At 42.9% G+C, this 72,089-nt stretch overlaps 2 long non-coding RNA genes across 2 annotated transcripts; one reads left to right on the top strand and one right to left on the bottom strand.

Annotated features, from left to right (window-relative positions):
- The first annotated feature begins 27,044 nt into the window (after positions 1-27,044).
- LOC148685324 (uncharacterized) lies at positions 27,045-52,543 on the top strand. Its single transcript, XR_015950541.1, has 2 exons — positions 27,045-27,158; positions 48,720-52,543. It is a non-coding gene; the product is annotated as an uncharacterized LOC148685324 (long non-coding RNA).
- On the bottom strand, positions 43,659-46,322 carry LOC148685325 (uncharacterized). Its single transcript, XR_015950539.1, has 3 exons — positions 46,189-46,322; positions 46,035-46,087; positions 43,659-43,995 (listed from the first exon to the last, which is right to left on the bottom strand). It is a non-coding gene; the product is annotated as an uncharacterized LOC148685325 (long non-coding RNA).
- Positions 52,544-72,089: the final 19,546 nt, after the last annotated feature.

Below are 72,089 nucleotides of genomic sequence, written 5' to 3'. Positions count from 1 at the left end.
AAAAACAAATTTTTATTAGTTTTTCACAGTTACATTTTCACAAATAAATACAGTAATTAACTCACATTTCTACCAGATCTAAATTTATACAAATACCTTTTCAGAAACCTTCTCTTTGAGATTCTTTAAAGCTCTGGACTTCCCTCCATACCCTCTTCTGGTTCCTTATATTAACCAAGTTCTTCTGCATATTCTTAAACCTTTTCAATTAATATTTCCCTTAATTTTATCTAATTTTCTGCTACTTGCAAGCATTTACTTAAAACCCTGCCAATGTATCAGCCTGTTTACAGTATTTTTGCACATAAACAATAAACGAATCCCACTCTTTTTTAAACTTCTCATTGTCATAGTCTCTGAGCTTTGCCATTAATTTTGCCATTTCTGCATAGTCCATTAGGTTGATTTGCCATTCTACTTTTGTCAGTATCTTTTCTTCCTTCCATCTTTGGGCTAACAATATTCAGGGGGCTCTTGTAGCATACATAAATATTTTCCTCTGTTCTTTGGGGAGTTCAGTTCCTGTAAGTCCTAGTAAAAAAAAACTTCTGGTTTTTAAACAAAAGTTATTTTAAACATTTTCTTCAAGTCATTATAGATCATTTCCCAGAATCTTTTCATAACCTTACATTCCCACCACATATGATATGGAAATGCAGAGGAAAAGAGGGTACATTCTATCATATGTGGTGGGACTCCCTGTTTTTCAAAAGCCAAGCCAACTTTTGAAAATGTTGATATGTCTATGGTAGTTTCTGTTATGTGAATGGTGCCACAGACCTAATCTAAGTATGTGGTTTCATTGTTGAATTGTTTGGGCTGTTAAAGAGATTTCTGCTAATGTTCAAACAAAAACTAACCTCCTATAACTTAAGCCCATCAGAACTAGTGCTGCCCTCTAAACCTCAACCCCCCTCCAATGCTCACACCTCTAATTTCAATGAGCCTACTCTGAGTATGACAAATAGGTACCAATAGAGCAGGGGTGTCAAACTCAAATTCATCGGGGGCCGCATCAGCAGTTTGGTCACCCTCAAAGGGCCGGTTGTATCTGTAGGACTATGTGTCCACTCTTTATTATCATAAATTATTGTCACTGCATTCAATTATTACTGTTTTTTGTAATAATGTAAGTAATAACTAGCTCTGAAAGCAGAAACATAGTTAGAATAATGTCAAGTAGATATTCAAATGTACAATTATTGTACAATTTATTGAAAAATGATTTTTGGTAACTGCACTGGGTGGTGGAGGCTCACTAGGGTTTCATGCAGGAACTTTGCAGAGCTACTGGTACCTGGAGATGCTGGGGTCCTTCTGCATGCAGGACAGATGTTCTGCCAGTGAGCCACCACCCTTCACCAAAGGGACTGGCTGAGTTGACTCACTGGAGCTGCTCTCCTGGTTCCAGGGTTTAAGGGTCAGAAGTATAAAGCAGCATCCTATGTTTCTGAGGAGAGGGAGAGGGAGGGGAGGGGAGGGGAGGGAGGGAGGGAGGAAGGAAGAAAAGAGGGAGTGGGAGGGAGAGAGGAAGGAAGGAAGGAAAGAAGAGTAGGAAAGAAGAGTAGGAAAGAAGGAAGGGAATAAAGAAGGAAGGAAAAAGAAAGAGGGAGAGAAGACGGAAAGGGAGAAAGAAGGAAGGAAGTAGAGAGGGAAAGAAAGAATAAGAATGAGGGAGAGGAAGAAAGATGGGAAGGACGGAAGGACGGAAGGAAGGAAGGAAGGAAGGAAGCAAGCAGCTGTTTCCAGGCGCCGAGCCGTGGCAGGAGGAGGAGGATTCAAAGTGCTACAGAGCACTGCTGCGTTGAAGAGGCTCGGGACTCTCCGTGCGGCGCTGCTGGGCGCTGACCTGGCAAGCTGCCTCCTCCTTCTCCTGCTGTGGCTCGGGGCGCTCCACGCAGCGCTGCTCCAGCCGCCTTTCTACCCCCCCTCAGGCCCCAGCTGTTTGTCGGCGCTTTGTCGGCTGGGTCCCGCTGGCTGGGGCGCTCGGCGGGCCACATGACGAGGTCTGGCGGGCCGGATTTGGCCCCCGGGCCTTGTGTTTAACACCCGTGCAATAGAGGGAACCTTCCGATCTGGATTGGGACTACTTTGGGGACTGCTTTGGGGAGAATCGCTTCTCAGTGTTTCCACTTTAAGTGCTATGTTCCTGAAAACAACAACACAAATGTTTTTATCTCTGCCTGAAAAGATCTACTCTTGGAACACTTCCCTACTGACAAGGGAACAATATTACCTCTCACTCCTCAAAACAACAACTGCCCTGGATATAATGATTAAATTGCTCCCCTCTCCTCGCTCCAAGTTCCCCAGAGTCTCAGGATTGAGCTACAACATGTCGATATAATTCTGAAGCTGTTCTTAGTACCAAAGAGAGATGGCAGTGTGGAAGTTGCCATGGTAACTAACAGGGGCTGCTGTAGAACCAGGAATGTGCAAACTGTGGATGCAAGGTAGACGGTCCCTTAGAAAACAAGGGTATCTTAAGGCATCAACCCCCCTATCCCCAAAAAACTTGGTTTATTTTAGCAGTCTTTGCTCACTACTCTACACATGTTTATGACCAAGGCTGGCCCAAGACTTTCTGCTACCTGAGGCAGGGAATCAAATTGCATCCCCCAAGTCAAGATGCATTATGGTCAGCTCCCACAAGCACCTCTGCCCATCCATGGCAGTTGTGGAGACTCATCCACTAGGGTGAATGGGGCACTGCCCCACCAACCTCACTCTGCCCTCATTCTGTGTTTCTGCTTATAAACTTTTCAAGGGAGGCACTCTAAGCTGCATTCTTCTCCCTGATTTGTCTCAGTGTTGCCACCATAGAACTCAGCAGGGCAGAGGATGTAGAAATAATTAGAAATATTTGTCTCTGCTGCCGCCTCTCCACCAACGCTGGATGATAATAAGGGTAGAGATGGATAAATATATCAAGTTTGGTTCTTCTCAATTTCTAATTTTCCCAGTCTTAGTTAATCACATTTGCATCTCAGGTGGTATATATATATATATATATATATATATATATATATATATATATATATATATATATATATATAAAATCTGCTTGGAAATTCATAGGCATTTCCACGCACATGTATCAATATATAAAAATATTGTGTGCAATTTTGCCTAATATGCACATTATTGCAAACAGGTTCTCCTGAACCTGGTTTTGGGTTACGTTTACAGACATGTGCATTTTGGTGCACACTATATTATAATACTTTTTTTGTACACTTCCTCCCCCCTCCCCCGATCTGTAGGGAAGTGTGAATTTTCAATGATAATTGTGTTTCAATTCACATATTGATTTGGGAAGTGCAAGTAAGGGTTATTGTCTCATTAAAATGCTAGCTAAACTGAACTAATGGTTTCCCTTCCCCAAACAAGGGTGACCATGTTTTGCACACCCCCCACCAGATATCAGAAGGAATGCCCTATCTATGTTTGTCTTCCTTTCTTGGCTTGGGAGAATAGAGACAAAACCATCCCAATGCATGGTTTGTTGTTGTTTGTTTGTTGTTGCATGCATGCATGCATGCAAGCAACAACAACAACAACAACACTGCAATAGGGTGGAGTCCTACAAATGATAAAATGACATGATCAGGATGTGATCCATAATCCCTTTATATTCAGTAATGTGTTGTTTCGTAGAAACTGAGTTGTAAAAAAACAGCTGCCTCATAATAAGGAATATCACATTATTCAAGGAAGATTTACATGTCATTTGATGGATTGCATCAATGCAGTTAACACAGCCTGTGACAAATTCAAATTTGTAACTGCTGTAACAGTCTGAAAAGGAAAGGTAATGGCAGGTTCATTACAGCAAAAGCAGCTTGTATTTATTACCCCCCCCCACACACTTTGGTTATGTAAGATTTAAAGAATGTTCTGTTCCTGTATTGATGCACCAGATTGAATAAAGAAAATCTCCACTCTGAAATCCATAATTTAATATTGTCTTCAAACTATAGCATACTGATCACAGAATCACAGGACATTTAAAAGTTTTATTTTAAAAATGCATTTAACATACACTATGGAATGCATCCTAGAATTCATAGCTGATTTTGTTAGTATATATATGTATAGAGAGAGAGGGAGGAGAATTCTTGGATGTCAAGATTGAAGTTTGGGGCAAGTGTTATTTAATGAAATATAGGCAGGTAAAGAAACTTGTTTAGTGGAGCCTGAATTGTGAAGTCAAAGTACAACAAACACACACAGTTTAAATGCCTGGAATTTAATACACATTTGAATATTATCATTATATCAAAGGAGAGAAATTATGGTTCAGAGGGCAGTGAGGAGATTGAAAAGGTCTGCCTTGAGTTAGACTAATGAGAGGGAGAGCATTATTGCAAACATCCCTTTATATATCTAAGCTGGCATTTAGCAACAATATTAGTATGTTTGAGCAATTCCAGAGATTGGTTTCTTCCATCAAAGATTAACTGCAGCTGCTTCTTTCCGTGTCCTTCATAGTGAGATGCTGCCTACCCAACTGTATTCACATTCTGCTTCTCATTCTGAATTGCCCCTCCACTGTACTGATCACATTTCTTGATAAACCTGACAGTCTTCTTGAGTTGGTAAGGAACTGAAGTGGAACTGGATTCTTTGGAGTTCAGGAGATTATCTCAAAAAGCAAAAATGTACAGGTTTAAAATATATCACAATTATATGTAAATAAAAGTTCTTCACATTGGCATTGGGGCATTCTGTAATTGCCTTGAAAAAGTTTGCCTTCTTTGATATGCATTATTTTCTTACCTTATGCTCTGAATATGAATTTATATCCCTTCTTTTTTCCTATGTGGGAAGAAAGCACACATAGGATTCTCAGTAAATCCTTGTCATTTGTTACTCACACTTTCTGAAACAATAGGAAAACCAAAACATAGTCTTTCTTCGAATTTTTGTAATGCAGTTATCCAGCTAATAATGTGTACATAAATGCATATACTAAGTGCACAAAAATGTATGTGTTAATGAAAATAATGTACAAAAATGCATTATATTGAGAAATATTGCTTGCAGGACTGGAGCATGGATAGAGCTTACAGTATGACTTCTTTGATTCTTGCTTACAGCTTCTGTTTTGTTTAGTTTCATTTACCCCTTCAAGGCCTCTCCGCTCTTGTCTCATGCTTTTTCACATTGTGAGTCTGCAGCTACTTTCTTCTGCATTTAACTTTTGAACAGCACCTGGCATGTTTTAGGAATCTTTTAAAGAAATCGAAATTCGACAATGATAAGAAAATCAGTTTTCTTGCAATACTTTCCTCACATCCAGCTCCTGAGGAAGACATTGCCTGTTTCCTGATGGCAGAATGCAGAACAAAAAAAGAGAAAAAGATTAAATTAAGCTCTTGGAAACTACCTAGTGTCATTCTGTTCTGATGTTAAGTCTAATAAATCAATATACATTGCTGGTTGTAGCAATAATGGATAGCCTCTAAAAGGCTCACAGTCAGCAAAAGGACATAGCAACCAGGCCAAATCCACATATATGATTATCTACTGGTACAGCCAAGTTTTTCTTTCCTTTTTTGGCTCAATATCCACTCTTGTTGAGATGCTAACTGTATAACTCTCTTTTGTTGTTTATGTTTTTAAAGGAAGTTAGAGACAGTGGCCATGATCTACAGGGGACGGGGTGCTCTGCCACTGCAGGCATCCAGTTGATGGGAAATGCCCCCTTTGATATGCAGCCTGCACCAACAGCTAGCTGTTTTTGCCATGTGTTAGAAAGACTTTTATTCAGGTGGGACCATGGACGTACCCAGAGAGGGGTAGGGGGGGCAGCTGCCCCCCCCTAGAAGCAAAAAAATGAATTAAAAATTAAATGGTTATAAAGTGATGAAACAAAACAAAATTAGGTAGGGGGATGGCGAATAATCAGTTGTTTACCACACTGAAATGGTGTAAAAACTGAGAAGTATCTAGAGCCACCTAGCGACTGGTAGAGGAATCTATGTCAGCCAGCCATTGGGATTCAAGGGAGGGAGAGGTCTCTAGCGGGCTCTAGCAGAGAGAAGAGGGAATCTTTTAGAGGGGTCTAGTGAGTTCCGCGTCACTAAACTAAGCCTCCCGCTATTAGTTTACCTTCTTATTTACATTTAGAAGACATCGAGGCTGCCTAGATGGATATAAGAAACTGGTTCCGAAAAGGTAAGTTAAGTAATTTCTGTAGAAAATTAACTTTTAAAGGGTAAAGACCTGGCTCAGAAGTACTATGGGAGAGGACAGACTGACTGGGTTGTGTTTGATGAGCGTCCATTGGAAATTCTTCAAGGAAAATCAGGACTGGATTGAAACAAAAGTTTTAAACAAGTTTTCTTCAAACCCAAGAAAAATGATATTAGTATAAGACATGTAACTAGAATAAAAATTAAAAAAATTCAAGCAAATAATTGTAATAACTACCGTCATAAAGCACTTCTATAATTATATATAATTTTCTTAAAATTTTGGTTTCATTCGCCTTTTCCGTGCTGAAATGTCACAACCTGAATGACCATGGCTCTCCCTCCCCTAGTTTTGCTCCTGGGTACGCCCCTGGGTGGGACTTTAGGGAATAATAGATGTGACCCTTCATAGGGCCTTCAGATTTATGAATTTTACCTTTATTGTTTCATTTTTAAAAAAAGATAAACCACTTTTAGACTAGTGATCTATAAATGATTATAAATGAATAAATATTTAGTTTAGTCCTCAGCTTGCTATCTAAAGTGCTGGTTTGGTGTGCCAAAATTATTGGGGGTAACCTGTAGGATTTTATTTTATTACTATGTCATATCAAAATGCTTCTGAAATACAGGTAGTGTTTCAGAGTTGGTTACTTGGGGTGGGTGGCGGTGGTGAGGGGGCTTCTTTTCAAGAAACATTCAGAGACCCCTGGGCCTCATGCAATAAGTTGATTCTAGTCATATGTTCCCCATAAAAACCCACAACATTGTGGTGCTAGAAGCTGCTTGTTCCAGGGACTGCTGAACCTTAGCTTAAGAACCATTGGATGTAGCGCCCAGGCTGTGCTTTCTGGCTTCCTATGGACCTCTGTGAGAACAAGATGCTGGACTAGATGGGCCAGCAGGCTCTTCTTGTGATCATCCCAGACTTTCTCCATGGAATTCATATAGGATTCATGGCTCCTCCCCCCCTCCACATTTTATCTTCACACCAACCTTGTGAGTTTGGTCCCAAGGTGAACCTCATAGGGGGTTGGACTTGAAACTGGTTTTCTCCCTGATCCTAGACCACACTTTCAAAATAAACATTTTCTCACACTACACCATTTTTTTAAATAATAAATACATTGGAAAACACTTGCCATCATCAGTGTGGTGTGCCACACCCTTTGAGAACCACTGTCCTAGACCAGGCATAGGCAAACTCGTCCCTCCAGATGTTTTGGGACGACAACTCAGTCCCATCATCCCTGACCACTGGTCCTGTTAGGGGTGATGGGAGTGGTAGTCCCAAAAAATCTGGAGGGCCGAGTTTGCCTGTGCCTGTCCTAGACCAACACTCAGACATATAAGCAAGACAAAGAACCAAGCAGAAATCGAGTTTTTCTAGCTCTATTAATTGGTTCAGGAGGACTGGAATTTGAAATACAGACATTTAGACCACTGTGAATTAGATTCAGTGATGTAAGAAGTGAGTGTAAGTTCTTATGTTACTATCACACACATGGCTGCAGATTAAATGCCAATCACTTATTTGCAGCTGTGCTCACAGTTCATTCAAGATGATAGACCTTGGTAGATACAACTGTCTAAATATAGTCTAGGACTGGTGGTTCTCTTACTTAGTTGAGTCTGAAATGGACTTCATGCATCATACAGAGAAGTTCCTACTTAGGTAGCAGATGTGCTCCTGGTGTCCTGAGCTGGGTATCCTCCTAATGTCCTTACCTCGAGATGTTCCTAAGAGCCTTTTGTTGGCTGGCTTATAGTGAATCAAACTTGAGAGAGGCAATTGATCAGCCTTCTGGGCTGACATACAAAAGCTGTGCTAAAACTGGAATGAAACAACACGCAATAGGCTCAGGGCACAATATGCCTATATGAAATTATTGCTGTCCTGCACATTGATGTTCCTGCACATTGTTTATTTATGCCAGCAGTTCTTAGCTGTGTTCTTTAATGCTGTGAAGAATCTGCAAACCTGCAACAATGAAAGTACAATAATAAAATCAACAATGCACTCGCCATCCATAAAACATCTATGAATATCAAAAGCAGGAGGCGCCTTTCCTCTCTAAATTTGAGCTTATGAAGCTCAAGGTTTTAGGTTTTAGGTTAAGGTTGAATTCCAAATCCCCTTTGCACCAGGCTGGCAGTGGTGATGTTGCATTTGGCAGAGGTGTTCCTGTGCCCAGCCCTTCTGGCCTCCACCTGCAAACTGATACCAGCACCACTTCATTGGTGTGGAGCTCCTTCTCTTCCTGGCTGAATAGGCAGGTGGGTGGATTTTCTATTACTGGCAGACAGTGAAATATCCAGGGGTGGGGAGGGGTTGAGACAGCTTGGGACCTATTGGGTCCCAAGTCAGCTCCACTGCCATCACGTGACGCCACCAAGAGAAATTCAAACTAAAATGCTGATGAATTTTTGTGAGGATTAAAAAAATAAATATATTTTTGCGTATATGTGGAGAACTGGAAAAACCAGAACCTTGGAGCAGCAAAATTGTCAGATTTCTCCATCCTCAGCAGCAGTGAGTTTGTGGGGATATGCAATGTTTCAGTCCTTGTGGGCTCTGGCAAATACCTCACATGTCAGATGCTGAAGCCAGGCCTACTCCAGGGTCTCAGGGAGACCCTGTCTTTCACCTAGGATTTGTGCCAACAGAAGCGCTTTTCTGCAAAGGCAAAGGCACAGGCACCATTGAATACAAATGCCTGTATCCCAGTCTTTTTGTATTCAGCATTAATAAAATCACTAAGCCTGAATGTGAAGCTAGTTTCATCCAAACTCTAACCAGAGAATTATTACTGACAGCCCATGTAGAAGCGGTCTGCCAAAAAAGAATGATTTATTTCCAGTTCGTAAGAGAGGCTTCCTCTCTCAAAGCTGCACACTATGGAAATTTGTGGAGCAACCCATCTTTGTCCAATTTACATATGGAGCTGCATTTCAGGTTGCATCTGATTTAATATCCTATGTTCTCCTCTAGGAACGTCTGAGCAGCCAGCCAAATGCTTTGGTCAGCAATTCCATTGCTTTTGAAGAATAATAATTAGCTACTCTTATATGATAATGATGGATGAACACAAGTTGGTAGGAAAATGTTTGCCAGTGTGTTTCAGGAGGTTGGTGTGTGTGTGTGTGTGTGTGTGTGTGTGTGTGTGTGTGTGTGTGTGTGGAATGGGACATTTTGACTTTGATTATGCCACTCCTTATTCCCATAAACTAACACCCGTAGAGCTCAAATAGCACTGATGACAGCTTACAATAATTAAAATCGATGATACAAATCTTATAAATAAAACATGTTGAATGTTGACCAGATGTTGCCTAAGTATTCAAATTTAATTATTTTAAAGATGGTATGTTGCATTTTTATTACTGTGCATCACCCTGGGATCCGTTTGATAAAGTCAGTGGTCTATACATTTCAAAACAGAAACAAATAAAATATTCATTGTCAATTTGACGCCTGCATTTGGCATCCTATTGCATTTTACTTCAGCATTTCACATTACAGTGGAACCTCGGTTTATGAACACCTCGGTTTACAAATTTTCGGTTTATGAACGCCACGGACCCATCTGGAACGGATTAATTCACTTTCCATTACTTTCAATGGGAAAGTTCGCTTCAGTTTATGAACGCTTCAGTTTATGAACAGACCTCCAGAACCAATTACACCCATGCTTCGGGTTAAGTACGCTTCAGGTTGAGTACTCCGCGGACCCGTCTGGAACAGATTAATCGACTTTCCATTACTTTCAATGGGAAAGTTCGCTTCAGTTTATGAACGCTTCAGTTTATGAACAGACCTCCGGAACCAATTGTGTTCATAAACCGAGGTACCACTGTAGTTCATATTTGATCCTTTTCGAAAGCAGACATGCAATTATGTTTAGCCTTTGTTTTTAGGTTTTGTATTGTTATTGTTTCTTTTACGGTATAGTTTATTGATTTGAATTGTCAGCTGCTTTGGATGAGCCTTCTGAGACTACCTTGAATATTCCTAGAAGCTGTGCTTTTTTTTCCTAAAAAAATGTTTAGGGTTTACTCTTATTTTCCTACTCTTATTGAAATACTGCCCCTCAATGAGGCGAAACTTAGATTCACAAAATGTTTAGGGGTACGTGTACCCCCAGAAAAAAAGCACTGCCTAGAAGTAAACCCCAATCCCACATAAAACAGGATGGTCGGTCACTCGAGGTGGGGAATGGAGTAATGAAAGTGTGTGTGTGTGTCCTGGAGGACTCTGTGTCCTGCTGAAGCTGTTGGCCATTAGCCTAAACCTTGCACACCCAAACTGTAGTGCTGTCCACAAGTGGCATGTAGTCTCAAGATTTCCCCGGGAGGGAATGTGGCCCCCTGGCCAGAGAAGGTCTAAAAGGCACTAATTGTTTCAAACTGCTTTGAGATTTTTTGGGGGTATGTGTGTATAAATACAATATAAAGCAATATAGAAATGGTGACAATGATGGTGATGATGATACTACTACTACTACTACTAAGCCAGTGTCAGCTGGAGTGGGTTCTCAGAGGCCTTGCATTCACCCAGGCATTTACACCAGGCCTGCTAAAGGGGGGAGAAAATACAGAGTACATTCAATGTTTCTCTCATTGTCAGGGATGCCACTGCTCTGTACCTAATTTTTATTTTCTTTCTCGGGGATTGGAAAGTTGTTTTCCCTCAACGGCACTGAGAATTCACTCTCCCATACAGAATGAGAAAGAATTCTCATGAGAATTCACTCCCTTATGTAGCCTGTCCATTTGTTTTGCACAAACAGTTTTCTTTTGACTTGAGAACACTACCTGATAAGGCAGCAGGAGTCCTACAGTTGTTTTATGGGCTAGATGTAGGTTTTTTGTTTTTTTTATAAAGGGATTGCAGACCTGGTGCTGAGGGAAGGGGCTGGAGTAAGCCCTTTCTGTTGTTGTTTAGTCGTTTAGTCGTGTCCGACTCTTCGTGACCCCATGGACCATAGCACGCCAGGCACTCCTGTCTTCCACTGCCTCCCGCAGTTTGGTCAAACTCATGTTCGTAGCTTCGAGAACACTGTCCAACCATCTTGTCCTCTGTCGTCCCCTTCTCCTAGTGCCCTCCATCTTTCCCAACATCAGGGTCTTTTCCAAGGATTCTTCTCTTCTCATGAGGTGGCCAAAGTATTGGAGCCTCAGCTTCACGATCTGTCCTTCCAGGGAGCACTCAGGGCTGATTTCCTTAAGAATGGATAGGTTTGATCTTCTAGCAGTCCATGGGACTCTCAAGAGTCTCCTCCAGCACCATAATTCGAAAGCATCAATTCTTCGGCGATCAGCCTTCTTTATGGTCCAACTCTCACTTCCATACATCACTACTGGGAAAACCATAGCTTTAACTATACGGGCCTTTGTCGGCAAGGTGATGTCTCTGCTTTTTAAGATGCTGTCTAGGTTTGTCATTGCTTTTCTCCCAAGAAGCAGGCGTCTTTTAATTTCGTGACTGCTGTCACCATCTGCAGTGATCAAGGAGCCCAAGAAAGTAAAATCTCTCACTGCCTCCATTTCTTCCCCTTCTATTTGCCAGGAGGTGATGGGACCAGTGGCCATGATCTTGGTTTTTTTGATGTTGAGCTTCAGACCATATTTTGCGCTCTCCTCTTTCACCCTCATTAAAAGGTTCTTTAATTCCTCCTCGCTTTCTGCCATCAAGGTTGTGTCATCTGCATATCTGAGGTTGTTGATATTTCTTCCAGCAATCTTAATTCCGGCTTGGGATTCATCTAGTCCAGCCTTTCGCATGATGAATTCTGCATATAAGTTAAATAAGCAGGGAGACAATATACAACCTTGTCGTACTCCTTTCCCAATTTTGAACCAATCAGTTGTTCCATGTCCAGTTCTAACTGTAGCTTCTTGTCCCACATAGAGATTTCTCAGGAGACAGATGAGGTGATCAGGCACTCCCATTTCTTTAAGAACTTGCCATAGTTTGCTGTGGTCGACACAGTCAAAGGCTTTTGCATAGTCAATGAAGCAGAAGTAGACGTTTTTCTGGAACTCTCTAGCTTTCTCCATAATCCAGCGCATGTTTGCTATTTGGTCTCTGGTTCCTCTGCCCTTTCGAAATCCAGCTTGCACTTCTGGGAGTTCTCGGTCCACATACTGCCTAAGCCTGCCTTGTAGAATTTTAAGCATAACCTTGCTAGCGTGTGAAATGAGCGCAATTGTGCGGTAGTTGCAGCATTCTTTGGCACTGCCCTTCTTTGGAATTGGGATGTAGACTGATCTTCTCCAATCCTCTGGCCATTGCTGAGTTTTCCAAACTTGCTGGCATATTGGGTGTAGCACCTTAACAGCATCATCTTTTAAAATTTTAAACAGTTCAGCTGGAATATCATCACTTCCACTGGCCTTGTTATTAGCAATGCTTTCTAAGGCCCATTTGACTTCACTCTCCAAGATGTCTGGCTCAAGGTCAGCAACCACACTACCTGAGGTGTACGAGACCTCCATATCTTTCTGGTATAATTCCTCTGTGTATTCTTGCCACCTCTTCTTGATGTCTTCTGCTTCTGTTAGGTCCTTACCAGTTTTGTCCTTGATTATGGTAATCTTTGTACGAAATGTTCCTTTCATATCTCCAATTTTCTTGAACAGATCTCTGGTTTTCCCCATTCTAAGCCCTTTCTACCTATACCATTTATGTGAGTCAAATTGCCCTTCTGCTCAGGGCTAACATTTTGCTGCCTGAGACAAATCGGGTCCTCCCTAACAAGAGGGAACATGTTGCGGTGGGACATGGCAACCAGACCCTGTGTTGTGGGTGGGAATGTTTGGGTGGCCACAACACCCTATTGGAGGTCCCTCGATCTTGGGTGCAATCTGACCAATTGGATCACAGCTAAACCTGATCGAGGGACCTCTATTTAAGCCCATGCACGTGTCCCTGAGCTTCCTCTTTTGGGCCAGTGCATCGGAACACCCGCCCACCTCTCCCTATATTTAGGGCTTGCACTTGACCTTGCCATGCCGTTGTGTTGTCTGTCGTTGGGACAGGGGCACCGCAGGAATTTCCCCCACTTGGCTGATTGGCTGGTGCCATTTGGGTTTCACCTGCCACGTAGCAAATCGTCACAACTTGTAAGGTTGCGGATAGGCTCTGGTTTAGTTGATAGGGGTGGCAGAAGGGTCTTGCCATCCCTATGCGATGGGTATTCCGCTAAAGGAATCCACAGACTCACTGGTTGGTCTTCCCTGTGAGGTGTTGTGCCCTGAGCCAGTGTCCAGGGGAAATCTGGGTGGAGGACTAGCAGGACTCCTGCTTGCTACTGTCCCAGGTGTTTACCCAAGGCTGACTTATGGTTGGTGCTCAGGGTCAGTGCTACCTGCAAGGGTGCAGGGAGCTAGTCAAACCAGAGCCTATGGTTACTCACTTGATTGTAATCAATAAAGTTGTGGCCTAAATTCTGCCAAAAACCAAACCAAAAAATTGAGTCTTGTCTGAATTTATTTCGGGGGGTGGTTAAAAGGTCTCCACGTGTAACTAACAAGATGGCATCCCCACCCATCCAGTCAGGGATGGGACGCCGTGGTGTGACGGATCCCTTCGGCGCCCCCCCCGCCCCGTTTCCCAGCACGACGGGCGGGTGGGCAGGCGCAGCGCGGCTGCCGAGGGCGCTGCTGCGTGACGGGCGGGTGGGCTCAGCACGCAGCCCTACTGCCAAGGGCGCTGCTGCGCAGAAGAGCGGTGGGCGGGCGGGCGGAGCTGCGATGCACCCCCCTGGCAGGCCGCGCCGTGGTGCCCTGCGCCACCCAGCCTGGCCATAGGGCCGGCCCTGCATCCAGTGTTCAGAAGCTGACAGGACTGAGAGTTCATTCTTATTTCAATGTTGTAAGTGTGGCAGCATCCTCCCCCATGCGACAGAGCAGCAGCAGAGCTTAGTGGGTGGAGGACAAGCAGTGTGACATAGTCCACTAGCACCGTGTCACTGTCCCATCTGCTGCCTGAGGCAATGGCTTCACTCAGCTTAACAGTAAAGCTGGCCCTGCTTTTGGAGCTAATCTTTCTCTTGTTGGGCCAATGTACACGCAGGTCTTGTAAAATGTGTAGAACAAGTGTGGGGAACTTTTTTTGCACTTGAGGGCCACATTCTCTCATGGGAAACTTCTGCGAGTGGCAGGGTCACAGGCAAAAGTGGGAAGAGGCCTGAGGCAGCAATGCTTCTGAATATGAGTTGCTGAAAACTACAGGAGGGGAGTGCGCTCTTGTGCTCTAATCCTGCTTGCTGGTTTCCCACAGGCAACTGTTTGGCCACTGTTCGAAAAGGATGCTGGACTAGATGGGTCACTGGTTTTGAAATAAATATTTAGTTCATATATATTGACTGGTTTGTCCTCACGATAGCTCATTGACTAATGAAAGCTATAAAATAAAATAATCAGAAAATCTTATTGCCACATATAAAAACCAAATCACAGCAATAAAACAGGTCGTCCATGAAAATGTCCACATTAAATACTGCCAGAAGCTTGGGTAAACAAAAAGCTTTTGGATGGCAGTTGGAAACCTAATGGAGTAGATATTTGCTGAATAGAAACAGGCGAGTTCTCTCTATTTGCCTCAGATTAACATGGAAACAATTGAGGTCTCAGGGGACGGGAGGGAAATCAAGGGAAAACCGTGAATCATTTCTGTCTGAATTACCCTCTGCCCACAGCAGTTTCCCCCTTTCCCCTGGAGACATATCACCCACTGTCAGAAATCTTCTCCCAAATGACAGCAGAAGAGTTAACAGGTACAGAATCGCAGCACGCCAGAACACTAGGCTCTAGAGCCCCTGAGCAAAGGCAGTTCTCTCAAGGGTACTGCATCTGCCGGCAGAACTGAATTAGCCATGGGCTTCCTCCTTCCTTATTACTTTATGAAATAAAACACGCAGGTAAAATAAAGAAATGTGTATTGTATTAATGTCCTTGGATATGCAGAATTATTTCAGCCATGGTTTCAGTCCTACTCTGCAGTGCAGCAAGGCACGTCCCAAACTTGGGCCAGGACTCTGAAGTTCCTCTGGGAAGGATTGAGCTGAAACCGAACCCTCATACAGCAGCAGCAGCAGCAGCAGCCACAGCCCAATTGCTAGCAGTATCTGTGTTGCAAGAAGTTGCTTAAAGGGACGGAGCCTTCTCCAGTAATCTTCTACTGTCATGGCTTGGGGTGGGGGGACTGCAGAGCTTCCTAAGTCCTCTGGAGTGAAGTGGAGTTTTTTGAGTCAGAAGATGGCAACGCCACATCCTTGGCATAGCTGCCAAGTTTTCCCTTTTCTCGTGAGGAAGCCTATTCAGCATAAGGGAAAATCCCTTAAAAAAAGGGATAACTTGGCAGCTATGATCCTTGGTTCATGTTTCTGCTACTGGCATGCCCTTCCCTTTAAGGTTCAGAGTCCTTGTCTCCCTCACCTGATGAAGAGGCATCTGAGTCCTGGTCCCTGATGATTTATGAATGATACTGCGTCCACTTTTTAATTTTTCTCTTCTGGAGGAAAATGTTATTTGTGCATCAAGCGGGTTTCCTAACTTTGCCTGTGTGGCTTGAGATTCCAGATCCAGTTCTTCAAATATAAGACTGCTTGTCTTCATCTTATGCAAATATTGCTCTTATATAGGTGCATTAGGTCTGGTTGGCATATATATATAAGAAACTTGACATTGAAATATGCCTGTGTTATGAGGCAAGCTCAAGGACTGAAAGAGAGAGGTAAATTATTCCAGTAGGATGACAATATAATCAAGATGTGAGATGCATTGAAGTCTTTCTGTGGGCAATTCTGAGAAAATTTTGGTTGGGATGCCATTTCTATCCATCTTCTTCTCCAAACACACAACACTTCAGAATTGTTCAGAGGGCAGAAACACGACAAGCAAATGTATACAAAGGAGGAACCAGAAACTTGGCAGTAGAACCACCTTGAGTCCCATAGCTGCCAAGTTATCCCCCTTTTAAAGGGATTTTCCCTTATGCTGAATAGGCTTCCTCGCGAGAAAAGGGAAAACTTGGCAGCTATGACCTTGACCTCAGTTCTTCAGTTGATCATTTGCTATGATTGAGGGTATACAATTGTATGTTCATAGATCTTTCTCTGTAGGTGTGCTTGGACAAGACATGATCAATAAGCTTGTGAGGGTAGACAGGAGGTTCTGTGTTAGATGGCCCTACCCAAGACCACCAACAGGGTGGGGCTGCAGGTACACACTTCAAGCCAGCAGGGCTCCCAGACTCTCAGCTTTTATTAAGGTGGTGGTGGGAGGAGTAAATTGGACATTGCTAAATAAAGTTAGAAAGGAAACTGTGGAGGCAGTTCAAAGCCTTCTGCACTCAGTAGGCAGCACTCCTTGGTTGCTAAGTGGTAAGAAAGAAAGAAAATGCTGACCACACCCTCCTGTGACTCGGGCTCCCAAAGCGGCAGAGACTGGTTGCAGCTAGCCTGATGTTGGATAGGGGAAGATGCTAGGGTATGTTTGGTTAAGCATTTTTCCCTATGTGCACATTATTTCATTCCCTCCCAAAGTGTAGTCTCTTTACAAAAAAACACACAATTGGTTGTCCTTGTTATGTTTTGCTCAGAGGTGATTTCCCTTGAAGTAAATGAGACTTTATTTCTATTATTTATTAATATACAGTAATCATTAAACTAAAATAAAATATAAATTGAATCAGCCAATACAACCATAAAATATTCAAATACAGCTGTTGGAAGTTAAAATTCCCAAAGAAGTTGTGCTTTAACGCAATGACACTTTTTCCTCTATCAAGGTTGGCAAAATGTTTTGTGTGTATATATATGTTTTGTTGAAACTGCACATGCTTAAGAATATCTCTCTCTTTTTGCCTGTTATTTATTAAGGTTGGCTAACCTTTTTGTTGTTGTTTTGTTCCTTTGCTGTGAATATCAGATTTTTAGACAGAGGCTGAATGACCATTTGTCAGGGATGCTTTAGCTATAATTCCTGTATTGCAGGGGGTTGGACTAGATGACCCTTGGGGTACCTTCCAGCTCTACTGTTACAGTGGTACCTCGGGTTACAGATGCTTCAGGTTACAGACTCCGCTAACCCAGAAATAGTACCTCGGGTTAAAAACTTTGCTTCAGTATGAGAACAGAAATTGCGCGGCGGCGGCAGGAGGCCCCATTGGCTAAAGTGTTACCTCAGGTTAAGAACATGTTCAGGTTAAGAACAGACCTCTGGAACAAATTAAGTTCTTAACCAGAGGTTCCACTGTATATGTTTCTATTACACACCCACCACATTATACTTAGGAACACTACTTTAAAATGTATTCTATTAGGTGAAATCACTTTAAAATTTGTATATTAGGCAAATCTGAATAAAATTATTATACTGCATACAAAAATATCAGGACAAATGTACACTAAAATGCTGTGAAATGTTCATGAGAAACTTTTTTTAAAAAAATGCAAATGGTGTGGAAAGTGGTGAATTGAATTTAAGATTGGAATAAGAGAAACTGCCACTGGCAGATTCATGCCCCTTAGTAAAGTCGTGGATGCAACATTAATGAACAAACAACAAAACAAATGTGATTTAAACAAATGAATGGCAATGTGAATGAGGAGCTGAATGATGAGAAGAAGTGAAATAATGAAATGCAAATGAACTCTTTGCACCCTTCTGGCCATTTTGCCAGGTGAACAGCTCTGCACATCACTGTTGCCTGTTGTGGGAGACTCCTGCACCTCACAGTGACCGTAGCTTCTCTCCAGGTCTCTGTTATTCAGGTGACTAGTCTCTGCCATATCCTTCTCCTTCGCCTTTATCCAAGGCTATGTTTATTTAATTGAAGTGTTCTTACTCCACTCTTCCGCTGAAAAGAGCTGATGACATAGTATCACTGGGTTGAATCCACACTTAGTCACGCTAAGAACAGACACAATGAAATGAGTGGGATGGCGACTGATTTCAGTGGGTGAGATCCAATGCTACTCATACCGAGGGTATAACCATTGAAATTAATAGAATAGACAATGGGTGTAACTCTGAGTATGACTTACATTGGATATCCCCCAGTGGGTTTACCTTGAGCGTAACTAAAACTGCAATCCTACATCCACTGATCTGGGAATAAGCCCCATTGCATTAATTAGGATAGGTTTTGAGTAGACATGGGTTTGTATTCAGAGTAGCTCCACTGAAATTAATGTATCTCATTTATGTCCATCGTCTCCATTGTATCTACTCTGAGTAGGACTAAAATGGTATACAATCCATAGTTAGGATTGTATTGCAAGCCAATACACATACTGTACTCACAATCCTTGTCTGCAGGCATGCAACTGAGAAGACATAATGCAATCTGTAGAAAGGGTAATGAGTACAAATTCTGTTTCCCTCCCTACCCCATCTGATTCAAATTAAAAGAGATTCCAACTAAGCATTAGAACAAACTTTTGGAGTGTAAGAGCTGTTTGACAGTAGAATGTACTACCTTGAAAGCTGGTGAATATCGGACCAAAGATTGTTTATGTATATGCCACTGTGGTGGCAAGAACACTAATAGCCCCAAAGTGGAAATCGCAGGAGGTACCTTTGATAGCGGAGTGGCGGTCGAAAATGATAGACTACATGGAGATGGCCAAACTGACCCACAGAATTCACGACCAGGACAATGTGAGATTTTGGAAGGAATGGAGTAAATTTGTAGAATATGTAAAAGATAAAGGGATGAAGACACTAGCGGGACTGATGTAAAACCTACATCTTTGATATTAAGTAAATTAAGTAAATGCACGATTGGATTGATATATTTTATCTGCAGACGGGGGGAGGGAAGTCAGAGCTTTATAAAGCTATACCGGTATGTTCTATAAATGTTATGTATGTATTATATTTAAGAGTTGGAAAATGTTAAATGAAATCAATAAAAATTTAATGGTTAAAAAAATGAAAGCTGGTGAATATTCATTCATTGGAGGTTTTTAAGTAGTGGTTGGATGGCCATCTGTCAGGAGTCTCAGGACTTCTCTAGTAATCATTTCTGCATTGCAGGGGCTTGGATTAGATGACCATTTAGGTTCCTTCCAATCCTATGATTTTAAAAAAACTTCTGTTTTTATTGCTCTGTAAACTGCCCTGAAAGAGAAACATAGCTGATACACATTCCAAAATAAAATAGTATAAGATTTCAGCTAATTCCTTGGCAAATGTTTTTTAACTTGTTCCATTTTGGAATGTGTGCTTTTAATTTTTTTTGTTTTGTTATTATTATTATTGTTACTGTAAGTCAGAGGAAAGGGGATTTCTCGGGAAAAGAGGCACAGCTTCTCAAGAATTGCTTGCAGCTCAATCTGATGCTATAATGACGAAATTTGTAGAAACTGCAAGACAGAGCTGGAAATTGCAATGCCAGGCTAAGGGCAAATGCTGTGACTATTGTGGTAGTTCCAAAATAAAAATAATAATCCCAGGGTACTGCTGCAGTCTCCTATTTCAGTGTTTGGACTGGAAATAGCAGTGGTGGTATTATGGACAGATTTTCCCCAAAGTCAATGGACACGAGTCCATTAGGGAGATTGGGCCACTGCCCCACCACCTCTCAGTCTGACTTCAACCAGCTGCCACCTACCTGCCTTCTTCCTTTCCCTCCTTAGTCAGAGTGCTGCCCTTGTTGAACAGAGCTACGGTCCCTCCCAATTATTATATCTCCAATTATATTTTAAGGGGAAAGACACTTGACTAAGGACAAGAGCAGAAGTCTGAAGTGAGTCAACCCGAATATCAGTCAAAGTCAGAAGGCAAGACAATAGCTTAGTGGTAGAGCATCTGCTTTCCACGCAACAAGTCTCTGGCTCAGCCTCAGCATCTCCAGGTGGGGCTGAGAGAGATCATGGTCTGAAATCTCGCAGATGCTGCTGATCAATGTACACAAAGTGAGCTAGATGGACCAACGTTCTGACCCAGTATAACCCAGCTTCCTGAGTTAGGATCAGGAGGCAGAACCAAAGAGCAAGATCACACCCACCCAGGGCCGCCTGCCCATGAAACAGGATGAAGCACCCGCCTCAGGCGGTGAATCTGGATGCCCTGGGAAAGGCGGCAGGTCTACCTGTTGTTGCCTCTGCCCACTCCCACTCCTCTTCCTCTCATTCCGATGCTGATATTCATTTTACCCTTTTGCTCTGAGGCTGATATCCTCTCCCCCTTCTCATCCTGATGGTGATTTTCACTCCCTGTGTTCACCTCAACTGTCCGGGGGAGCACCATTTTGTGGTTTGCCTCAGGCGCCCAGATGCTGGCCTTGAATCCACCAGAGTTCAGGTAGATCTTGTCACTCAAGCATCGCACCCAGATGGCAGGAAGATACTTTCTGCACAGAAAAAGCCAAAAGCTAGCCTGGCAGCTGGAGCTGGTCCAGAGACTGCAGTGATGTATTGCACATGGGGCAGCAATCTAGCCAGATTACTGCTGGCTTCTACATATGGGAGGGGGGGAGGGGAACCAGCCCTTTTCATGGAGGGAATGTTTACCTCAGAATAACAGCAGTTTTATTCTTAAGGTACTTCACCACCTGGAACTTTAGGATAACAAACCACTTATTTAACTTTGGCAAGGACCTCCCCTCACCCCAAAAATGACATAAGAGTCTAGCTAAATCGAAAGGCCAGACAGCTTGGCAACATCTGCAGTCTCTGTCTTAACTATCCCTCCCTTCATCTCTTGTTGCTACTTGTATCTTTTTCCTTCCCCACCCCCTCAAGCGTAGAAGACGGATGATATCACCCATCTGGTCATTTTCCAATGTAATCTACACACACGGCATTATAGAGAAGGAAGTTATAGTATGAAATAAGAGGAATCCAGATGGGGATCTGCTCTATACATTTAAAGCAGGGTCCTACCCTGATTCCCGTCACAGAGCTAAAATTCCCAGAATTCCCTGGGAAGAGGGATTGACAGTTAAACTACTCTGAGAATTGTAGCTGTGAGGGGAGTAAAGGTAAAGGGACCCCTGACCATTAGGTCCAGTCGTGACCGACTCTGGGGTTGTGGTGCTCATCTCGCTTTATTGGCTGAGGGAGCTGGCGTACAACTTCCAGGTCATGTGGCCAGCATGACTAAGTCGCTTCTGGCGAACCAGAGCAGCACATGGAAACGCCGTTTACCTTCCTGCTACTTGCACTTTGACATGCTTTTGAACTGCTAGGTTTACAGGAGCTGGGACCAAGCAACAGGAGCTCACACCGTCGTGGGGATTCGAACCACTGACCTTCTGGTCGGCAAGCTCAGTGGTTTAACCCACAGCGCAACCTGCCTGAGGCGAATAGGGGTCTGCTAATAACCTACCAGCACCCTTAACAAACTCCAGTTCCCGGGATTCTTTCAGTGGGACTACTCTATGCATGACTAAGGCCCCATCTGCACTCTACATTTAAAGTACTCTCATACCACTTTTAACAGTTCTGTTTAAAACAATTCTCATAATTCCCTGATAAGAGGAACTGATTGTTAAACCACTCTGAGAACCAATAATCTCACCTTCTTGGGAACATGTTCCTAATACTCCTGGCTGATGCTTGCTAGGAAATTCACTTGTGAGAAAAGAACATTCAGAGTGTCACAACTTATTACAAAAGCCATGGCCTTGACAAGAGTACACAGTTTCCAGCTTGCAAGGCTTAAAGCTAAAAAAGAAAAATAAAGAATGCCAATAACCATCACAGTAAGATTTTTTGTTACATTGGCTATCCCTCATAAGTACAATTTTAGACCTCTCCTCCAGTTCAATTCAGACTTTTTCATTTATTTTCTTTCCCAGTTTTAAAGTATTTTAATCTCCACCATGGGATTTGAGGGATTTATATTTATATTAATGCTTTGGTTTTTGTGTTCTTTATATTTATAAACTGGGCGTTTTGATAGTCATCTCTTAGAACATTGTTGAAAGATGGAATATAAATATCCAGTGTTCATATATAAAACTGTACAAATAAAGAGGTTCCTATGGGATTGTTTTTCCCTAAGGAATGCTGGCTGAGAGTCAGGCTGTGTGTGTGTGTGTGACCTATCTCCTGTAGCCTTCCTAATTTTGCTGGACTCCAGCACCCATCACCCCAGTACAAAAAAGCAGCACAGTATATCTGAAAGAGACAAAATTAGGTTGGTAAAGTACTTGAGTTGGTAGTTTTGATCTATTGTCCAGTAACAATTCTTTTATGAATCTGCCTAAGTTCAGTAACTAACAGGCACAAAAAGGAGAGTTCTACAAGGACGTCACGAAAGCATTACCTGTCCAAAGATGAAGGTGAAGATGTGGTTTTGGCCAAAAAGAAGGAAGTGTTTTCATGTGGTTTAATATGGTCTGAGCAATTTGTTTTAAGCATGTCATTTTATATACAGTAATTGGTGAACATTGCTGCCCCTGTCGTAGCCCTCCTTTGTTAATAGTGCTTCATAAATAAGTGTTTAATTAAATGGCTAGGTCTGGGGTGTCTAATTTCCCCATTGCCATTTTTCAAACTGCACATTATCGGCTTCTCAACAGCACAATCCCAGCCCCAACTGTGCCCCATCACCCCCGGTAACTTACCTGGAGTAATAGGACTTCTTTCTGAGAAGACATGGTTAGGATTGTCCTGCTAAGCCGCTGCAACAAACAGATCACCCCCCAGTAGCAGAGGAAGGGGGAGCGGTGGGGGCGCTGTGCCCTGGGTGTTATCTCTGAGGGGGGTGACATCGCCGCCCCACCCCATGGGACGCTTGCTGTGAGCGGCGCCCCCTGGGATGCTCATTCCACCCCTGTGGGTGGCTAGCCCCGCCCCTGGGCACACAGCATTTAGCTCTGCCTCTGATCCACCCCTCCCAACTTTGGTATTGCTGCAGCCAACCTGGGTGAGGCAGAGTGGTGGCTGTCCCAGGGCTGTGCAGGGGTGTCAGCGAGAGCACCTGATTGGCTTATCCATGTCCCGGCCCAGGCCCAGACTTGCTGCCCCCCTGCTCTGTTCTGGTGTCAGCTAGGTAAGCTGCAGTGATGCGGGTGTTGGGAGGGTGGATTTGCCCCAACACAAGGGCAGTACTGGCTTTGAAGCAGCCATCCTAAAACACATTTATTGGGCATAGGGATGAGCAAAGCTGCCCAATGCTAGGCTGCCACAGATATATCCCCCATCCACTCACTTGTGTTGCACTGAAAATCATTATTGGATTAGCAGCAACCAGGGTGGGTGAATTGGTCAGTTTGGGTTATTCTCAGTTTCTCATGTTTTCTCTCAGAAGTTCAGTTCTTAGTTTCCACATCAGTCTGTGATCTTTTTGTTTGTTTAAGAAAGTCCTCGTATAATTTCATCAGCATTTTCAGTGCAAATTTCACCCGCTGTGCATATGCTTCTATGAAATTTTGCCTAATATGCATATCTTTGCAAAGCAGTTTCACCTGATATAACACATTTTGTTTGCCATTTTCACTAATATACCCATTTTACACACACTTTCCCCTTTTTACACGTGGCTTGGCTGAAGAATTGCACTGCAAGATTCAAAGAACTGATAATGTTGAAGGGCAGCTGTGTTTCAGTTCATGTCTCATTTGGGAAAGTGTGCATCTCCCCCCGCCCCCGCCCCGCCAATCCTTACTAAGGAGGCTGCCAAAATGAACCTAGAGGGATTTCTGAATAAACTGGTGTAGGTTTGCGCAGGACAAATCAAAGGCCTTGAGAGGTATTCAGGTGAAATGGTTTTCCAGGCTAACAGAAACTCTTCACAAATAATCAAATTTAATTTGGACGCTTGGAAAAAGGTTAAGTAGAATGCTAGGGTATCTATATCTGCCAGATTATTTTATTATATTAACCTAACAGAGTTTACCAGAATTCTGCAGATTTTAATCTCAAAGACCTGTCAGATGGGGGTTCTAGGCCCAGCAGATGAAGTTTTAGAGAGAAGGTGTAGTAAAAGTCAAACTCACGGATAACAGTGTTTGTGTAGCAAAGCTGTGATTATAATATTGCTGGACTTGTAAAAATGACTAATGCTTTAAAGAGTTGGGGGTGTGATGGGGGAGTCTGACACTTGTCTCCCTTGAAAATTGCTTTGAAAATATACCCTGGGAAGCTGCTAAAATTGGTTTTCTCCAGAAAGTCCCACCATGAACATAACTATGCCAAAGAGAAGCAAATATATACCATAATCCTCAAATAGACGAATTTTTAACATTCCTTATTGAATACTTAGATTTCTGTAGCTTTTCTTATGAACTAGGATGGATCTAGTTATTCCAGGAAATTGGCAGCCTGATAACTCGTAGATCAGTAGCGTTAGGGATGGTTCAGATCTGCAGAGTAGAAACTGGATTGTAAAGCTGGGAGGGTCATCAATGGCCTGTGGGCCAGAGGTTCCTTATCCTTGAACTAAGTCAGACTGAGAATAGACTTAATGGAATTGTCTAAGGCCACTGATTTCAATGGGTTTACTCTAATTAATGTTGGATAACATCCAAAATGTTTGGCAGATGATTAGACGTTTGAGCCTGTAGGGCAGAACTTTTGGCTGTTTAATACATATTAAAGTATTAAATTAATAATAATTAAAGTATTACATTGATTAATAAAATAAATTAATAACAGAAGAAGAGCAAAAACAACTCCCTTGAATCTAGAAGCTTTTAAATCTGATTAGCTAAATACTCGTGTTGCTTGCCCTTGATGTATGGTGCTTTCATCAGTGCTGCTGAGGTTATTATAAATATAATTATTATAATTATTAGCCTTTTGTACAGAGAGCAATTGTGGAAATTTCCAGTATAGCAAAAGAAGACAAGTATCTAAGGTATACAAGTCTTCTATACCTTTACTTGAAAGAAAGTTACTTTTAAAACAATGAGACATACTTCTGAGGAGACATGTGCAAGTTCATAATGTGAGCAGAGCCAAAAAAAAGGGGTGGGTGGGAATCAGACTACTCAGCACCAAGGCAAATGATAAAAAGCCAGGACCACCAAGAAAACGGTACACTTTACGAAATATATAATTATTTACAAATAATAATAATAGTAGTAGTCGTTTTTTAACATAATGGCCACATCCACAACATATATTGAAGCATATGACTTCTCCCAAAGAATCCTGGGAACTGTATTCTGTTAAAGGTGCTGGGACTTTTAGGTCTGTGAAGGGTGAACTACAGTTTCCAGAAAGACACATGTTTTAAATGCATAGTGTAAAAAGACGTATGGTGCGGATGTGACCAATAATGAAGTTCCTATATAAAAACACAAATAAATTCAGCTTACAACCTAAGTAAAATAAACTCACTGGTTGCCAAACAAAAACATAAATGTCTTCTAATTGCAATAACAAGGCACAATATAGATTGAAAACCAAAATAATAAATAACTAAATAGCCCATGGGGAGAGGGGGATACCACAACTCAGCATCTTTAGTTGCCAAACATAGTTCAACCATATGGTCTTCTTCAGTAGCACATATTGAAAGGCTGAAATATTTACCGTATTTGAATTTGGCTGCAAGCTGCATTTACTTGTGTATTATACTACTGTATTGTATCCAGAAGGTTTTTAACATTTTTTGTGAATAATTACATATTGTAACTTTTATATTATTATTATTATTATTATTATATTTTATAATCATGCAATTGACATTATCACAGTCATCTAAAGGAGCACCATTATTAAGTCATTAAAAGTCCCAAACATGAAATTATTAAATACACCACACAGTTACTTTGTTAGAATAAATATGATAAATAACTAACTATAAACACAATACTTGAATAACAAGAAAATACTGTTAGAAGTTTGTGGGTTGCCTGGACCCCGCTTATAATTCCAGGGTACCGGACACGGACACTGGATTTAGCATTTTTAAATCAAGCCAGTGTGGCTTCCTGTGTTCTGGAGATTGCGTGGGATGGGCCACTAAGGAGAACAAAAAGAAGGTGATGAGCCATTAGGAATTTGCTAGAAAGAGGGGCCCCTTCTTTGGCTCAGGGTTAGTTAGCAAGACAGAGGCCAGAGTTGGAAGGAGAGTTCTTGTTTAGCATTGCATTTGGCTGTGTTGTGTTCAAGGGGAAAGGCTTTCACTCTATAAAATGCAGCAAGCTGGAGCAGGAGGACCGAGGGCCATGGCTGATTTATGCTGGTATCCAAGGCCGTGGCCGTGGGAGAAGCAAGAACCTATTGTAATGCTGTGAGCCCCTCCACAATAGGCTCAGGGAGTATATACAGTATGTGTAAATAAACCATATATCATAAAGACACCACAGTCTTGGGTGCGCCTCATTCAAAAATGAAACACAAACTCTGGGTAAATGGCTGGAACCCCTGGCATCTCACACTGCCTGTACTGTGCAACAATACTTTGACTGCTGTCTGACTTGTTTTCCATTTAATTAAAACCTTTCCCTGGGTATATTATTGTTATTTCTTCACAACTGTGTATAACAATCAGTTCCCTGGCCTGAAATAATAATAACAATTATAATGTGCATTTATTCATTTCTTTCCGTATAAAAATGTCACAAAACAAAACATTGCAACAAAATTCCTAAAGTGCCCTGTCTAATGATACTGTACAATGAAAAGGACAAATCCTGCCCAACCCCACTAAAAGGGGAGTGCCCTGCAGGTGCTGCTGACTTTTTAATTGATGGCTTACACTGTAAGTGATACTGTATTGACAAATTCATTAGCTGCCTCTGAGTGATATTTGAGTTACACTTGTGCCCAGAGGAGCCTGGATGTACCTAGTAGTGAGAGAGGAGGTTTGTTTGACTTTCAGCAGCCTTCCAAAATGTCTTGACATCATTAGATTTCTTCCCCTCTCTTTCCCATAAGGTACAGACGGACCCACCGTTAGAAAATGAGGATAGGTATGTGATTGAAGCAGTTGTCTGTGAGCTCAGTTTCCAGATCCCGAGAATATTGAGGATATGGCAGAAAACTCTTGGTGAGTCAGTGAAAATTGTTTTCTTTTGCTTTTTGCTGAGAACTAAACAGATTGTGGAGCTAAACACTGTGGGTGGTATTCAACTATGTTTTACTCAGAGTATACCCACTGAAATCAATGAATTAATTTCACTGGGCTTAATGTGAGGAAAACATGATTATTGTCTTGCCTTGTACAGAACCAATGGTATAATGACCATTTTAAATAAAGTTTTCCTGAATAGACTTAGATTCCTCATTCTTTCCCAAACATAAACCAAATTGTGCTGAGCAAGAGGAATGCAGCCTATTTTTGGCATAACAATGTGCTGCTACTTAGCATCAGATTAGGGTCAATTTACACTAAGTCTGCTTTCAAACTGTTATGTAACTGAGTCAGAGGTAGGTCACTGTGTCCTGTTCTGCATGTTCAGAGCTTGCAGATTTTGAAGAGGGGGGCGGGGTGGCGGAACAGGTGGCAGGATGCGGAGTGGCCGGGGGAGGGAGCAAAAGGACTGGACCTTGGAGGTCCAAAGTCCAAGCAGTTTCTTGCAATGCGTCTAAAAACCAGGCACTGTGGCATTGGAACATTAATGGATTTCTACAGCTCATGCAACCCTCTATCATTTCCCTCCAAATAGAATTTTGCTTTAAAAGATCAAAACAACTCATATTAGCTCAGTCATCCTGGCAATAGCTCAGCAAAGCAGGCAAGTATTGTTAGTCCCACCTTATTTTGGAGCTCGCCCAGGTAGCTTGTTTATGGAGCATTGGTCCTGATTTGGTTGCACAAAGTTTATGTAGAATGTATTTATTTAAATTGTTTTTATACTACTTCACATTCCAAAGGAAACTCCAATTGGTTTACAACTGATATTAAATAATTTATTACTTATACCCTGCCCATCTGGCTGGGCTTCCCCAGCCATGCTATAAATGAGAATCAGAGACAAACTCAATGACCCACATTTAAAGCAATTGAAAAATCAGGTAAACAAAATATTCTCTTAAACATGAATAAATACAAATAGAAATCAAACACAGGAAAAGAAAGGTGCACACATAGCTCCTCCCCACAGTTCAGTTCACGCAGTGTTATTAAGCAACTTTAGAACATGCAAAAATGTTACAACCCAGACTCTTACTCAAGGCCGGTTTTAGGTTTGATGAGGTTTATATATCCAGCTGTCCTTTGTCAACAATTTGTCACTGTTTTTTGTGTTGAATATATGCTATATGGTAATTTATGGACCTAACATGTATCTAAAGAAGGCTGATCGCCGAAGAATTGATGCTTTTGAATTATGATGTTGGAGGAGACTCTTGAGAGTCCCATGGACTGCAAGAAGATCAAACCTATCCATTCTAAAGGAAATCAGCCCTGAGTGCTCCCTGGAAGGACAGATCGTGAAGCTGAGGCTCCAATACTTTGGCCACCTCATGAGAAGAGAAGACTCCCTGGAAAAGACCCTGATGCTGGGAAAGATGGAGGGCACAAGGAGAAGGGGACGACAGAGGACGAGATGGTTGGGCAGTGTTCTCGAAGCTACCAACATGAGCCTGACCAAACTGTGGGAAGCAGTGGAAGATAGGAGTGCTTGGTGTGCTCTGGTCCATGGGGTCATGAAGAGTCGGACATGACTAAACGACTAAACAACAACAACAACAACAACAAGTATCTAAAGCCATTTGCACATAGCTTATTTGTTTTATAGCTTATATTTTGGAAATGTACACCCACCTTTTTTCCCTTTAATTTTTTGGGGGCCCCCAAGACAGTGGGGCCCTAAGCTATAGCTTGTTTAGCTTACAGGTGAATCTGGCACTGCTCTCACTCAAGGCAGCAAAAAACAAAACAGACACAAGCAATTGCAGTTACCACCCAATCATACATCACTCACTTATTCTATAGGATAATTAAAATTGAAAGTAAAAAATTAAAAGATTTGCCCTTTCCATGCCTCTACACACTTTTAACTCTAGTGTGTTTAGACAAAACACCTGCTTTTTTCTCCTTATATTTCAGGCTTCTAAATAAATGAAATGCAGACATCCGAAAAGCTTGTTATATAGAGCAGTGTTTACCAAGAGCTACTTTATGCTGAATGTTTGCTACAATTTACCTAGTCACACCATATGTTGCACACATTTATTATCTTGGTAAGGCGTTGTGATGACATCCATCAACTGCAAAAGTCAAAGCTTTTCTTCTGTTAGTCATTGAGATGATTCAGTAATGCAGCAGCAGAACTGTATTTAAACTTTTGTAAAGACTGAATAACATCTCTGCAGCAAATGTTAAGGGTTTTGCTGCTTTGAGTTGTATCTGTGCGATACCAGCCTCAGACAACCGACATGCCTAAGTCTAATGAATGCATGAAGGGGCTAATGTTGTAGAGTAAGCTGCCAGGCTTAGCCTAGCTCACGTCCCTTCACCTTGGGAAGAAATAGCTAATCAAGCCTGTTGTTCATCCCCACCCCACCCCTGTCTACCTGAGAAACTCAACATGTGCAGAGGTGTGAGCTGGTTGTTCCAGCTCAGCTGCATGGCTCTCACAAGCCACTCTTGATATACGCAGAATTTAGGAACTTTCACCACTTTGTAATTAAGCTACGTTGTCCTGTCTGTGCAACCTTCTGAAGCACATAAATCCTGACCTTTGGAGAGTTTGTAAGTAAACCACTTTTTAATTTACTAAACACGTGGTATTTCCCTATCCCTTTAGATTCCAAGCCTACATCATGAGATGAGTTTTCATGTCTGGCATAGGTTGGGGGTGGAGCTTAGGTGTTTAGTGGGAAACCACAAAGTATAATAATAATAATAATAATAATAATAATAATAATAATAATAATTTATTATTTATACCCCGCCCATCTGGCTGGGCTTCCCCTGCCACTCTGGGCGTCTTCCAACAAACATTAAAGTACATCAAATATCACAGATTAAAAACTTCCCTAAACAAGGCTGCCTTCAGATGTCTTCTAAATGTCAGGTAGTTGTTTATCTCTTTTGACATCTGATGGGAGGGCGTTCCACAGGGCAGGCACCACTACCGAGAAGGCCCTCTGCCTGGTTCCCTGTAGCTTTGCTTCTCGCAGTGAGGGAACCGCCAGAAGGCCCTTGGCGCTGGACCTCCATGGCTGTCTGTTACTCATAGAAAATACACTACAGGGGTGCGAGGGAGGCTGAGCCAGTTCCAGCAGGAACTGAGCAGGAAGAGCAAACACTCTCATGTCCATTGTGGGTTTCTGAGGGCCTATTTACTGAAACCTTTCATAGGCACTATAGATGTTATTTGTAAGCGTATTGACTCTGGTGGGTGTCATGATGGTAACCCTGGTCTACTCTGCTTCAGTAGCTCCTCTCTGTTAGAGAGGATCTTTCCCACCCTCTACTTCCTGATTCTTCTAACTATAGATGACAGACATTGAACACAGGACATTGTATATGCAAACCTCATCCCTCATTGGAACTTTTCATCTTCTCTTGTAGTCTTTGGCGATCACTCATAGCTGAGTAAGATTGCCTTCCATGAACACTGTCTTAACAGTGTGTCTGTAGGTGACTGCAGAGGCCAATTCTGGATCTCTCATTTCCGAAAGCTTGAACAGACACTACTCCTTCTTCTTTAAATATAACAAATAAACTGGGCTCCCTCGTAAGTTGCCACCAACTTAGACAGCTTTAAAATAAGTTTAGAAAAATTCATGGGGGATAAGGCTATCGCATTGACTATTGGTCACAATTTGTACGCTATCTCCAGGATCAGAATACCAGGGAGACACAGCAGAAGAAGGTCTACTTTCAGAAAGTGAATGCTGGGCTAGATGGAGCTTTGGTCTGATCCAGTGGGGCTCTTCTTATGCTTTTGTGATTACATCGCATGATGCCCATTGTCGTGAATCTTGAGCAAGACTTGGGATGCTGCTGCTGTGTGTGGCTCTCCTTTGACCGCAAGACACTCCCTTATACTTTGGCCATTTGCCCCAGTGGCACTTGTTTTATTTTATGAAACTACAACCTTGTTTTTCGTATACAAGAGGGCTTGAAAGAACACGCAGAGGCTACAAACATGTTCCTGGACTCAGGGCATTCGTTAGCATTATACTGTAGTCATGGGAACTCTGAATCATTGTTGAAGGATTGTATCTCATGAATAATGCATCCCAAGCTATTCAGTCCGATTTCCTGTATGCTAGAATATTAACAATTTCCTCCACTTGGGATTCATATTTGTCCTTTTCTATATTTAACAGTAGCACAAGTCTTTTATTTATTAGGTGGCATTTGCCTAACGCCGCCAAGATGCATTTGCTGATGCACCTTCTTTGTTCTTTAACATATTCAGAGTTTGCTATTGAGATTCCTTACAAAAATGTCCCCGTCTATTAAAGTTATTAATGAAGTGAAACACATTAATATGCATTTCCCTGGGGGGTGTTCACAAAAGAAATCCTCATAAGCAACACAAATAAATGGTGGATTCTAATACAGCAATATGTAAACATCTGTAATCAGTAGAGGCCACGCCAGGGGAAACGGGAATAAACTATTTTCTGAGTCCTGTGATGCTGAGCGGCAGATTAAGTTTGGTGGCTGGGTTCTAAACTGTTTTGTTTGTGATTGCGTTACGTACCTTTGTGATTTTGTACTGTAAACTGCCCTGTGCTCCTCAGGTGAAGGGCGGTATTAATAAATGAAAATAAATAATAAAAGCTACACTGGTGTAGCAAAAACCTAGGTCACATCATTTGTGAATCTCTCCCCATCCCTTAGTCCCCAATCTTAAAGGGGAAGGAGGGAACTCAGAAAGGCTTTTGCAAACCTCCTCCCTCTTTCCTTTTAAGCTCCTATCTTGGACATTTAAAAGGAAGCAGGAGGAGGCTCCTTTCTCTTTAGGTTTGGAACACAAGGGATTTTGACTGGATCGTGGCCCCACCCACCTGTCAAATCTGACCCACGAGGCAAATCCTGATAAGGATCTGACTAGTGGAGCCAGAAACGTTTTCCCTCTCCTGGTTTAAATAAAGAAATAACATGTAAACCCCAGCGTAGTCACAGTAAGCATGATTGCAGCAGAAAATGCGAAACTGGCCCTCCAGAGTAAACCTTGGAAGTGCACAGGATCCAAGTGAGAATCACGGTGTTGAAAAACAAGCTATTGACTCTCTAAATAAATTGAAGAATGCACAGCCCACTTACCCCTGAGCAAGTTCAGTTTTCTTTTCACAAGTTTTCTCAGAACTAAGTGGGTTCTGGCTCGCAGCCAACCTGTTAACCACACCGTTGGTTTGACTATAATATGCAGAAGTAATTGTTTTCAAAGCTGACAAATGAATTGCCAGCTATTTGATCTAATTGGGTGTAAAAGCGGGCAAGGGTTATGCTTTTAAATGGTCTGAAGTGTTGAATCAGTTAGCAAGAGTCCTGAATAAACAGCTTTGGATCCAAGCTTCAAAGTCTCGGAGTCTAATGACCAAAATTGCATGGCAAGCCTGGTAGCCAAGGGCCAGTATTCACTAACGAGGGAACCACTGAAACCATTTAGAAGGGGAAACCTAAGCGACTGCCTCACAGTTATTCTGGAAACATACATTCATGGATGACGCAATCACAGTTTAATTTATGATTACACACCACCCCAATCTGCGGGTGGTGAGAGACTCCAGGGGTTCCAAGTGCTTACCTAGGGTTCGATTTCCTCTGAGTTAAGGTCAGCAGAGACTGTATGTGTTTCCTTTACACATACAGTGCTGTATATACAACACGAACATAGGATGGAGGGGCTCATAGATCTTGCAACTCCTTCTCCTTTTTCCATAGCTTTGGATTCAGTGCATGTTGTGCATGTCTCTTGCCTTTCAAGCTTCCAGCCTGTCTTTTCCAGCCCACTCTCACACACAACTCTCTAGCTCAGCCCCCTTGGGTCCTATTGTTCTCCATCACTTAGCTGTAGCCATTGCAACCTAGCTCGTTGTTTTAGATGCTGATCTAAACATGGCCAGCTAAGATCTTACGAAGAAACTCGTCTAACCCATTAAGCAACCTCCTCTGCTAGTTTCTAACCCTCACCAGATGCAGCATCCCAAGAACTGGAAGGGACTCGGGGCGTAATCCAAACTAACCCCCTCCCCAAACATGATGACTGGCAGTAGACTAAGGATGGACAAAGACAGCATGCCACATGGTCACAGGCAGAGCTTCAGGCTCTGGCACCGGGGGCGGAGAGAAGGCGGGGCGGAGAGCCCAGCGTGGGTGGGTGGGTGGCAGCCATGATGGCATCCTGGGGATCACGCTGCCGGGGGTGGTGCACTCCCTCTGCTCTTCCTCTGCCAGTGCACATGGTACTCTCAGCTGTGCTGGCTGGGGCTGATGGAAGTCTTGGGCAGCAGGTTGAGGAAGGCTAGATGAACTCATACAGCAGGGTGGCCACTGTGGCATGCTACAGAAGTTGTTTGACTCCAACTTCCTCTGCTTGAAGCAGCATGGTCAATGGTAAGGGATGATGGGACCTGGAGTCCAAGACCATTTGGATGGCACCAGGTTGGCTACCCCATCATAAAGGCTATGACCCACAATGGCTAAATGAAACTTCCCTGTCCAGGAGCAGTGTGTCTCTGAGTATCAAATGCTGAAGGGGGGCAACAGCAAGGAAAACCTGTGGCTTTCATGCTCTACTTGCTGTCTTCCTGGAAGCAAGTGCCTGTGCACCACTGGAAACAAAATGGGACTAGATCAGCTTTTTCTCAACTTTGGATCCCCCGACACTGTTGGACTGCAACTTCCATCTTCCCTGGCCATTGGCCATTCTGGCTGGGGCTGGTGGGAGTTGGGGTGCAACAACATCTCAAGACCTACCCCTGCAGCACTATAGCAGGGCAGCATTGAGCCCAAGTGAGTCTCAGACCTGTGTGCTTCCCTTCCTCCGGCACAGTTGCAAAGAGGAGTTTGGAAGCTTTAACTTTTGTTTTTAATTAGAGTTTAGCATAATGTCCCAATGCTAAACTGTGGTTAATCATCTTCATTCTGATGTTTTGAAACAAGCTTGCTTCAGAACCTTGTTAGAAGTTTGCTTGTTTTTTTGTTTTTTGTTTAAAGCCATTGCTTGGACTAAGACAGCATGAGACATTTATAAACTGCTGAACTCCTGAGGACCATGGCAGAAGAGAGGGAAAGAGGAGTTTACGGCATCCAAGCATAGCCAGTATTTCACATTCTTTTAAGTAAAATAAAAAAAATTCCTTCAGTAGCACCTTAAAGACCAACTAAGTTTTTATTTTGGTATAAGCTTTCGTGTGCATGCACACTTCTTCAGATACATTCTTTTAAGGTTATTCTTCGCCTGATTTGAAGAGTTCTTTCTTCACAGTATCTAGTTACAGGTAGGTAGCCGTGTTGCTCTGACGTAGTCGAAACAAAATAAAAAAATTCCTTCCAGCAGCACCTTAAAGACCAACTAAGTTTTTATTTTGGTATGAGCTCATACCAAAATAAAAACTTAGTTGGTCTTTAAGGTGCTGCTGGAAGGAATATTCACAGTATCTGTTATTGAGCAAAGGGGCATATATACACACTTCATGGAGGTTCCTCTGCTTCTGGACACAAGAGAGAAAATGCCTTGGGTATTTTCTCTCTCTGCCAAAAAAATCTACCTTTGGGGAAGATTATGGAGATTGTACTAAGAGACCAATTACTGGGAAGAGAGCTACTGGGATCAGGAAAATGGGCCATTTGGGAGTTGCTTTGCCTCATACACAGAAGCAGCTTGTTTCTGAGGGAAAATGAGAGGCATTTGGGCACTCAGAGCCAGTAGAATTCTGCTAGGGCTGATGGTGTGATAAGAATAATGATATGTGTGGCTTTTCCTTGTCACTAGTAAAATGAATGACTAAGGCTTGGTTGTTCCCCCAACTGGGAATGATTCCACAAGAATGAAGAAGGTGGATGAAGAAGACCTCAGAGCCTGCTCCAATTGGCCTGTGCTCTCCTTTACCACCAGCAGCCCTGTGATAAAATATAGGGGTGGAAGAAGAATATCCATCTTAAAAAATAAAAATAAAATGCCATGAATTTGGCTGTTCCAACCCAGCAGAGCGTTGCCTGCATCAGACTTTCTCTGACTTCAGGCACCCACTTATGCTCAAGCTCCTTGTTAAAAAATATATATTTATTTTAAATATATATATGCAAAATGGTTATAATATTTATTTAAAATGTCAAGCTGTGTGCACTACTGTATTTCTGCAGCATAAATTAATATTAATATAGAAGCATAGCTGTCAAGTTCTCCCTTTAAGGGAAATCCCATTATGCTGAATAGGCTTCCTCGTGAGAAAAGGGAAAACTTGACAGCTATATATAGAAGTATCCTTATACAGTATGCATGGGTTACTTCAGGAAACCTGGAATATATATGCTTACAATATGTGCATATTATAGGTGCACAATTGCGTTATAATTTCACTGCTGTAACTTTCAGGTTGTTGTTGTTGTTTTAAAAAAGAAAAGCTATACATTTAGAACATGTTTCCAAGACTTTGTGAAACTTGCCAGCTTTTTTGCTGACATACATGCTTTTTTCAGGAATATACAGTATGGAATATTCAGGCATTGGATGTGAACTCAAAAATACAGATAATTAGGAGATAGTTAAGATAGTGGCAGGTTTTCAGATATGGACAATCAGAATTGCTTGCTAAGCTTTGACTTGGAGAAACTGAAATGAGGGTTGCTCTCCTGGAAGCATTGCTGAATAAGGCTGAAAACTATTTTGTTTGTGATGCATCTTTATGTAGAATACTCTAGGTTTAAGCAGCCAAGCATGCATAGGCAAAAAGACAGCAACCTCTTGCTGCTAAGATCCTACAGGGAGACTTATCTATAGCTGAAACAAATAAAGGAGAAAAGCATCCTCAAAACACTAATTTTTAAAAATTATTATATTTTTAGTTGCTTTTCTCACAGAGGCACAAAGCAATTTATATTAAAACTAATTAATAACATCAAATTAAAATCCAAAAACACAAGTGTACAGATAAAAGGCAGGGCTTACAGATCCTAAAAGGTAAAGGTAAAGGGACCCCTGACCATTAGGTCCAGTCGTGACCGACTCTGGGGTTGCGCGCTCATCTCACATTATTGGCCGAGGGAGCCGGCGTATAGTTTCCAGGTCATGTGGCCAGCATGACAAAGCCGCTTCTGGAGAACCAGAGCAGCACATGGAAACGCCGTTTACCTTCCCGCTGTAGCGGTTCCTATTTATCTACTTGCATTTTGATGTGCTTTCGAACTGCTAGGTTGGCAGGAGCTGGGACCGAGCAACGGGAGCTCACCCCGCCACAGGGATTCGAACCGCTGACCTTCTGATCAGCAAGCCCTAGGCTCAGTGGTTTAACCCAGAGATCCTACCTCACTACAAAAGGTCACAATGCCATCCTTCAAATTCAGGGTCAAAAGTCTTTTAATAAAGTGAAGGCTTTTCTCAATGATAAGGATGACATCAGGTGTACCTCACCAGGAAAGCATTCCACACATGTAGGGAGGCCACTACAGAAAAGGCCTAATCTTGTGTTGCTACCCTCTGAAACTCCCATTGAGGAGCAGATGAAGGAGGACCTCCTATGACCATTGCAGGGTCTGAACTGGTTCACATTGGGAGAGACGGTCCTTGAGGTATCTGGGGTTCTGAGCTGCATATAGCTTTATACTTAAGTTGATGGTAAGAATCCAAAGTTATGTTCTTCTAATTATACCTCCCTGCCCCGATTTTCAGTGAGGGCTTTAGAAAATTACGTTTGGCCTGTTTATATTTAACACTTTTACTTTAAAACTCTCAAATAATTAGGATTAGTAGTAGAAGTAAATCCCATTTCTTTCAAAAGATCAGATGTTTCAGAGAGGAAGCTAGATTTAGCTCCTCTTTGTAGAATTTGCAGCAGTTTTCTTCAACAAGTATGAACAATATTGAACCGGGACTTAGTCTATGTATGTACATGTTCGGAGTATTAAAACACAATCCTTAGCATGTTTACTCAAAAGTAAGTGTATGCAATCGGGTTTACTCTCAGTTAAGGGTTTATAGGACTGCATCTTTCATCTTATGAAGTATCGGATTGGTGTGGAAGATGTTAGTATATTATGCTGTCTATTTTACATGACCCTGAGATGTCATTTCATGTATCTGCATCAGAATTGTTTCTGGGGGAAAATATTGCTACGTAGCAGAAACTAGTTATATGATTCATAAAAATTGCAGCATGTGTACATGCTAAAAATGTGGCATGTTCAATAGGATGGCTCTTGTTGCAAGAAGCTTTTAGTGTGTGTTTCTGAAATTAAGAGCTTTTAGAAGGTGGGATTATTTCTTTTTGCAAAGTGAGTTTAAATTATTTAAATAATCAGCTAAGCCTTGAGACCATTTGACTGTGAATTAGATCTGAATTATTATATTTTCCCTTTCTTAAGCTTTATTATGAAAATCACATTTTGTAAGACTTATGCTTAATTGGACTTATGCCGTAACACACATATCTAGATCATGCATTTTAATGTCCCACAAAATAAACTGAATGAATTTGAAGTTAGAAGTTGACTTTTTTCAAAGTCAAAATGCAAACACATTTTTTATGAATGCTGAAATGTATTTGAAATGTTTATATTACTAGAAAAGAAATATTTATTAAGTGATGAAAACAGAAACTTCAAGGAAGTTGTAGAGATTTTCTAAGTTTGGTGGTAATAATAATAATAATAATAATAATAATAATAATAATAATATTTATACCCCACCCGTCTGGCTGAGTTTCCCTAGCCCCTCTGGGCGGCTCCCAACAGAATATTAAAAACACGATAAAACATCAAACATTAAAAACTTCCCTAAGAAGTTACTAAGCATTTAACGCAGATGGTGCTGTGGGTTAAACCAAAGAGCCTAAAGCTTGCCGATCAGAAGGTCGGCGGTTTGAATCCCCGTGATGGGGTGAGCTCCCGTTGCTCGGTCCCAGCTCCTGCCAACCTAGCAGTTCGAAAGCACATCAAAGTGCAAATAGATAAATAGGTCCCGCTACAGCGGGAAGGTAAACAGGGTTTCCGTGTGCTGCCCTGGTTCACCAGAAGCGGCTTTGCCATGCTGGCCACATGACCTGGAAGCTGTACACCGGCTCCCTCGGCCAATAACACAAGATGTGCGCCGCAACCCCAGAGTTGGTCACGACTGGACCTAGTGGTCAGGGGGCCCTTTACCTTTCAGTTCAATGAAGCCAACCACAGAAATAGCATATCTCAATATTATCTTAAAACATACTGCTTTGCCAAGTGAATGCCTGCAAAGAGATCACATTCTGCCTTGCTGCACATCTCTGTGATGAAACAGAATTGCCCTCTTCAAGCACTTCTGCTTAAGAGAGCTTCACAGTTCTCAGTCCTTTGTTTCCCTCCTGCTTCACTGCTCCATACATTCCTTTGAAATAATTCCCTCACTAGGTTCAGAAGTCATGCAGCCTGAACTGCTTGAGTACTGTTGGAAGAAAGCCCCACTGAGTTCAATGTGATAGACTTGCAGCCTTGCTTCAGAACTTGTGGTCCCTATCATATTTCCTTCAGCTCTCTATATTGGACAAAAAGGCCAAACCCTACGCCAAAGGATAAATGGACATAAATCTGACATCAGGTACTGCTTGGCGGGAAGGTAAACAGTGTTTCTGTACGCTGCTCTGGATTGCCAGAAGCGTCTTTGTCATGCTGGCCACATGACCTGGAAGCTGTACACCGGCTCCCTCGGCCAATAACGCGAGATGAGTGCCGCAACCTCAGAGTCGGTCACGACTGGACCTAATGGTCAGGGGTCCCTTTACCTTTACCTTTCCCAATATTGATTGTTAACTATTTTGGGGGATTCACCTTGGGCAAAATAATGAAGTCCGCTGCTTGTGCCCACTCAGTAGACAAAATGAAACCCTTCAAAAAATAATAATAGCCATTGTTTATCAAATACCATCTTGATGTACAAACACAAGTACTAAAAGCTACAAGCAAGTCTGCCCCATGTTAGATTGGTGGTTTGGGATTCATTTGTCACCAACAGTAAGTAGCTGCAGTTTTATGTGCTAATTGGCCAAATCCAGCTTCGGCAAAATGGCCGTTCCTCACACATAGGAAACAGTTTTATACTGTGCCAGATCAAACAAATTTCTCGTCTAGTCAGGCACAGCAATTAGCTATAGTCTGGTCTTGTCACACAACGTGATAGATAAATGCTGGCCCCTCTCTATTTAAGCAATTAAAGGATCTGAAGGCAAGCACATCTAGGGTTGCCAGACTCAATAGAGGACAGGACTTCTGTGCCTTTAATTGCCCTGCTCTCTTTTGAGTCTGAAAACCTTAAAGAGAAACCAGCAGACCCTTTGTTTAATTTCCAAGCAAGGGGTCTGCTGGTTTCTCTTTAAGGTTTCCAGACTCAAAAGAGAGCAGGGCAATTAAAGGCACAGAAGTCTTGTCCTCTATTGAGTCTGGCAACCCTAAGCACATCCCTTATGCTTTTGTCTTCCTAACTGAAATAGGAAGGCAGATGTTTCACAGCAGGGCCCTCCAAAGCTACCCACACAGCAGTTGGAGCAGTATTTTCTTTTGGAAGACAAAATATATTACCTAGGGCAACCATGATTTCATGTTTCTTTGATCGAATCCTGAGAAAGGTTAGATCATTCTGGGGATCAATATCTCTCACTGTGCTTTTTGCTTTCATCGTGAGCTGATGAAGGAGACCCGCGTATTGTACTGTAGTTGAGTTGTTGAGAGTGGTTCTGATTGGGATGCCTGAAAAGGAAGTCATTTGCTGATTAGGATTAAACAGGGCAACATCAGAAACAAACTGCACCTGAGGTTAAGGACCCTTCTGAAAAAGCCATTTTTACTCTGGAGAAAGGAAAGCCAATCAGCAACTGTTACAGGTGAGGAGAGACAATTAAACCATAAATGGGAATCTTTCCCCTCCTTTTGCTGCCCTGTATCAGAGACTGGAAAAAAGGAGAAGGGACACCTAGTTGGGAAGTAAGCTGCCACCCCTACTCCATGCATTTCAATGAGGTTTCAGTAACCTATGAGGCAAAGGTTGTAGACCAAGATTGTCAGGCTGTAATCAAAATTACTTGGGCCAACCCTATGAAAAAGAGTTTTCGGCAGTCTTCTCCATGCAGCTTGATATCCACTTCTGTTTAAACTGAATAACTATTAATAATGGTTACTAGCCAAAATAGGTATGATTTATCTCCACTGGCAGAGGAATTATGCCTTTAAATACTAGTTTCTGAGAATCACAACCAGAGAGTGTGCTATTGTATTCAGGTCCTGCTTACAAGCTTCCCACAGGCATCTAGTTGGCTACTGTGAGAACAGGATGCTGGACTAGAAGGGTTAGTTGCCTGATCCAAGTGTCCATATTTTCCAGGGACAGTCCAAGATTTTCAGAAGCCATCCTGGGTTCTGATTTGATCCCAGAATGTCCCACTTTTCCTTAGGACGTCCCTATTTTCATTGGAGAAATGTTGGAGAGTATGAAGTTATGCGATTCCTGAGCCAAGGAGATAACTATACAACCTCTAAAAGACACCTGAAGGAAGTTATTTAATGTTCCTGGGAGTTTACCTTAGTGAGGACCTCACTTGGAAAATCAGCATAAGTCAGGTGGTCAGAAAGGCCCAACAGAGACTCCATTTCCTCAGGGTCTTGCGAAAGAATAATGTTAAACAACAACTGATGAACTCCTTTTTCCGGTCCACAATAGAAAGTGTCCTTTCATATTGTATCACAGTCTGGTATGCTGGCCGATTTCCTTCAGAATGGATAGGTTTGATCTTCTTGCAGTCCATTGGACTCTCAAGAGTCTCCTCCAGCACCATAATGCAAAAGCATCAATTCTTCGGCGACCAGCCTTCTTTATGGTCCAGCTCTCACTTCCGTACATCACTACTGGGAAAACCATAGCTTTAATATACGGACCTTTGTCGGCAAGGTGATGTCTCTGCTTTTTAAGATGCTGTCTAGGTTTGTCATTGCTTTTATAATATAATAATAATAATAATAATAATAATAATAATAATAATTTATTATTTATACCCCACCCATCTGGCCAGGTTCCCCCAGCCACTCTGGGCGGCTTCCAACAAAATACCAAAATACAGAAATCCATCGCAGGCTGAGACCCTACCTGCCTGCAGACTGTCTCGCCAGAGTGGTGCATGCTCTGGTTATCTCTCGCTTGGACTACTGCAATGCGCTCTATGTGGGGCTACCTTTGAAGGTGACCCGGAAACTACAATTAATCCAGAATGCGGCAGGTAGATTGGTGACTGGGAGCAGCTGCCGAGATCACATAACACCAGTCTTGAAAGACCTACATTGGCTCCCAGTACGTTTCCGAGCACAATTCAAAGTGTTGGTGCTGACCTTTAAAGCCCTAAACGGCCTCGGTGCAGTATATCTGAAGGAGCGTCTCCACCCCCATCGTTCTGCCCGGACACTGAGGTTCAGCGCCGAGGGCCTTCTAGTGGTTCCCTCGCTACGAGAAGCCAAGTTACAGGGAACCAGGCGGAGGGCAGTCTCGGTAGTGGCGCCCGCCCTGTGGAACACTCTCCCACCAGAAGTCAGAGAGAAAAACAACTACCAGACTTTTAGAGGGCATATGAAGGCAGCCCTGTTTAGGGAAGTTTTTAATGTTTAATAAATTATTGTATTTTAATATTTCTGGGTATAAATAACAACAAAACAACAACAACAACAACAATGTCCTTATGTTCATTAGGTACCTGCTGGGGTAGGAACGTGAATCTCTCCTGAAGAATCTCAGTATTTGGGGTAACTAGACAAATAGCTACAAAAAATAATAAACGGTCACAGACACTTGAGATCATTACAGTAGTTACATACTGGGTGAAACCCCAACTCCCAGTAAATGGGAATGCTGCCACCAATTTCAAAATACCATAATTTTATCCAGTGCTTTTTTTTAATAGAAAAAAAGATGCTGGTGTAGCCTTATTAGCTGATAAGGGAAGTTGTTGCAGTAAGTGCCACACTTTTAACATGGGGGGGGGAGTGCTGGTACTGTGTACCCTTTAGCACCCCCAGAAAAAAGCACTGATTTTATCCACTGTGTTAAAGTGTCAAAAGTGTCTTTAAAAACATAGCATTTGTGAACTTGAAGAAAATGCTGAGGCCTCACACACAAGTCACAAAGTACCCACCAGCCTCTTTATATCAAATAAACTATTCACCCTGATGACTTCTGCAGATTAAAAGAAACCAGTCCTCAGCTTTGAATTCAAATTGTAAATTAGAAGAACCCTCTTAGCTTAAAGCAAGATTTCTGCCAGGGTGAAAAACAGCACCAATCCAAGAAAATGTTTCATTAAACATATGAGCCTGCCAGGTGCAAGAGACCACATTCTTTGCTAAAATTAACCCAACTGCAAAAGTATTTTTGTTCAAGACCCCACTGTTACATAATTGCCTCAGGAATTCAGTTTATCTTTTAGTACTCTAACAATATTAAATGCTTGCAGAAGCTGGTGCTGAAAACAACTCCAAACCAAAAAGGCTCAGCTAAGGATTGAAGAGTTGAGCAACTCGACCCAGAATGGAAGCATACTGCCTGTGCACAGCCCTCCTTTCCTCCAGTATGCTACGGCAGAGGTGGGCAGACTGCAAATTTGTGGATGTACTTTGGATTTGACAAAATTCCCAAGTGCACTAACAGGAGACAGATGCTGAAGGGGATGGGTGTAGATTTAGAAAGAAGGAGCAGAATGCCTTCAAATGTGTGCTCAGCCCATGGATTTATTTTTAGTACCAGAACTGAGCTCACAATCTTTTCATACAAATATCCATTCCTTGTTTTTCCCTTCAGCTTTCTTTGTTTCAATAGCCTAATCTGGAAGGGGAAAGCAACTTTGTTGTTGTTGCTATTTTAAAACATTTGGAAGATGGAAACCCTTGCAGATCTACTGCAAATCAACCTACTAACTACCAATAGATCCCAATCTACCTTCAGCCTATCCTGGCTTATGATTATACAAGAATTCAAATAATCATGGAATGTGGATTTTTTAATGTCCATATATGAAAATCTGAGGGGAAACCTATTTATAATTTCATATCTTAATGTAATAATTTTTGGATGAGAATGTGGTATTGAGGGACTTCCGGTGTGGTGCTCTCAAGTGGTGGGTCGGGGAATTTGCTCTGCCTTGGCGGAGCATTCCCAGTAACGGTGAATGGAAAAAATAAGGGGGAGTAAGGGCGACATGAACCCCTAGAAAGGTCTGAGAGGAGGTCTCAGACCGAAAAGGGCACCAAGCAGTGCAGAAAGGGATCCTCTGTTATTCCACCACAGTTTAAGTGGAGGAAGTCAGAGGGATCTCAGAGCAATAAGGACGCAAACCTGACCATGTAACGCTCCGAGACCCCAAGGAGAAAAGCACCAGGTTACTCCATACGGCAGGCGGTTGGTACAAACTCATGTAACTGTCTTTAGTAGTATACCATATACACTCTTTTTATTAGCTTAAATATAATAGAAGTTTTTTATTTGCTTCATTGATTTCCATTTTAACCCAACCAAGCATCCAAATTCATTATCTAGGCTTGCCAGAATAAAATATTCCCTTAATTTTATCACCTTTTTAAAAAGGAGATTTCAAATATAAAAAGAAAAATTCCAAAAGGCATCTTTTCATAAAAAGCGTTGAGTGTACTTTTGAGAACACCCAGAAGGCAGATCTTTATCTTCTACATTTACGACAATAGTTCCAATAACTACTTTATGTGACTGGATCTTCTTTAAAGTTTCTTCTGCCTCTGCCTGTAAAAGAAGCAAAATCACAGTACAAAACATGAGCACTAGCCCGTAAAATTTTGGCAGATTTCTAACCAATTTCTAATCAATTTGGTGCCCAGCTCCAGAACATGGGATAGTATCCAACTAAATCAAAATCAGAGCAGACTTACTGAAATTAATAGACTTTAAGTTAGTCGTAACCATTAATCTCCTTGGGTCTGCTCTAACATTGGATCCAGCCCATCTAACTAGCTACTCAATTAACAGCAATGAAGCACTTGTGGAGGGAGTCCTGTTGCAGAACAGCATCTGGAATTGTGGAATAATTCTGAAGGAACGAGGCTGCTCTGCATTAGTGGGGCAAGTCGGAAGGAAAGTGAAGCAAGAGAGGTGCTAAGTTAAAGGGTAGATGGTAAGATGGAGGCTTAAAATGTCTATATTTTTCTTTAAAACCCAGCATCAAGACAGGCACCTGCAGCACCCTCTACTCCCACATATAGTAGTCTGCTCATGTGGGGTTTCCGGCTACCAACACCCTGATAGCAGCAATACTGAGAGCAGCAATCAGAGTTGATAAGAAACCAGATGGGTTGGCTCCTTAAAATCCAAGTTAAACTCAAGCTCTTTGGTTGAGTTTTGGCAAGAACCAGCATACCTACTTACACAAATAACTTATGTTCAATTTGCTCCTGGATGCAGGAAAAAAAATACATGACTCATAGATAGAAGGATGGAAACCTGCCCTCCCCCAAATAAGCAATGGTTCCACAAGATTTGGGAGACTGTAGTCCTATAATAAGTAATCCATCAAGTCCAGGTTATATGGCACTGTTCTTATTTATAATTTTCTAAAAGACTGAACATCAATTGAGAAAAGTGCCAGCACATTATAAAGCAATGATACTAATTGTAAAAGTCTTCTTCAGTTTACAGGAAAAGTGTGTGTGTGTGCGTGCATGCATGTGTGTATCTATCTGCTATAAGTCTCAAAGTATCTTACAAGTTAAATGCAATGAAAACAGCAAATATCAAAACAATTATGTCAATATTGTCTTTAATATTTTTTTGTCTTCTCCCCAATCCCTTTTCCTTTTCCGTGAGCCTCAGAGCAGGGACTGTCTTATGATTGTTATCTGCAAACCATGCTGAAAGCCTTATTTGGCTTAAAAGTGTGGCAGGACAATGAGGGTGGGATATATACCCATATCTATGTATCTTTCTATATCTATATATCTCTGTGTGCAATAGCAGGAGCGGTGTGAGCTTTTTTCTTGCAGTTTTGCCTTTATCCGTAAAGCGGTCCCCCCCCTTTCTTTTTGGAAAGGGAAATGTTTTAGATAGGGAGGTATTTGTGAACAAATTGCTTTTTTCCTTGAACCTTTTTACTTTATTGGAAAGGGGAAGTATTGAGCAGCAGACTATTTCTTACGACTTTTTGAAAGACTTGTCAATTGTAAAAAGATGCACATTGCTGTAGAAGCAACAAGTTGCGGTGTAGTTCTGCCTCCCCGCCCCTTAACCGTTTTTCAAAAGGGGGGGGGAAACGTACAGGCGACAAGCAGCAGCCTTATTCTTTTAGGACATTAATTTTAAACTTGTCAATCATGTGTGCATAACACACACAAACAAACGCTTACACACTACGACAGGCAAGTAGCAGCAGTGGCAGCCTGATTTTGCCTCTAAAAACAAGGACCATGAAATTTAAAAAAGAAATAAGAGGGATGTTTTCTTAGGAAGCAATAAGAATGCTGCATTGCGGCATTTTTTAAATAATAATAATAATAATAAACCCACACATGTCAGCACCAAAGGAAGCTGACCACATCTTAAAATACTTCACCTTTACTAAGGAGAATCATAAGGATGATTTTGAAAGAGCTTTTGCCATATTTGATGAGCATTTTATTCCCAAGTGTAATGTAGTTCACGAAAGTTCTTGTTTCCATTAGAGGGTTCAGAGGCCTTGGGAGCCAGTGGAAACCTTTGTGAGACACCTTGTGAAATGGTAGAAACCTCTGATTTTGGAGATGAAAAGGAAGATCGCATCAAAGACATGGTACTGATAGGCATCCTGGAAAACGGACTCTCAGACTGCAAATGCATAAAGATCATGCTGCAATAGAAATGGTGAAAAATCAGAATAGAGGAGATCAGAAATCACCAGAAAGTAACCTGGAGGTTTCCAGCAAACATAATCCTAAAAGGAGAACGTACTCATCCACAGAAAGTGCTACTAAGAAACTCTCCAGAGCAGCTTGGAGTAAGCCTCAGACAAGTTCAGACTTTTCTCAGTTCAGGTATACTAGATGTGGAAAAAAACAACAGCCCTGGGGTGAGGTGCCCAGCCAAAAGAACCTGATCCCACAAGTGTAAAAAACTTGGGATACTTTGCAACAGTCTGCCAAACTAAGACAATAACAGAAGTAACAAATGGCAGTCTTGATATACTTTTTCTCGGATCTATTGGTTGCAATAATGCAGAGCCAGCATTGAGAGTGGAATCAAAGATCTGTGGCAAGCCCATAGACTTTAAAATGGATTCAAGTGCTGATGTGACAGTCATATCAGAAGAAACACATCTTCATCTTGGTCCATCTCCTATGTTGACACCTGCTGGTACCAGGTTAAGTTGCCCTGGACGGCCCTGGACTTTTTGGGGACAATTCTCTGCAAAAACATCATACAATAATAAAAACTTCCATTTCAGTGTGCATATGATTAGAGGATCAAAAGCAAATAGCCTCCTCAACTACAGTGTAGCAACCACAATGGACTTTGTAAGGAAAATAGGTAATCTTGAGAGAGTATATGGAGTTTTTGGACTCTTTAAAAAGAGACTGTTTATTTTATTTTGAAGGATAATGCAGATACACTGAAACAGAAGTCACCAGACCCTTATATATAGTGAGATGGTGGGGGGGGGTATTACTCAGAAGGGTGGTGGGAATGGGTGATTGGCTGATAGGTGTGGTAAACCTGTTGACAACTGATTAACGACTGCAATTGGTCTTACAGGAAAAAACAAGGGGTGAGATGGCTAAAGATAGCTTTATCATGTACAGTATAATGAGATAAGAATCCAATGTCTTTATTCAGACCAGGTCTCTCCATGGTTTTAAGTTTGGTAATAAGTTGCAGTTCATCAACTTCTCTTTCTAGTCTATTTCTGACATTCTTTTGTAATAAGACAGCTACTTTGAGATCTTGTATAGAATGTCCTGGGAGATTGAAGTGTTCTCCTACTGGTTTCTCTGTCTTGTGATTCTTGATGTCAGATTTATGTCCATTTATCCTTTGGCGTAGGGTTTGGCCTGTTTGTCCAATATAGAGAGCTGAAGGGCACTGTTGGCATTTGATAGCATACACAATGTTAGAAGATGAGCAATTAAACTTAGTTGGTCTCCAAGGTGCTAATGGAAGGAATTTTTTTTTATTCCTGAATCTGCAAGACTGTTCTGGTTAAGCTGAACAATGAGAAAGAATGGAAGACTCAGGCCATTGTAAAGAAGTACCTGTAACCCAGATCCTGTGTCGTTTAGGCCAATTGAGGAGAATTTATTAGAAATCACAGACATCTACAGTTAATGCCAAAGACAAAACAAATACCAGAAGAGATCCCTTGTGTATGTCTAGACTTGGCATCAGGAGATCTACCTGTTGCAACACAGCCAGAGAGAGAGAAAGATAAACAGCTCAAGAGCCAAGTTGTTGCTTGTTATGGCCAGGTAGTCGGGAAGCCTCTTCGTTTTGTGGACTATTACTAGCCATGTGTTTCTTTTATTTCTAAATAGAATTCCTATAATAAGGACTGCAAGTAACTGAGGGGAGGAGACTTGACAATGTATTGGCCTAATCATTATGCATTAGGTTTCCCTTCCCGCTCTGGAAACAATCAACCTCAGCTTATTTTGCTTTTTAAAGATATAATTTATTTGCATTTAAATTCTGCTTCATGGCCCAGAACTTGGCTTCTGAATAAAAAGAATCATGTCTGATAACAAAGCAAAATGTATGCAACATAATGGGAGTCAACACTTTACAACATAAAAGCAATGATTTCAAAAGCCATGGTTGCTAATATATGCATTTTAACATATAACATGTTGGGGTGATGTGAACAATGGGTTAAATAGTGCATGGTCTCATGTCTTGAATTAGCAAATCCCCCACATCTGGATGTTCTGAGATAAGAGATTAGGTGGACTGGGTTACTATAGCAGCAGAGGAGAGATTGAGTGTATGACTGAGTCATTCACCCTCCCATTGGTTCAGGAATGTAGAGGCGGGTATGATAGTTTCTAGGGCAGGGTTTCCCCAACTTGTGTTTCCAGGTGTTTTGGGGCCACTGGTCCTGATAGCTAGGGATGATGGGAGTTGTAGTCCAACAACGAGAGAACCAACTTTGGAAAACGCTGTTTCAGGGAACTGCTTTCATTAAGTCCTCTTGTCTTGTCCTGACACTGCCCTGCTTACTGTTAGAGTGAAGCAGATCTCCATAAACCACATGAAGCTCTGCAAGAAAACATTTAGCCTTCCATAAAGGCGTGAGTAATTTCCACCTCAAACCACATTCATGATCTTAGCGACCATCTTCATGGCATCCTTCCATTTCAGTTGATTGACACAAAGTGATTCTTGGTGGATGATACAATAAATGAAAGGACACTTGATGCCATGCTTTTGAAGCAACCCCATGAATCCCAAAGTTTTCTCTGTCATTGATAATGCACCTTCTGTTTCTACAGAACTTAGCTTGACGAAACCTCTGACTTTCTGGAGTATGGCTACAACTTCTTTGCAGATATCTTCTTCTTTTGTCATCCCAGAAGAGAAGCTGTGACTAGTAGCTCCTCCAAAACAGTGAAATGGCTGGCCATGCCACGAACAAATATTGTGAGCTGTGCGGTGTCCGTCACATCAGTGCTTTCAGCAAGGGCAACTGAAAAATATTGTGCGTTCAACAGTTCCTCGTGCAGAATGTCCAATACATTTCGAGATAAAGACTCTATCTGGCACGACACCATTTGATGTGTCAAGGGCACCGATTAAAAACGCTTTACTGTTTTTTCCTCCTGAAAGCTTTGGCCATATTTATAGCACAGAATTTCACAAATTCACCATTGTGAAACGATTTCATATGTTGCCCTATTGATTCTGCCACAACAGCTTCCTGTCAGTTTGTGAAAGTGTTGTGTCTGATGTGTGAATTTCTTTTTACCAGTTCCTTAACAAGGATTTATCTGGCTTCATCTTTGACTTTACTGTACACCCCAAGGCATGATTCATAAAACAATGACAATTGATAGTATACAGTTTGGGCACACTGACTACTTGCCTACACTCAAGACATTGTGCCTTGTCGCCGGATTTCACAAAAAGATAGCCCATTGACCAGCAATCCTGAAAACCATGTTTCTTGTCTTTAACGAACCTCTTTCTCTTCCTGCTCATGGTGTTGAGACAAGAAAAAGATGAAATGAGGCATTTTTCACAATGCGAACTCTCACAGCAAAATAAGCTGAGAACGAATGAATTTCCAGTGAGGATTGCCAATGCTTTTATTTGCAACGACACATTTACCAGAAAGTACGTGAAGACTCAAGCGATGTCATACGTATGTGTAGTCATGTCATGTTTCAATGCCACATGTCTGCACTGAAAGCTATTACTTCTGATACCATACTCCAGGTATTTAAAGATTATCATACTTATATTTTTTTCCCTAATTGTTGAGGTTGGTATGTTTTCAGTAAACAACTGCATATGTACACAGCAAGACCGATGATACTTCTAATAAAATTTTGTGTAAATAATTAAATACACGTTACCAATAATCAGACTTACATTTTAAAGGCTTTAAGATGTTTTTGTTTCTTTAATGTTGTCGAAGGCTGCTAAAAAAAAGGCTTTCCAGGCTAGACCACCCTGCTCAAGATTAAGGGTAGATAAACTGGACCACACGCTGCCGGCTAGTTGATATACACCCCCCTCTGTCCAGGCAAGCAAGAAGCATTGCCAGCAAGAAGCATTGCCAGGGTTCAAGGACACATTCCAGCAAGGCAAAGACACTCAAGGAAGACATAGAGAAAGGCCAGTGAGGGGTGTGGCCTGGGGAGAGTCCTGAGGGTCAGAGGGAGAGGCCTGGTTCCCAACCCTTTCCCATGTTTTGCTTTTATGACCTTTGCTGTTATCAGACGTAAGGGTCTTTTTCTGACCTATCCCAGAGTTTTAAAAACAGTTTTAAAACTCTCAACCTAATCTTTGTTGGCCGATTAATAATGCACAACCCTTTCCCAGCTTCATTAATAAATGAACTTTCCAAGGTCTGTGAAAAGCAGTAGAGAAAAGAACACTTGTCACCCAGAGGTGGAAGCAGAAAGTGCAGAGAAAATGTAGAAAACATACCCAGCATGTCACCCTCTTTAGCATGTTGGATAGAGTTGCATTCTGCATTTACTGTAACTGTTGGAATAAGTTCAAGAGCAGGAGGGTGTTTAGGGCATTTGTGCCTTCTTGCCAGACAGCTATAACAAGGGTGGATCTGGACATTGGTTTGCCCTAACCTCAAGTGACCTCTGAAGAGCATGAATCACAGATTTGGGTTGGAGAGAAGGACTTTCTTTTTGTGAAGGGGAGAGAAAACTGAAGGTTTGGCCTGGTTTCCTGCAGAATGTTTCAAATAGGGAACTGCTAAGCTTTACTGGCTCAATCACTGCTTGCTGAAATCCAGTTTAGGAAGGGAAGCTTAGAGCTACCCCAGACCTGACTTAGCAATTCCTATTGGCTTGGAGCCACAGAGCTGCAGAAGCCTCTCTGCTGCCAGCTGCTGGTTGGAGAGTTCCTTATTTGCAACACTCTTAAATTTTGCATCTGAAAGGTGTTTGCATCTGTGAGTAAGGCCTAAGAGCACGGACTTCCTTGGCATAGTTGGATCTTGAGAGAAATTTGGGACATTGTAGACTAAAATAGATTTCTGGACTGCTCCCTATATTATTGATCTCTTGTTGACCCATTGTTGTTTCTTAGCTGAATAAATATCATTTCTTGCACATACCTTAGGAGCTGTTACTCAGACATCCAACTTGGCGTCCCATGTTTCCTGGGTAGGGGCTTGAGCCAGAACCTAATATACTATCCGATAGACAGAGTACTGGCCATCCAAGACTTGCAAATTTATTTTGGCAGAAGCTTTTGTGGATTAAACCCCACTTCATCTCATGCACACTGTGTTCTTCTCAGTGGCTGATACAGTGGTACCTCTGGTTATGAATGCTTCTGGTTACGCATGCTTCGGGTTACGAGCTCCGCTAACCTGGAAGTAGTTGCTCCTGGTTGCGAACTTTGCCCCAGGATGCAAGCGGAAGTCGCACGCCAAAGGCGCGTGTGCAGCAGGAGACACCATTAGCAAAAGCGCACCTCAGGATAAGAATGGTTTCAGCTTAAGAACGGACCTCCAGAATGAATTAAGTTCGTAACCAGAGGTACCACTGTATATACGTGCGTGGCTACTGGGGGTGGGGAGTGTAAATGGACACTGAAAAGGGTGTGTGTGGAGAGGAAGTAGAGCCAAAAGCAGAGGCAGGAGTAGCTGTATAACATTTTGATGAAGAGCCAAAGTATAGCCTTTAAGTGGAATTGCCTATTAAAAACTGTATGTAAAAACTATGATGTGAAACCAGTTATGATAATGACTTCTTTAATTCAGCAACTGCATAGAATTTCACTCCGTTGCATGAAAAGGAGACAATTAATCTGGACACTGCAAGGCCGACAGAACCAGCAACTATAGAGCATGGTAGAGAAGCTGTGGTGGATCAAAACAGATGCCTCTGTGCCATTTTTCTGCAAGCTGCTTGGAGAGACTTTATGATAGACTTTTCCATCTGTGATATGAGGCCTTAGCATGCCAGGGCGGATAAGATTAGAAGGCAAACAACAGCCATGTAGCCAAAACAAAAGTGAAAGCATAACATATTTTGGCAAGCTATTGCTGGACATGGAGAAGAACTCTACACTGCCCTTCCAGGGTGATTATGGTAATTCATGATCTACATCTTATGTGCACACCTGACTAATGAAATAAGTGCAAATATGGAACAACCCACCTCTCTGCTTCAGCTCCTGATCAGTATAAACGGTACACAGAGAATCATTGTGTTGTGTTAGTTACTGCTTTCATTCTTCATGGTGGTGGTGGGTGTTTGGTTTTTCTTATTGCTGTTTGTTTTGATTTGTGTGCTTTGCTCAACTGAACGAGAGCCTCAAGGTCTGGGCCAACTGCTTTGTATTGGTCACTTTGAACTTAATGTTAAATTTAGTTGCTAAGCAATTTAGGACTTCTGCTTCAGAACTTGATGTGCTGAAGGAAGTTAGGAGGAGACATTGTTAATAACGTTACTTACACCGATTGATTGCTTTGTCAGGCATAATTATTCATGCCATTATTAAATCATGAATTGGTTTGTTTTATTTCTATCACATTCCTGTAAGTTGTTATATTTGCTGCAAATTCCCTAATGCCATCATGCTTTGTGCTCCGATAAATAGATTGATTTGTTCCAGTTATAAATCTTGTGTCTGTGGTTATTACTGGTTATGCTTAACTCTCTGTTCCACCAGGTTGCTGTTGAGTATATTCAAACTCTGGTCAAAGGACACAGTTAATATTGGTATATTAGCTACGACTTGGCATGGTGTGCACTACCCTCGATGGGATCCCTGAATTAATAGAGACTACATTCCTCCACTTTAAAAAAGTATTTTATGAACTTCCTGTCTTCTCATTCAGTCCCATCTGCACTCTACACAACTAAAGCTGTATCACTCCGCTTTAAACAGTCAAATAATCCTGGGAACTGTAGTTTGCTAAGGGTGCTGGTGGTTGTTAGCAAACCTCCTATTCCCCCCACAGCTACAATTCTCACAGTTTAACAATCAGTCCCTCTTCCCAGGGAATTATGGGAATTTTAGCTCTGTGAGGAGAATGGAAGTTTCTTAGTCACTCAGCATCCTTAAAAACAGCAGCTCTGGGGATATTTTTCAGGGAGTCATGATGGCTAAGGTGGTATCATATAGTATGTATGTGGCCTACGGTAGGTATGGCAATCTTCCTGGCCAAGCTTGTCCCCTCCATGTGATGTGGTGCCCAACTACAAGCTTGTGAGTTGGAAACGGTTCAGAACTCTGTTAGCTGTACCTGTTGGTACTCCAGCAGTGTATGTATATGCAGAAGTGGTCCAGCTTCCTGTTTGGACTGGATTACAAGTCCTGTTAAGGGACACGGGTGGTGCTGTGGTCTAAACCACTGAGCCTAGGGCTTGCTGATCAGAAGGTTGCCAGTTCAAATCCCTGTGATAGGGTGAGCTCCCGTTGCTCGGTCCCTGCTCCTGCCAACCTGGCAGTTCGAAAGCACGTCAAAGTGCAAGTAGATAAATAGGTACTGCTCTGGCAGGAAGGTAAACAGTGTTTCCGTGTGCTGCTCTGGTTCGCCAGAAGCGACTTAGTCATGCTGGCCACATGACCCGGAAGCTGTACGCCAGCTCCCTCGGCCAGTAAAGCGAGATGAGCGCCACAACCCCAGAGTCATTCGCAACTGGACCTAACGGTCAGGGGTCTCTTTACCTTTACAAGTCCTGTTAAATTTCCTCCCATCTTTTAGCCTGACCTGAATGAATGTAGAATCTTCGAATGCCCTCTCCCTCTATGTTCCCTGCACCATGTTTTCTGAACACTGCTGTCCCAAAGCAGTTGTCACTAGATCCCTGGAGCATCCTTGTTTTCTGAACACACGCAGCAGTGTGGAAAGAAAGAACAAAATCTGAATTGCTTCCCCTCATCCTCTAGATGGTGCTACCGTTATGTCACAAGGAGCTGCGTGTGTTTTTGTTTTAAGGAGCGACTCTCTGCCATGCATAACTTGGTCAAAAAACAAACAAGCCAACTATCTTTGTTTGTGTGTCGCTGCGGTTTATTTTCATTCTCTTGTGGCTGCAATTTACAAAAAAGACCTATGTGGACAATGCACCCAGAGTTAATTAGTGGAAAACTTTTGTGTGTGTGTGTGTTTTTAAATAGCTCAAGAATTAATTTAGTTTTAAGAAGCGCTTGTTTGGCCAAATTCTCTGCATGTCCCTGAGTGTCTTCCACAAAGGCATCTCTGTGGCGCACCGAGACCTAGAGTGCTGATGAGGGCAGAGGTGAGTCGAGTCGTAGCCGGTGCTTCTGATTAAGTAAAGGCAATAAGCACCTTAAGACTCCCAGCAGATGCGTCTGCTTTTGTATGCTAATGGAACTTTTATGGACCATTTTCCTTTTTCTTCAGAGAGCAGATGTAAGTATAGGAAAATCACTTCTTTATATCAAGAGCAAATTGATAATAACCGCAGCTCGCTTGCAAAGCAGAAACGGCACAGTCCCTTTTTAAACAATCATGGCAATAAGGCTCATGGAGGGGTTTGTGGAAATGGATGTTTCATATTCTTATAACGTCCATCCCAGTTAAGCAGACTTTGCGTGAGGACAATGTTCTTACCCAGCACTTTTCTTTTGTTTTAATATCACGAACTTCTCTTTAGGTCTAATCAGTTTGCTCTTCAGTGGCATCCTTGCATGCAGAATGTCCCAGGTTCAATCCCTGGTGCCAGGGCCGGCCCTACGGGCAGGCTGGATGGCGCAGGGCACCACGGCGCCGGCCCGCTAGGGGGGTGCCGCGAGCTGTGCCTGCCCGCTGGCCGGCCGGTCTGCCGCGCAGCTGCGCCCACGGCAACCACACTGTGCCTGCCCGCCGGCCGCGCAGCAGCACCTGTGGCAGCCGCGCTGCACCCGCCCGCCCACCGCGCTGGGAGGGATCCCTCGCACCACGGTGCCTGGTGCCTTCAGGCAGAGCAGAGGTGAGGAACTTCCTTTCAGCCAGAGGGCTGTATTCCCTTCTGGGGGGTGGACATGTGGCAGTGTGGGGTGCGGCCAAAGGCAAAAGTGGGCAGAGCAACAATGGTGACTGTTACCCTTGCACGGTAGGGAAGTTCTTTCATACAGCCCTCTCTAAACACCATCCGCTTGTCCGTATGCATGTCAACCAGGTAAAAACACCCAAAGGGTTTGAAAAGCAGCACTGGGTGTTACCTGAGGAGAGTCCTGAGGGTCAGAGAGAGAGGCCTGAGGTTCCCCATCCCCATCCCCAAGGTCCTTCCTGAAACCTGGGAGAACTGCTGTCAATCAGTGTTGATAACACTGCTAGGTGGATCAGTGGTCTGGCTTGATACAAGGCAACTTCCTATGTTCTAGCAGAAAGAGATCTCACGGATGCTTTACCATGTATAATTAGAAACAATCACTGGCTCTTTCTAAAATGGGTAGTCAGGAACTGGCAAATCTAAGCGCTCTGGGTAGGTGGGAGGTTGGGAAAGGAGGCTCCTGGGATAGTCGTGGAAAAGTGAGGATTTTGGGTAATGCAACTTCTGATGTAATAGTCTTGCATTTATTTTTTTTTGCCAGGCACATAAAGCTGAAGTTAAATATGTAAATATGTGAAAGTTGTGAATTACCTGCAATGTGTTCCCATAGATACCCTACAACAGTGGTGTCCAAACGTTTTTCAAAGAGGGCCAGATTTGATGAAGTGAACATGCGTGAGGGCTGGTCAAAGTTGTTGAGCTTTTTTGAGGATTGCTCCCCACAGAAATTGTTGGGTTTAACTTGCATTTATACCTAGGTGTTGAGGAGACAGAAGAGAACAGTGACTGTGGTCAAACTTCAAAGAAACAAAGAAATAAGCTCTCCATTATTATTGGCCTCTCCTTTCCTGGGCTGCTTCAACTCCTGAGACTCTACAGCAGCCTTTGTCAACCTGTTGCCCCAGATCAGGGGTTGGCAACATTTTTCAGCCGTGGGCCGGTCCACCGTCCCTCAGACTATGTGGTGGGCCAGACTGTATTTTTTTTGGGGGGGGGGGGTAAATGAATTCCTATGCCCCACGAATAACCCAGAGATGCATTTTAAATAAAAGGACACATTCTACTCATGTAAAAGCATGCTGATTCCCGGACCATCCATGGGCCAGATTGAGAAGGTGATTGGGCCGCATCCGACCCACGGGCCTTAGGTTGCCTACCCCTGCCCCAGATGATGGAGATTACAACATGTAGCAGCAGCAGCTAGCATGAGAACTGAGGCATGATTCGATGAAGTGAACATGCGTGAGGCCCGACCATTTTGCCTGACATTCTTAGAATCATTAAAATTAAATGCAAATTTTATGCAATGATTTTATGCAAAGTTTATTGCAAATGGCATACTTTTCATTTCGTCACATGGATGACACATCTATACAGGTGTTAAATCACTCTGCCTTTCCTCTCTGAAGGCCAGATCAAAAATAAATCCAGAAAGCTGAAATATATGTCAGGAACATTGTAAAAGTACATTACAGTGGTGCCTCGACTTACGAATTTAATCCGTTCCGAAGGCACCTTCGTAGGTCGAAAAATTCGTAAGTCGAAAAACGCCATTGGAAATGCATTTTTCCATAGGAATGCATTGGAAACGGGAAAATGCGTAAGTCGAAGCAACCCTATCTAAAACTGCTGCGGTTTCCTTTTGGATGTCGAGACATTCGTAAGCGCGCGGCCATTACCCCCATTTGTACGTCGAAAAATTCGGTTGTCAAGTCGTTCGTAAGTCAAGGTACCACTGTACACAGTAATAAAGATTGGCTGCCAACTTTTAAGTACACAATATATGAACAGGAACCTAACACCAGGTATACTTGTGTCCAAATATATTTATACCTACTCCATTTGTGGCCCCTCCCCATAGCTGTCAACTTTCCGATTTGAAAATAAGGGATCAGCAGCAGTCTACGGTATATCTAACAATCCAGGATAGCAGCAGGAAACGGCGCTGGAATAAGGGAATTTCCAGCAAAAAAAGGGAAGGTTGACAGCTATGCCCCTCCCCCTCCCCCACCCTCACAACTAGAAGAAAATGGAAGAGTGTTATAAACAAAACTGAGTGAAGCCAAGGATGATGACAGGTATTTAAAATTCTGCAATTCACAATTTCTCCTTTAAAGGACCTAAGATATTATTGTTAAATACCATGGTGATTTTTAAAAATGCATAAAATCAACACTGAAAAACATTTGCAATAACCGATCTTTGTAAACCTATTGTGGCCTGGGCAGGCCGCAGGACGCCGGGTTGTCCTGTTATATACCTGCTGGGATTAACAAGGCATCTGACCCTCACCTGAATCTCATAGCTCTCCTGACGAGTGCTTAGGTCTGCCCACCAGATACCAGGCACTCTACTTTTCAAATTAGGCCCCAGTGTTTTTGTTACAATCCCCTTCTCAATTAAGTAATCAACATTAATCTAGAATTTAAATTCTCAAAACTTCCTTATTTGTTAATTCGAGCAAGTAAACTACTGCTCTCACTTCATTACAAACAGTATTTCTACCTGCAACAAACTTGAGCAAACCTGCTCCTCTTCCTTTCACAGATATTTTGTTGCCATTTGCAACTGTAGCTGCCTCTGATTAATTATCATTTAACTCTTGGGGGAAATAATTAGCATCACATGTCATGTGCATGGAAGTTGCCAAACCAATTAACCAAGTAGAAGGATTACTGTTAATAGCACCAGTTTTCCTATAACTTGATATTGCTGGATAGTTTTGATGAACTGCAAAAACATTTTTAGTTTGCTTTCTGTTGCCACCCTGGAACTTTTCTTTATTAGTGCCACTTTGATTTGTATGATTCCTTGCAAATGAAGGAAAACAACCTTTCTGCTTGTATATGTTGATAATATCATTTTGGTTACTGAGGACAAACAAGATTGTACAAAAACAAGATTGGGTGCAGGCCTGGCCAGGACATAGGCACCCTGACTGTGACAAAGGTGACCTGTGTGCTTGCTTGCTTGCTTGACAGCTGTTGGGAACCTCAAGGTCCCTGCTCTCCCTTCTTATGGTCTTTGTACTGGACCTGTAGACTCCAATAGAGAGCATTCCATGTCAAGAAGGAGGGCAAGTGGGCACCCTATCAAATGACAGGGCAGGAGCTACACAGAACAGGGCCTTTTCACTGGTGGTGCCCATTGTATGCCTCACTCTTCCCAGACCTGCTCTCTTTTGGCCTGTATTTTGGAGCTTTATAATTTAGGAAGACTTTGGAAGAACTGGTTGACAAGTCTTATCAGTCACTGACATATGAACGGATTTTATTTTCTGCTATTCTGGGCTTCTGGTGCACCAGGATTTACACCAGCGTAATAGAGTTGACCAGGATTCCAGAAGGGATACAATTTACGAGCGTTCTCCATTATCTGCACAGCAGGGGGTGTTCAGTCAACAGTGCAAAGGCTGAGCTGAAGCATTCCCTGCTGGTTACCTGCTTTCAGCAATAGGGGTCGCTGTTTGGTAGTACCCAATTGCTTAGCTGTCAGATTCTAGAGCTCCCTATTGGTGGATTTTAGGTAATTCACAAAACACAGAGTCCATTCATAAAACAGTGTTCATTCATAAAACAGTAACATAAATTTCCATTGCTACATATTGGGTGTATGTTTCAGTGGTTGAACATACAGGTTTATGGCCATGCTGTAGTATAGTGCATGTGACTGTGAATAAAAGGTGGCTGGGCTCTTTATCTCGGGGTTTGGGGGGAAGCTGTGACAAAACTGATTTCTAATAAGTGCCCCCCTTTATTTCCATAACAAGTCCTTAAGTCTGTACTCTGAATAGTGACACCAGGGACCTAGAAGGTGCAGGGCTTGTCAATCCAACCCCTGCCCAGTCTGACCTTAAGGCAAGTGGAGCAATTGGGCCAAATTGCCCCCCCCCATGATGCTCCTAAGGAGGCCCCCACACCAGGGAAATCTAGATGGATTTTATTTCTATCTATAAGATTTTGCAGACTTTGACTGTGAACTGGGGCCCTACAAAAAAAAAATCAAGTTGCGCCCCACTGCTTCAAATTGGGCCCCACTGGCTAGCCCTCATAGTTGCTGGCCTGAGTTGCCCTGCCTTCACATGAAGGTTTTGCAATTTTGGGAGAGGGGAGACTGCCTGCTGGGGAGCGGGCTGGCTGGCGAGGCCCCCTAGATTTAGAGGCCCTAGGCTTCAGCCTAATTTGCCTATACTGGGTTAAGGTGGCGGCCGCCCCTCTGCCACTGCCACCACTGCAGCATCAACATCCCGAACGTGTACTGTAGTATTTATTTATTTATTTATTTAGCCATGCCCCCCCAGCTGACCAGATTGGTTGACCCAAGGAGTGATGCAGCCTGGGGACTCCTTAATGGCGTGGAGGCTAGCCATGCCCCCCACGCAGAGGGGAGAGCTTATGACGAGCGCGCAAAAAGGAAATGGCTTTGGACGCGGGTGGCGCTGTGGGCTAAACCACAGAGCCTAGGGCTTGCTGATCAGAAGGTCGGCGGTTCGAATCCCCGCAACAGGATGAGCTCCCGTTGCTCTGTCCCAGCTCCTGCCAACCTAGCAGCTCGAAAGCACATCAAAGTGCAAGTAGATAAATAGGTACCGCTACAGCGGGAAGGTAAACAGCGTTTAAGTGTGCTGCTCGGGTTCGCCAGAAGCGGCTTAGTCATGCTGGCCACATGACCTGGAAGCTATATGCCGGCTCCCTCGGCCAATAACGTGAGATGAGCTCTGCAACCCCAGAGTTGTTCACGACTGGACCTAATGGTCAGGGGTCCCTTTACCTTTACCTTTGGTGGGCAGGCGCTTGGGGGCCGCAAGAGATTGCTTTTTCAAAATTGCCTGGGGGACCGTTTGACACCAACCCAGGGGCCGCAGGTGGTCCCCGGGCCGGACTTTGGACATGCCTGCCCTACAGTGATGCCCAAAGGCTTTTTGTTCCTTCCCCCGCCAAACAATTGTTCATTGTTATATACCACTTTGTTTTATTGTTATATACCACATTGTTACTGACCACTCCATGAGTTCCCTGCTGTGGTGCCATTTTTGTTTGTGAACCCCCCTCCAAGACCCTCTCCCAATATAAAAAATAAATAAATTGCCAGCTCGCTTTTACACTTTGGCTTTGTGGCCATGGGCCAATGCAGCTCTTTACTTGAGAGAAAAAGAAAAGAAAAAAGCTTAAGACACACCTGAGCAAAATCCTTTGTCTATCTCTAGCTAGCAGCTTGCTGATATTGGTGAGGGTGTAAGTCTGGCAAATCCTTTTATCACATTTCAGAAGCCAGTAAGCTCTCAGGTCATTGTGAGCAGGTGTGTAGCAAGGGAGGGGCGAAGGGGGCAGGCCGCCCCTAGCTCCACCACTCGGGGGGGGGGGCAGCGCCCTCAGCCCCTGGCTTCCTCTGCCTGAGCAGGAAGAAGCAGAGCACGCTATGAAGCGGGTTGCCGGGCGGCGGCGGAAAACAGTTTGCTGCCGCCGCCCCTGCCCAACAACCTGCTCTGTAGCACGCTCTTCAGAGCATGCCGGCTGAGCAGAGCAGCAGCGCCAACCCGGACGGACTGTGCATGTGCAGACATGCACAGTCTGTCCTGGCTCGTCTTGGTGTGCGTTGTGATGTCACGAGGCATGCATCAGGACACATGCGCGCTGTGGAGCGACGCCCTGCCCCCAGGGTGCCACCCCAGGCAGCCAAGCCGCACCGTTCACCACTGATTGTGAGCCAGTCATAGCTTTCTCTCTGTTGCTCAGTCTTGCCTCATGGTGCTGCTGTGAGTCTGACATTGGCTCTCTTGTGCACATAACGGTGCAGAAAGCTGCCTGGAATTCCTTGGAAGAAAGGCAGGATAACAATATAATAATATAATATAATATAATATAATAATATAATATAATATAATATATAATATAATATATAATATAATAATATATAATATAATATAATATAATAATTTCAAAACAGTGGACTGTATACAATGCTACTGTTCCTTTAAGTACCACAGCCAAATTCTGTTTGCGCAGCAGAACTTTCCTCTCCTCTCCCCTGCAGCTGCCCCCCGCCCCCAAATACAATTAAAAGATGGTTGGAGGGCCTTCTGGAGCAGATTTTGTGGGTGTGTGAGGAGAGGAAAATGTAGTTTTGTTGCACAAGTGGAACTCCATGTGTGCAGCATTGCATACAGAGCCAGTGTAAAACTTCTCCAGAACTACGAGCCTATGCACTGCATCGAGTTGTTCTGTAAGAAATGTAGTGTGCAGCCTCACCAGTTGAATTCCTCCTTCATATGTCATTTTAACTTAGTGAAGCTCTAAACGCTTTGGCTACCTTCTCTGACTCCTTGACAGCTCACTAACCAAATGCGTTATTCAGTTCAATCCCTCAGCAGCCTGTGGGCTGCAAGGAACCGATGGACGGCACTAAATCTACATGGAAATCTCTGGACATGATGTCAGAATAACATCCCTTTGATGGATCTGGCACTCCATGAGCACTATGCAGGGAAGCGAGTTAATAAATAACTGAAAGCGATGACATCTGAGAGGAACCAGGAACCCGGCTGATAATGCTGTCTTTTTGAGCAGAAATGCCCGGCTTGCTTTCAAGCTGGCCAAGTGCTTTCCTATTGGCTCGGGTACAAAGAGAGGCAAACGAAATCACCGCTGGCACACAGGTTCCTAAGTAACGGAAATGTAAATAAGGATGCGTTTCTTTCCAAGCATGATTCATGAGGCTCCTTGCGGAATTTCAAATGGATTCCTGGATGCATTGTCAATAGCCCAGTGATCCATGGTGCAGAGAGCCGTTGCTGTCTCCAAGTCTTGAATGCTAAAGGAGGGGAAAGATTGGGACTTCTGAAAGCCTTCATTCGGCCATGAGTCGATGCCAACTTTTTCATGCCTCTTTTGACTGCTTGACCAGTTTGCCTTTGATCAGGACAGTATCCTTACTAAACCCTTCTTTTTTCCTCACTGTTCTTCTTGACATAGTCTGTGGGGAAATTCTCCCCCACCCAGTGTTTACAGTGCCATCCTAAGCACATTTACACATGAAAAGGGGTGGGGAAGAAATCCGGTTAATTTTGCATTTGAAGGTGAGCCTGCCTAATTCATACTTACAGAATTTGAGCCTAATTCAAACTTACAAAAATTTCCTCTTCTCTGAATTTTGCAATGCAAAATAAAAAAAATTCCTTCCAGCAGCACCTTAAAGACCAACTAAGTTTTTTATTTTGGTATGAGCTTTCGTGTGCATGTGTACAAAAACATATACACTAATGAAAATAAAATACAAAAGTGAACCACATATGGCGATATTGCTAGCAGTAAGGTGTTGTGTGTCAGGGACTGGCTGGATACTGATGAGCGGGCACCGGGAGAAGCGAGGTTGTAGACTGACTTGGAAGAAGGGACCAGTGAAATGGGGGAGCCTGTAACAGCCGGGAGAGGCAGGGGAAGCAGCAGGATTAATGAGTGAAGAACCAGATGCAGAAGGAGGGAAACATAGGTCAGGCTGGTGTAGTCAAGGGCTTCCATACCTCCTCCTCCTGCCACCACCTCTACTGCTCCACTGTCTCCCAGGACCAGAAGAGGATTGAAGAGGGAGGAGCAGAAACAGGTTACACGAAGGCATAGCCTTCACCTGCTTGCACACAGCTTGGATAGGGGAGATACATGAGCTGAGGTCAAGGGCGGGGCAACTGCCTCATTGGATGCTGGGGTAGCTGAGAGATGTAGAACTGATGGACTATGGTTGCTTTGCTTTCCAGTAGTTGTGTAGAAGAATTTTGGTGGGTGCTGATTTTTATGTATTTGTTAAAACGGCTTCCCATTTCGAGAGTCCCCATGCAAAGTGGTGTGCCCTCTGCAGCCTTGCTGGATGCCCTTGCTTCAGTTAAAGCCCAGGAGAACGCTGGAAATGGAAGTTGAGGGCATGATCCTTTATGAGTTAGATCCATTGTTTTGTTAAGGGCATCCATCCCGGAAGATGGCTCAAGCTGGATGGAGGTCTGGCAGTAGCACTACAAGGCCTCATGTTTGACAAACGCCTTTAAGTCTGTCCCAGGAATCCACCCCACCCCTGTTGCCCTTAAGTGGGCAAGTCTATGTTTTATACCATCTCACACAAAACATGATGGTCACAATGAAGCCGTTGCTTGAAATCTTCCCTGATTTCTATTTATTGTGCAAGGTAATGCCAGGGAAGCGGTGGCTTGATTTTTATTATTTATTTATTTTTTAAAAATGCTGTTGCTTCTGTGGGTGGATGTTTTCATTATCCGTTGCCAGCCAGCTGCGCTACCATCTTTATTATGCCAAGATGAATTATTTTGATGATTGGCAATAGGCTCCTTTTTTATAATTTTAAGTTCTTCATTTAGGAATTGTCTGTTCTCTCACCTCATCTACATGAATGCAAATGTAAAGTTTTTTTTTTTTTTTTGGCCAGTATCTTTCCTGAGAACAGCTGTCGTGAGGGGGGCGGGGGAAGCAACAGAAAACTCAACAACAATATGATGTTAAAAACTGTTTCCCCCCATTCGGTTAAGTAACTGCATAAAATGTTTCTATTTGTGAAAACTCTATGGAAATATCTCCACTATAGGTGTCATTTGGCAGCATTCATTCCGTTGACTCAGGTGCAGGCATCAATCCTGATTCTGAGGAGCTGTTAGGAACAGCTAGGATTTGAAGTGGGAGCTTTCACCAAGGGTGCTAACTTGAATAAAATATTGGAGGGGGGGGGGACATAAGCCCTGCCTCACATAATCGATCACAAGACACGGTGCACGCACACCATTTGAATGGCAGTGCCCATCAGTGGGGGGGGGCTGTCCCCCTCAAATATTTTATTGTGGATGGCAAAGGGACCTTGGTCCTTAGGAGGTGGCTCCCATGCCTGTGGTGCAATGGGTCAGTGCATCAGAAGGCTGGTGGTGCAGTGGCTGTGGGCTGGAATCCTGCATTGTAGGGGGTTGAACTAGACTCTCGGGGTTCCTTCCAACTCTACAATTCTATTACTCTACTTGAGGTCACAGGTAGGAGTAGTCGATGCAGAATTGTGGTGTGTGTACGTTTCCGAGCACAATTCAAAGTGTTGGTGCTGACCTTTCAGGCCCTAAACAGCCTTGGCCCAGTATACCTGAAGGAGTGTCTCCACCCCCATCGTTCTGCCCGGACACTGAGGTCCAGTGCCGAGGGCCTTCTGGAGGTTCCCTCACTATGAGAAGCGAAGTTACAGAGAACCAGGCAGAGGGCCTTCTAGGCATAGCTGCCAAGTTCTCCCTTTTTTAAAGGGAAATTCCATTATGCTGAATAGGCTTCCTCGCGAGAAAAGGGAAAACTTGGCAGCTATGCTTCTAGGTAGTGGTGCCCGCCCTGTGGAACACCCTCCCATCAGGTGTCAAAGAAATTAAACAACTATATGACATTTAGAAGACATCTGAAGGCAGTCCTGTTTAGGGAGGTTTTAATGACTGATGTTTAAATGTATTTTTAATATTCTATTGGGAGCCGCCCAGAGTGGCTGGGGAGGCCCAGCCAGATGGGCAGGGTAGAAATAATAAATTATTGTTCTCTTATAATAACAATGGTGCCCACCTGAGAGGTGCCGGAACTGAGTTTCAGTGAGTTCCGGTTACAGGTAGGTAGCCGTGTTGGTCTGACATAGTCGAAACAAAAAATAAAATAAAAATCCTTCCAGTAAATTCCTTCCAGTAGTGAGTTCCAGCGGGGGGGGGGGGGGGAGCCCTGGAAAAGTGGATGCAACAATTCATCTAAATTTAAGTTTTATACAGCAGGCTAATTTCTACATCCCCCTTGTGCTCTCCATCCTAGCAAGACAGGGCTATCCTAGCCTAAAAATTATATAAAAATAGTCTATAAAGGTGGGGAATCTATGACCTCAGGGTCATGTGGGTGGAGAGCACAAATACAGGATGGGTGACACCTGGCTTGAGAGCAGTACATGTGAAAAGGATCTAGGATCTAGGAACTTTACATGAGTCAGTAGTGTGATGCAGCAGCTAAAAAAGCCAATGCAATTCTGGGCTGCATCAATAGGAGTATAGCATCTAGATCAAGAGAAGTAATAGTACCATTGTATTCTGCTCTGGTCAGACCTCACCTGGAGTACTGTGTCCAGTTCTGGGCACCACAGTTCAAGGAGGATACTGAAAAACTGGAACGTGTCCAGAGGAGGGCAACCAAAATGGTCAAAGGCCTGGAAACGATGCCTTATGAGGAATGGCTTAGGGAGCTGGGTATGTTTAGCCTGGAGAAGAGAAGGCTAAGGGGTGATATGATAGCCATGTTCAAATATATAAAAGGATGTCATATAGAGGACGGAGAAAGATTGTCTTCTGCTGCTCCAGAGAAGCGGACACGGAGCAATGGATTCAAACTACAAGAAAGAAGATTCCACCTAAACATTAGAAAGAACTTCCTGACAGTAAGAGCTGTTTGGCAGTGGAATTTGCTACCAAGGAGTGTGGTGGAGACTCCTTCTTTGGAGGTCTTTAAGCAGAGGCTTGACAGGCATATGTCAAGAATGCTTTGATGGTGTTTCCTGCTCGGCAGGGGGTTGGACTGGATGGCCCTTGTGGTCTCTTCCAACTCTACGATTCTATGATTCTATGATTCTAGGGAACGTGGCTGATCAGTTTAGTCCCTGGGGAAAGCAACCTGTCCTTTCCCAGGCAGCCTGCTGAGTGGGGAAGAAGAGGGGTGGAGAAAGGGACAGGAGAAATAGGGGCCCCTGAGCCACTTCTGGCTCCCCCACCCCGCAGCCAGCGTGCTGCCCTTGGCATATTACCCTCCAAGTGGGGACAGGTGAAACTGTCAATTTCAGTTTCTTGTTTTCCCAATCTTCTCCACATTTCCACATCAGCTTGCAATTAAAAACAGAACAACAACAAAAAACAACAACTTGCAGACATTTCTCTGCCCTTCAGTGTGACTTGCTCCTAATGTAAGCATGCTTGTATGCAGTTTTGCCTCTTACGCACAATTTGGACAAGCAATGCTTCCTGATACAATGTACCTTTGTATGTGATTTCTGTTTTCATTTTCATACATGCTTTATAAGGTAAAATAGGTAAATGAGCTTTATGGGTACAGGGAGGTATACAAATTTAATCAATGAATATGCATTGCTTTACACGTTACTTGGCTGGAGAAGTGCCTTGCAAAATTTGAGTAAGTGGGGCTTTCTAAGGGTGGCTCTGTGCTGGTCCATTATTGTTTTGGAATGGCAGATTAACCTTAGAAACACAGACTGAATCAAACTTCAGCCCCAGCCCTGCAACCGAGGGAATGCAGCCCTTGACTGGGAAAATATATATGTTTGGTTTAATGCAATGCTTCTACATTTTCCTTTATAGATACAGTTGTTGGGTGGAAGGGGAAAACCCGTCCCTCCTGAATTTGATGTTTAAATTCTCTTCCTACACCAATTCACTTTATAATGACTTTGAATACCAATTACTGGGGAACAGCAGCAGGAGGAGTTGGCTATGGGTCTCATGTCCAGCTTGTGGTCCTCTCACAGATATCAGATTGACCTCAGTCAGGCGGCCAGAATGTTGGACTGGATCAGCCTTTGGTCAGATCCACCAGGGCTATTTTTTATGTTCACGTGTAAGATAATTCATCTGCAAAGAACAAAACGTCAGGACTTAATATTAATGGACAAGCCAACAGCCCATATCTGAGAGTCGAACAGACAAGAAAACCACTACTCTTCAATCAACCTGACAAAGTTTTCTTACATATGCAACATCAGTGGAACATGGTTACAGGCCTCCGACAACATAGGGTGATTTGTGGAATAAGCTTTTGGTTTACAACTGAATATGACTTATGTGTTTGATGTAATTAAATGGACACTTGGTGCTTCTGCTGAGGGTGGCTTGGTGGGTTTGCTGGGTGTTTAATGTTGCTCCTTGTATAAATAAGTGCAGTTTTTTTAAAATAAAAAATATAAAACCCCAAAATGTTTCAACCCCCATCTTTATAAAGGGAGATTTGAATGAGAGTTAGCAGAGTGTTACTGTGATTTCCTCTCTCTCCTCCCCCCACGCCTGCCACCCTTCATTGGTAAACTTAAACTAAATTACATGGATAGTTTTAATTAAATTTGAATTGGCTGGGGCTTTACACCACTTTAAAGGCCGCTTGAGACACTCGAGTTGCACTTAAAATGTAGTGTTGTAATTAGTGAATTCTACATTTATTATAGTGGTAACTGCACTTTAATGAATTTATTTAGTACTAAACAAAGCTACTCTAAACAGTTCTGATTACAGAAGGCTGTTAACTTCAGCTGTGTATTTATTCCTTCTCTTAATTCTGTATATCTTTTGATTTGGGCTTCTTGTATGGGGACTGGGTAATTAGAAGAGATGCTGGGATGGTGCTTCCATTTATCCATTTTTAGATCCACAGCAGTGTAGAATCTTTTCTTTGTGTAGGTTGGCCCCTAAATCCAGGCATGGAAATAGTTGTGATGAGGTATAAAAAGGAAGCCACAAGTGTGCTTAAAATGCACAATGCCTCTTGTATCATTGTCTTGAATGCATGTCAGACTAGACCTTTAAACCTTGGGAAGGACCATTGCTCAGTAGTAGAACATCAGTTTTGCATGCAGGTGGTCCTGCGTTCGATCCCTGGCATCTCCAGGTAAGGCTAGGAGAGATGGAAAACATGGAGAGTTGCTGCCAGTCAGTGAGCACAGTACTGAGCTACATAGACCAATGGTCTGATTTGTTATAAGGCAGCTTCCTGTCTTCCTATGAGAAGCTTCAGTCTTTCCGTTTCTAAAATCCAGAATAGCACCCCTGTCTGTGGTGGCTGTAAGAAGAGCCGCTGAACAAATAGCAGTCGTTGCTTTTATTGCCGGTGTTCAGGCTGTGAGTGCCACTGCTCATGATGTCAAATCATGGCACCATCTGTGGAGAGGAGTGAGGTGGCAGTAGGCCTGGGAGAACCCCAAAGTTTTCAGATGTATAAAACCCCCCCACCTGACCTACCCCCAGGTTGTTGTTTTTAAACAATGCTATCAGGACTGAACATACTCGGGGGCTACAAAAAGCTGACTGCTGAGGGGCAGTCAAACTGGCAGGAAACTGGGTAGGAGGAAGTGGAAGTAACAGCTGACTGACTGGGACACCCTACATATCAACATTTTGTTTCAGATCCCTCGTGATGATTACCCTTTACATTTATACAGTCTGCTACAATGCTCAAAATGCTGAGCATTCGCTACAATATATATTATTGTATATATTATTTCCATACAGAAACCCGGATTGCTGTTAAAATCCTCTCCTTGTTGCAGGTGAGGCCTGGGGTCAATTATTATGTTGCCACTGGTAGCTAGGTGGCTGCCTCTCTGTTTCAGAGTATCACTAGGATGTTTTTGGCAGAATAAGACCAGCAGGAGGGAGAGGGTGCTTAACTCTCCCCTTGCTCGCCACATTTTCCTTTGAAACTCCCCCTTTGTGAAATAAGGATGGGGTCTGGACACTCAGCGTGGAAAGAAAACAGCAGGGAATGGAGAGAACAATGGTTGGAAACACCTTTCGGTTTCCCCTTTACTGCTGGAAATCACCCTCTTCTTATAATGACTTGGAATAGAGATATACTCTTATAGGTCTTATATTACATGTGGGTGTAAGGCAATGTGAACTTTGGCCGTGACAGAGATCCTGAGATAACCCAGCAAGTTTTATTGCTGCAGTGAGATTTTAACTATGGACTTCTTGTTAATGGGTTTGGATTGGTTATTGGTTTCCTGGCCAATAAACAGCATCAGCTCTTGGTGTACAACTAACATAACACACCATAGATTAACAGCTTCCAGGTAACCAGCTTCAGGCAAACCAGTGAAGAGTATTGTGGCATCTTAAAGACTTAGCCTATTTATTGTGGTATAAACTTTCATGGAGCAGAGCCCAATTTATCAGATGATATAGTAACAAGCTGCCTGCACCCTTCAGAAGTAAAATGAGGCTGAAATCAGAGCTACTGTGAACATATGGTACTATTTGTTATACCTTCAACAAATTGACTATTTCCTTTACATAGGGTTGGCATTGTGGCCTGGAAAATGCCACAGAGTTGCTTCCAATTCTTGGGGAATCTGCGAGAGCAATCAGGATGAACGAATTTGCACATGCTGTGTTACCATAGAGAAAACATGCAGACTCTGTGGTGCTCCTTCAATATCGCCACTAAATCAAAAGAGTCTCTGAGCACCTATAGTGAGCTTCAGCAGTCTACTGACTTCCCCTTGCATCACAAAAGAAATAAGAATCAACCCACACCTACAGGTGATTTATGCCATCAATACATCTACCATCATATCTCAACATCTTTCATTTGGATCTCTGTCCTGTTGGCTTCATTTCTTGCATCCTCTTGCAGGTCGAACTGTGCTCTCTTTGTAATTTCATTGCGTTGTCACTCTTGATTTACGTTGGCCTAGGTGAGAGGAGCAACAGTTCTGGTATGTCCGTTTGCTTTTCCTGAACTGATTTATGCCACTTACACATCTATTGCTGAATATGGCTTTCTTTGCCATATATTTCTGCTACTCTTTTGTGAAATGTAACGTCGATTGTTTGTGTGCCCTCGGTCTCGCGGGGCTCCCTTGATGGCCCCTTGGTTTTGAGACAAGCAACTCGGAAGCAGCTTATTTGCATCAATCTCTATCACTTGTCTTTCCACAGCTCCAGGAGAAATCAAATCTTCATACCTTCCCAACCCCATTCTCTCTCTCTCTCCCAAGCATTTCCTTCCTTCCTTGAGCTATCGAAACTACACCATGATAATCTTTATTCATAATTCATACCTATTTTAAAAAAGTTGAGCATTATTTTGGTTGCCTTTTTTTTTAGTTTCACAAGAAACCCTTTCAGTACTAACTGGGAATGGCATTGTGTTATAACGTTGTCAATATGAGCTGACTTTTCCCTGATAATGATTCCTGGAAAAATCTGATTTATTCACAAGACCTCTGCCTGTACGTCTCAAGTTTTTCTTTATTCTTTGCCCTGTGGGGGGTATCTCGTAACACCAACTCTACAAGGAGAGATCTTTTGTCAGAAATTCTGTTTCCTCCCACCATAATTTCACATTTGTTCAAGCACCTGGCTCCGATGTCTGTGGAGTTACTTAAAATTCACAGTTCCCATGGATATAAACAAAATCCAACTAGTCATTTCTCTACCTTACAGTTAAAGGGGGGGAGGCAAGTTGAGTTTTGCAGTGACCATTAATTTTGGGGATTAACTGAGCCAGTATGTTTGAGTGAGAGAATGAAATTCTTGTCTAGCCTCCTGACCGGTGTGTACTCTTAATCCTTCTATGACAGTTTCCGTAACATATCCAAATAAGACTGTGCTGCAAGGTGTACATGTGTGTTCATACAAGCACGCCTGCAAGCATTGCATATGCAACTTTAATATCAACTGCTCTCTGGAGCAGCTAATCATGGCGGCTCGAAGAAGCAAAGCCCTCTGGGACACACACTGCGGTAGTTAAGTGTACACCTGTGTACTACCATCATCTTGGTACAAAGGTGGTGCATAAGCAGAGCAAGGCTGTAAAAGGGATAGATATTGCTGGGCCTCTTTATGAGAATACTGATAAAGCAAAAATGGAGAAGAAAAATAATACATCAGATCTAAGCTGTAGATGGGAGAGGAAAGGAAACCAGGATGTTTATCAGCACTACTTTGTGAATGGTCATTGTAATTATTCAACATGCATCTCAGCTTTAATGTAATTACCACCCCGTGTTTCCTTTTCCTCTGACCTCCCTGCTGTCACTTCGTTCTCTCTCACTCTCTACCAATATGCATGTGTGCCTTCCAATTCAGGGTAATGTTCCGGGTGTGTGACAGAATGATCCCGAAGGCTCATGCTAGTATACATTTGTTATTCTTTTGAGGTGCCACAAGGCCAAAAGTTGTTTCCACACTGAGAAAATGTTTCTCTCCTTTCTGTAATCAAAGCCAGTGTGGCTAAGCATGTGAACTGTTGGCCTCGAAAAGCCTCTTTAACCGTCTTCACCAGGGATCCCCAAACTTACGTCGCCGAGGGCTGGTGCCGCCAGTGCCGATCATGCTGCGGGTCAGAGCGCGCAGGAGTGCACACCCATACGCAATTTCTGGCACACTTCTGGGTCGCTGGAACACTGGAAAAAGCTTGTGCACATGCGCATGGGCCTCCTCTGGCCCAGAAGTGCACCAGAAATGGCATGCGCACAAGCTATTTCTGATGCTCTGGTGACCCGGAAGTGAGCAGCCGCACCATGCTGCGCCGCGCTGTTAAGAGCGGGCGGCGGCAGCGGGCGGCAGGGGTTGCCGGGAGCCGCATAAAAGAGCCTCGCGAGCCACATCCGGCCCCCGGGCCTTAGTTTGGGGAAGCCTGGTCTTCACCAATGAACTCAAGAGGTAGCCTTAGTCAACTTGGCATTCTCCACGTGTTTTTGCGGGATTTTCCCACATAACAGAACACATTTTTATATGATAATTTCACTAACATATGGATTTTTTGTGTGCTTTTTACTGATATACACATTTTTGCATGCATTGCTCACAAGACATCTGCAGTAACCAGTGCCTGTGCCATTGTGTGTGACAGAAGGACAGGCATTGTACACTACAGGAGCAGCAGCAGAAAATGCCTATTTTTGCTTCACCACTCTATGATATTCTGTTGGTTGTGGTGACATGAGGCCAAAATGGGGGTCTTGTCATCTGGGCAGCCCAAGACCTCCACGAGTAGAATTTCCCCAAATGCTCAAAGTGATGTTACAGGCTTACTGAGAAGGAGAGATGTGAGGTAGTCGGAAGGTTGGCTCAGGGCAAATGCACCAGCAGAGCAAATTCATCCAGTGCTCCTGACGGTACAGTTGCACTGCACCAACCTTCCCAACTACTGGATTAGAAGACATCTGAAGGCAGCCCTGTTTAGGGAAGCTTTTAATGTTTAATAGATTATTGTATTTTAATACCCTATTGGAAGCCACCCAGAGTGGCTGGGGAAACCACTGGGGAAATATATTATTATTATTATTATTATTATTATTATTATTATATTATTATTATTATTATTATTATTATTATTATTATTATTATTTTCCATTTTTAACACAGGCATTTTAATTTGCATAATT

The sequence above is a fragment of the Zootoca vivipara genome, chromosome 6 (assembly GCF_965207765.1).
Source record: "Zootoca vivipara chromosome 6, rZooViv2.hap1.1, whole genome shotgun sequence".
NCBI classification, from domain to species: Eukaryota; Metazoa; Chordata; class Lepidosauria; order Squamata; family Lacertidae; genus Zootoca; species Zootoca vivipara.
The sequence above is the reverse complement of the archived record's forward strand: the minus strand, read 5'-3'. Positions and strand labels throughout refer to the sequence as shown.